The following is a 72,089-nucleotide window of genomic DNA, read 5'->3' as shown; positions in this document are numbered from 1 at the left end:
AGGTCTTCTGTAAAAGGTTTTCTGCCTACAGAATACCCCTTTCATGTCTCCTGTCTGTATAAGGCCATTTTAAAGTCATCTTTTACAGAATACCCCTTTAAGGTCTCCTGTCTCTATTAGATCATTTAAATAATTTCTGTCTATAAAAGAGCCTTTAAAGGTCTTATGTATACAGAAGACCCTTTGGAGCTCTAATAGGGATAGGTATTTTGTCTATAGAAGACTCTTGAAAGGTCTTCTGTTTATAGTATTTGCCCTTTTGAAGGTCTTATGTATGTAAAGATCTTCGGTCTGCAGAAGACATTGTTTAGAACTAAACTGAATGGATCTTTCTGTCAAGTCGGCCCTCGATACTGCTCAGAACAATTTTTAAACACTTGTAAACTAGCTCTACTTCGTAATATAAAGTTAGATATCAATAACTTTTTTTGGCATTTTAATTTAAAGAAAAATTGTAAAACATTCTTCTTTCTGTTCATCGATACACAACATAATCAAAAGCTCTAGCAATATTTTAAGAATGCTAACAAATTGGACTTTGTATTGCAGAGAGCATGACGGAATATTGTGAAATAATATGTTTTTGATTAGTGCCGTTGCCAGAGACCAGAGTATTCAAATGGAAAAGTAGCCAAAAATAGAAGAAAATTACATTATTTATGCCTGGAGAGTCATTCGGGTTAAGATTATATTCGGGAGAGAAAAGGGAATGGGACTGACTGCAAAACTGCATCATGTTACAAAAATCCAGCATTGATTTATGGAGAACAGAAAAAAAAACTATCAACAACCGGGCAACCATCACACTGCACACAAACTGAATGCACTCACACACTCAACAATAAAAGAGTTAACAATTTTATTGCTTCTCTTGCAGCAGTTACCGAAACGCAACAGGAGTTTGTCCCCCGTTTGTTTTTTTTTCGCCCCCAAAAATACCAACAACAATAGAGGAATATATATTTTTTAATAGTTCCACTCCAACATTCCGCTTGAATGCAATTCATTTTTATTTCATATTTCAAAAGAAATATTTTCTCTTTCATGCAGTGCACTTTCTCTGCTTACTTTGCGTTTTTGTATGTGGATGTTGGTGTGCAACAGTTTTTTTTTTTTAATTTTTGTGCAGCAGTGGGACCAGACTAAAAATTTACTTTATAGTCCGAAATAGTTTGAAATGACACAGTTTTTTTATGAAATAACCACAGTAACAGAACCCCTGTGTGAGGGTGTTTTTGTATCAGCAGTGTGGTCTGCACTCAACCGCACACAACTACCCAGTAGAAAATCGACTCTTCGCTGACATTTTCGCCGACAATACGTTGACGAAATCTCCGAAATTTTTATGTACGACAAGTTTCATGACCATATCTTGCAATGTGTCTTGTTAACAAACCCAAAAAATGCCTAAAAGCGTGCTTTGAAATAATTGTACACATGCAGATATAATTTTTTCATTGTAACTAGTGGACTCGGCGAACCATCTCACATACGTGATTTAAATTTGATAATTTGAGTTCAAATATCTATTCTTTGAGAGGTCAAAAGCACTTGGGAATTGAATCTTTGATTTTCATTTTTATATCTTCTCGTCCTCATAAGTTTAAGATCTCTCAATAGAAGACCTCTCCAAGGTTGTTTGTTTGTAGAAGACCTCTCAAAGCTATGCTGTCTATAGAAGACTTTTCAAAAGTGTCGTGTCTATATAAGAGCTGTTAAAAATATTTTAGAAGACCTATTAAAGATTTCCTGTCTGGAAAATACTTTTCAAAGGTCTTCTGCTTATAGAAGACTTCTCAAAAGTATACTGTCTACAGAAGACTTCCTCAAAAGTCTACTTTCTAGAGAAGACCTGTCATAGATATTCTATCTAGAGATGTCCTCTCTAAGGTCTTCCGTCTTGGAAAGACGCCTCAAAGGATTTCTGTGTATAGAAGACCTGCGAATGGTCTTCTGTCTACTGAAGACTAGTCGAAAGCCTTACGTCTATAGAAGACCTTTTTCTGTTGGTGGAAGAAGACTTATAAAAAGTATTCGCTCTATAGAAGACCTCTCGAAAGTCTTGTTACTAAAAACGAATTCTCGAAGGTCTTCTTACTAAAAATGACATCTCTAAGATCTTCTGTCTACAGAGTACTGCTCAAAGTCTTCGGTTTATAGGAGGGCCTTTAAAAGGTCCTTTGTTAATAGAAGACCTCTCATAGGCCTCTCAAAGGTCTTCTGTAAAGAGAATGCTTATCAAATGTTCTTCTGTTTTTTGAAGACCTCAAAGGTCTTCTGTCTAGAGAAGGCTCCTCAAAGGCCTTCTGTCTAGAGAAGTCCTATTAAAGGTCTTCCGTCCATAGAAGCCCTGTCAGAAGTCTATAGAAGACCTCCCAAATGTCTTCTGCCTATAGAAGGCCTCTCAAAACTCTTCGGTCGTGAAAAGACCTCCCAAAAGACATCTGCCTATATAGGACCTTTTATAAACGACGTTGTAAAAAGATCAGTCTATAGAAGACTTTCTAAAGGTCTTCTGTCTATAGAAGGCCTTTCGAAAATCTTCTTGTCTTGTCCTCTCCAAGGTTTTCTAATTATATAAGACATCTCAATTGTTCTCTAATTATAAGAGATCTCCAAAAGGTCTGTTGACTATAGAAGGCGTTTGAAAAATCTTCTCAATTTAGAAGTCCTATCAAAGGTCCTCTGACTATAGAAGACTTATAAAATGTCTTCTTCCAGACCACTTCCATGGAAGAGCTTTCAAAGATCTTCTACCTATAGAAGACCCAGCAAAGGTCTTCTGTCTACAAAAGACCCTGCAAACATCTTCTGTCTGCAGAAGACTACACACAGGACTTCTGTCCGTATATGACTTATCAAAATTCTTTTTCTAGTCCAGTCAAAAGTCTGGTGATTAAAAAATACCTCTCAAAGGTGTTCTGCCTACAGAAGACATCTCAAAGGACTTCCCAGTATGACAGACTTCTCAAAGGCATTCTTCTAGACCAGTAGAAGGTATTTTGCCTACAGGAGACCTCTTAAAATAGTCCTTCCAAAGGTCTTTAGTATATAGAAAACTTGTCAAAGGTTTTCTGAGTATGGAAGACCACTCAAAAGGCCTCTGTCTACAGAAGACGAGTCAGACGTCTTATGTCTATAGAATATCAGACAGATGTCTTCTGTCTATAGAAGACGAGTCAGAGCTATTCTGTCTATTGAAGACTTCTAGAGATTTTCTGTCTATACAAGACTTCCGAAGGTTTTCTTTATTTCAGGATCTTTCAAAGAACTTTTGTTTATAGAAGACCTATTCAAAGTATTTTGTCTGTATAAAACCTCTCAAAGGTATCTTCCTAGACTAGTCAAAGCTCTAATGTCTATAGAAGATTTCTCACAGATCTTTTGACTATAGATTACCTCTCAAAAGACTTATCATTATAGAAGACTTCTCGAAGGTATTCTTAGTAAAATGTATTCTGTCCACAGAAGACTTCCCAGAGGTCTTTTGTCTGTAGAAGACCACTCAAAGGCCTTCTGTCTACAGAGGACTTATCAAAGGTCTTTTGAGTATAGAAGACCTCTAAAAAGGACTTCTGTTTGTAGAAGACCTATCAAAAATCTTCATATATATCCGTCTTCTTCTAGACCCGTCAAATATGTTCTATTCATAGGAGACCTTTCTAAATTCTTTTCACTATAAAAGACATGATAAAGGTATTCTGTCTATAGAAGGCGTGTTTAAGGTATTCTGCCTAGTCAAAAGTCATAACTGAAGAAGGCTATTCAAAGGTCTTCTGAGTATAAAAGTCTTCTCAAAGGCCTTTTGGCTAAAGAAAACCTCTTAAAGGTCTTCTTTTTATAGAAGACCTCCCAAGCGTCTTCAGCGTCTTCAGTAACTAGTCAAAGGTCTTTTGTCTAAAGAAGAATTGTCAATGGTCTTCCGAGTATAGAATATCTCTCAAAGATATTCTGTCTCTGAAAGACCTATTAGAGATCTTCTGTCAAAAGAGATCGTCTGAAAGGTTTTCTCAAAGGTCTTCCCTTAACTGAAGACTTATCAAAAGTTATATGTCTATAAAAGAACTTTGGAGCTCCTCTGCTTATGAAGAAAATTAAATGTCATCTGTCTATAGAAGTCATTTTAATGGTCTTCTGTCTCAAGTTCTCATTTTATAGGTTTTTTCTATAGAAGACTTTAAAGTGTCTTCTGTCTGTAAAATACATTTTAGGGGCCTTCTGTCCATAAAACTGTTTATGGAAGATCAACATTTTGGGACTCCAGCCATATTCGTTCACCCAAATCCAAAATGTACCAAATTTAGTACCATTTGGTACTTTTCAAACACAAAAGTACGAATATTGTATCTCAAACCTACACTCCAATACCTACTTAGCTGGCCCATTACAGAACATTTGTTCTATAGGCCGAACTAAGAAAAGATCTCAATTTAGCTCTGTCTATTGCTTCTCTTTCTGGAATACCGCGCCTTGTCATCTCTTCATCCACTTGTTTGCGCCATCTATTCTTTGGCCTGCCAATTCTGCGTGCACCGCCAAGCGGCTCATATTTATACGCCTTCTAGCGGGTTCATCATCGCTAGCCAACGCAATCGTTGCATCTCAATACGTTTAACTATATTGATGTCGTTGAACAGATACAGCTAGTGGTTCATGCGACGTCGATATTAACCGTTAACGCAGATTGCTCCGTAGATCTTTCGAAGAATTTTTCTCTCAAACACACCAAGCACTGCCATGTCTGCTTGCGCAAGTACCCAGGCATCGGAGCCATACATCAGCACGCGTAGTACCAGTATTTTGTAGAGCGTTATTTTTGTTTGACGATATGTGGCTTTGTTTTTAAACTGCTTACTTAAGCCAAAGTAGCATCTGTTAGCCAATACAATTCTTTTTTTTTTTTATTTCACAGCTGATGTCGTTTGTTGTGTTTACGGCGGTGCCGAGGTATACAAAGTCTTATACTACCTCAAAATTATAGGAACCAACGTCAACAGTTGGCCTGATCTCTATGGACGCATTGCGCGTCGACACCATCAATTTAGTCTTCCCGCCGTTTACCGCCAGACCCACTTTAGCAGATTATCCTTCGACTTTCATAAAGGTATCGGTTACTTCTTTTACTGATCGTCCAACGATGGCTATATCATCAGCATAAGCAATTAACATGTGGCTATTGGTGTAGATTGTGTCACTTCTTTTGACGTTTGCCTCTCGAATATCCTTTTCCAGAAGGACGTTGAAGATATCACACGAGAGGCTGTCTCCTTGCCTCTTTTGGTACAAAATTCTTCGGAGAGGTTCTTTCCTATTTTAACTGAAGATCTCGTGTCAGTTTAAGTCATTTTACAAATCCGAATGAGCTTTGCGGGGATACCAAATTCAGACATGGCCTGGAATACCTTTGAACGTAGTGGGCTGTCGAAGGCTGATTTATAATCTGCATCTCTTGGGTCTTCTCCAGGATTTGCCGCAGGGTAAATATCTGGTCAATGGTGGACTTGCCAGGTCTAAAGCCGCATTGGTATGGCCCAATTATCTCGTTGACCATAGGCTTTAGTCGTTCGCACAATATCCCTGACACGATCTTGTAGGCAATCGGGAGTAGACTTATACCCCTATAGTTAGAGCATACAGTCTTATCTCCTTTCTTATGGACGGGGCACAGCATACTCAGCTTCCAATCATCGGGTACTCGTTCTTCCTGCCAGATGGTGCTAACTAGCTGATGAATACACCTTATCAGCGTGTCGCCTCCGGTTTTGAACAGCTCAGCTGGTAAGCCATCGACTTCTGCTGCCTTATTATTCTTCTTCTGTTCATCCTCGTCTTTATAGAAAATTGAGTGTAGTTTCGGTCCCGTGTCCTTAAATTGTTCCCAGTTTTAAGTTTTCATTCTTATGTGCTCCGAATATTTCTGGGGATAGGATGTTTGTTTATTTGGAGCCTACCTATCATTATCCTTTACAAATTCTTTTCGACAAAAATAGTGTAATTATGGACATGCTCACACGGACTAGCAGATTACACGTTGCATTGTCAGTTGCATAGAGATACTTATATTTCACACACACATTCATACGCACGTAATTTCCAGCCAGCACGCTAGCATCACTCATTCATATACTTCGGACGGACAAGATCAGCGTGTGTCGTGGCATGTGGAGTGAATGTCGCAAAACTGCCGCTGCTACTTCTTGTGATTTATTACTCGCAATTGTATTCTCATTTGAAAAGAATGTCTTTGGCTGTGTGGTTGTAACAATGGTGGGGTATGGTTGATGTTGTTACGGTGCACCGCGGTTGTGCGAATGCATTGCTGGTTGCAACCTGCAACTAGGAAACTATACAATCCTGACGATATGCAGTGCAGTAAATATTTTTTGAATTGTGAATAACAACCCTGTGTGCGAAGTTATTATTTTTGTTGCTGCAAGTTTTATTTTGCTTTTTGTGATAGGCGAAAGAAAATTTTCATCATTTTCATATCTCTCTAACTGTTTTTTTTCCTTTTTTGGATGGGGAAATGGATGCAATTCAGTGTGGTGGAATTATTGTTGCAATTGCATATTTGCAGCGTTTTTTTTTTGCTGTGATTATTGTCTGGATTGTGTGAAACAATTAATTTACTGAAAGTTGCACCAACACCAATGGGTGAGGATAAAATAACAATGAAAAAGAAAACGGAACACATTGCATTGTAATTGTTTCGTTTCGATTTTTTTCTGTGATATCTGCTGAGCCCCACACATATACAGGGCATCACAGCAAGGAGTTCACAAAAAATTGCAAGGATTAAGCATAAAATGTGGCATTATCATTGCGATAGTTGCCTCCACCGTCACCACAACAACACATTCTGTTATAACCCAGCAAGCATTTTTTATCGCCCATTACCCGAAGCAGTCACTCCCAGGCGATAGAAATACACATCCGCGATCTCGCATTCTAATTGAAGTAGGCACACCGTTCGGGAAGAAATGAACCACGTCCACGACACTACTTGTGAATGCCGCTTTCGAGACTTCCTAGAAGTACTTTTAGCGATAAAATTGGTTGTGACGAAAAATTTTTTTTTTCGTTTTTCATTTTATCTGTTGTTATTCTTTTAATTTTTATTTTTTTACTATTCTAATTAATGTTCCAAATTACATACGTTTTTAAAGAACTATCCTTAGATGAAATTGCCATCTTCATTAATTTTTGTACTTTTAAAAATGTTATGTTGCCTGGCCGGGGAATCAAACCCATGACCTTAACAATGCAAAGCGAACATGCTTACCACTGCACCACCGTACCTTATAAGCACCAGATAAACTAAAGTCTTATATTAGTTTAAGGTTGTACAGGCCTCAAATGAACGTAAACAATCGAAGTGTCTGCATTGACCAGAGAAAGTGTCTGCCCATGCGATAGTCGTAAGTAGTAGCATTGTTAGTGTAAAAAAGCAATAATAGAATTTCGATCTCCTTTTCTGACACTAGGTAGTTATTCAAGAAGTTCAAAAAGGGACAGCAATGCAATTGTTATTGTAAAATGATAAAGGATCGCTATTTTCTAGAATAGAAGTTCAGAATGCGATTACTTCTGATGGAGGAAGTGACTCACTCACTCCCAATTGCTGGCTGGGAAGGTTTTTTTCTTCACCTTCATTAGGGCATATCATAATGTGCAAGTCATTCGTTCATAAATGAATGGCATGATGGGAGGGAGAGGACCGGAACAATGAAAATGAGGACATAAGTTTCTTTTTTTTTTTGTTATTGCATTGTCAATGTATCCTTTTATATGTGTATCTTGACAGTACGGTTAAATTGTCGAATGCAATGTAATTTTTTCTTACCAAATCAAAAAGATAATGACTTGTTCGCCATATCGAATTCATTTTCCCACTTGAAATTTCGTTTGCTCGGCATTAATGCCAAAGAAATATGAAGTTTTACGCTATAACATTTTAATTATCTTGCAGGCTTAATAAGGTCCAATTAATTGCAGATATTTCATTGTTTCATTCGTCAAATTATTTAAAAGAGATTTTATATTTTATATATTCTATTTTATATATTGTATTTTATATTTTATAAATTTTACTAGCTGACGCGTTGCTGGCCCGTTGTTTGTGTTCTTCTCGTAAACTACCTCTGTCTCTCGACCGAGCTTTTTCAGTATGCAAATCCTACCTGAAAACATGCAAGTATTGACACATCCAGATGTTATTTGTTTAATTTTTCAGTAGAATTTTCCAATTGAATTGACAATAATTATTCATTCTTCTTGAAACTTCATAATATAAATCCACGTTTTGTTATAACTCTCGTACAATGGTATTTCCAGATATTAGATAGGAAGTCTTCATAATTCAAAATTCATTCATATTGTAAATTCCAAAAAATCTCTGTAAGTCATAAAAAATACTTTTAAACCGTTTTGGAAGAGTAAGTGATTGTGCGAACATTCTGTCATGATTGATATAAAATAAGGAGAATTTTATATATCGTCACCGCAAATGCCCAAAGAGGCAGCTCCAAAAAGTTCAGAATTTGTGTTTTGATTGAGTCTGATACATAATGCTAAAATACATGCTGTTGCAAAAGTCAAAAATCAAAGTTCTACGTTACAAAATGCCGATCCTATCCATTAAATGGCATCTCGAATGTTGTTGTGATAAAGAACCAAGCGTTTTTGCGATTTTGGTTTCATTAGATGTTCCCATTCGTACATAATTGATAACAACCAAGCTGCTCGTCCTCATAAGATATTCTATAAAGTATTTTCCATTTTACAAAATTTTTACTTCTCCTGTAACATTGTGTGTTTAGGGTGACGATATATTAGATTTAAGTTAAAATTAACTCGTTTTGAATAGTCCAATAATACCATATTTTTCGTATTTTGAAGGTTAGGAATTTAGATATATTCCACTATGTTGTAGCAAATTGTAGGCATCGTGCCCGTAGAACAATACCGTTGTTATACAACAGAAACATATGCAATTTTCATCTTAGTCTCGGTCGAGGTACACCACGTTTCAGCAGCGGTATTTTTGGAGTTCAGCCTAAAAAAATGTTGATATTTGGTCTTCCTTACATTTCTTTCATAAAACATGTAAAAAAGTATCAGTCGGCTTTGCCTGTTTGGATTGAAATACTTTTTTCCAAAAAAAGAAAAAAAAAAACTTATTTATTTAGAGGGGGTTTTCAAAATGTTGGGCGTATGAACCGACAAAAATATGGATAGGATTACTTACTTACTTAGTTGGCCCATTACAGAACATTTGTTCCATAGACCGAACTAAGAAAAGATCTCCATTCCTCTCTGTTTTTTGCTTGACTTTTTGGAATACCGCGCCTTTTCATTTCTTCATCCACTTGTATGCTCCATCGAAGCTTAGGCCTGCCGATTCTGCGTGCACCGCCATGTGGCATGTATTTATACGCCTTTTAAGCGGGTTCATCATCGCTCTTTCTCATGATATGGCCTAGCCAACGCAATCGTTGCATCTCGATACGTTTAACAATATTGATGTCGTTGTATAGCAGATACAGCGTGTGGTTCATGCGACGTCAATATTCACCGTCAACGCAGATTGGTCCCCAGATCTTTCGAAGAATTTTTCTCTCAAACACACCAAGCACTGCCATGTCTGCTTGCGCAGTACCCAGGCTTCGGAGCCATACATCAGCACGGGTAGTATTAGTGTTTTTTAGAGTGTTATTTTTGTTTTACGAGATATGGCTTTGTTTTTGAAGTGCTTATTTAAGCCAATGTAGAATCTGTTGGCCAATACAATTCTTCTTTTTATTTCACAACTGATGCCGTTTGTTGTGTTTACGGAGGTGCCGAGGTAGACGAAGTCTTTAACACAGTCGGTCCGAGCTCAATGGACGCATTGCGCGTCTTCTCACCGTTTACAGCCAGACCCACTGTAGCAGATTCTCCTTCGACCTTCATAAAGGTATCAGTTACTTATTTTACTGATCGGCCCATGATGTCTATATCATCAGCATAAGCAAGTAACATGTGATTATTGGTGTAGATTGTGCCACTTCTATTGACGTTTGCCTCTCGTATAACCTTTTCTAGCAGGATGTTGAAAAGATCACACGAAAGACTGTCTCCTTGCCTGAAACCTCTTTTGGTACAAAACTCTTCGGAGAGGTTCTTTCCTATTTTAATTGAGGACCTCGTGTCAGTTAAAGTCATTTTACAAAGCCGGATGAGTTTGCGGGGATACCAAATTCAGACATGGCTTGAAATACCTTTGAACGCAGCGGGCTGTCGAAGGCTGCTTTATAATCGACAAAAAGGTGGTAGGTGTCGATCTGCATCTCTTGGGTCTTCTCCAGGATTTGCCGTAGGGTAAATATCTGGTCAATGGTGGACTTGCCAAGTCTAAAGCCGCATTGGTATGGTCCAATTATCTCGTTGACCATAGGCTTTAGTCGTTCGCACAATATCCCTGACACGATCTTGTAGGCAATAGGGAGTAGACTTATGCCCCTATAGTTAGAGCATACAGTCTTATCTCCCTTCTTGTGGGCGGATCACAGGATACTCAGATTCCAATCGTCGGGTACTCGTTCTTCCTGCCAGATGGTGCTAACTAGCTGATGAATACACCTTATCAGCGTGTCGCCTCCGGTTTTGAACAGCTCGGCTGGTAAGCCATCGGCCCCTGCTGCCTTATTATTCTTCAGCCGATTTATTGCTGTCTTTACCTCATATTGGCTGGGCGGTATACATTCAATACCAGCTTCTGGGATTGGGACTGTGGTATATTCGTCGTCAACGCTGCTATTGGATACCAACAGTTTTGAAAAATGTTCTTTCCATATCCTGAGTACACTATCTGTATCAGTCACCAAATTACCTTGCTGGTCTCTACAGGAGGATGTGCCTGTACCAAAGCCATCAATTTGATGCTTGACTCTTTGGTAGAATTTTCGGACTTCATTCTGGCTCCTGTACATCTCGATTTTTTCACGCTCCCGCTTTTCTATCTCTCTGTTTTTCCTGCGGAAACGCTACGCGTTGCTACGGATTGTAAAGTAGCCCTATATGCCGCATTTTTCTCTTCGGTGGCAGCACGACACTCCTGATCATACCATGGATTCCTTGGTGGAGGTCTCTGGTATCCAAGTATGGATTTTGCGGCTGTTTGCATGGAGTGGGCAATGCTTAGCAATTGCGCTGATATGTTATCGGGATGAGGAGTGCTTTGATTAAGCAATTGGGCTAGTTGAGTGGAATATGCTGTGGCTATCTGTTGTAATTGCAGCTTACCGATGTCTAAATTTCGTGTTGTGTCTCTTCGTACTTTGTTTGCTACGTTTAAGCGGGTGCGTACCTTTGCTGCAACAAGCTAGTGGTCAGAATCAATGTTTGCGCCTCGAAACGATCGTACATCCAATACGCTCGATGAATGTCTTCCATCTATCACAACGTGATCAATTTGATTTCTTGTTTTCTGATCTGGAGACAGCCAGGTGCCCTTATGAACATCGAGGTGATTAAATCTGGCACTGCTAACTACCATGTTTTTTGCAGCTGCAAAGTCTATCAGCCTCATACCATTGTCAGATGTTTCACTGTGGAGGCTGAATTTCCCGACTGTTGGGCCAAAGATATTCTCCTTTCCAATTTTGGTATTAAAATGATTTTAATGTCATGGGCAGAGCAACGGTCATATGTTTCTTCTAAGCGCTCTTAAAATATATCTTTGGTCTGTTCGTCCTTTTCTTCAGTGGGAGCATGAGCGCAAATAAAGCTGATGTTAAAGAATTTAGCTTTTATTCGAATTGCACAAGTCTTTCATTCACTGGGGTGAAGCTTGATACCAGATGTTTTAGCCTCCGACTAACTTCGAATCCGCAACCAAACTCATGCTTTACGTCATGGCAGCTATAATACAGTGCGTCACCTTTAGGTGTTGTTGTGACGCCTTTCCCAATCCATCGTATTTCCTGTATGGCAGTAATATCGGCCTTGTACTTTTCAAGTACGTCTGCCAATACGAAGACTGCACCTTCTCTGTAAAGAGTGCGAACATTCCAGGTGCAGATCATGGTCCTTAAAACTTTTGCGGGGTTCGTCAACTTTAGAGGGGTTTGGTTTTCTTTTCTTTAGTTTTTTCTAGGGGAAGGTTACTAACCCGACGCCCAAACCCAAGTTTTTAACGTTCCTATGGGTGAACGCGCGGCACATGTTAGCTCACTACCTTTAACGGGTGTTTAAGGCAGTTCCCCAGGTGACACCACGGGGAGGTCAGTGTCCACTTGAGATGAAAGAGGGACCAAGATTAATCCTGGGCTTTGCCATGTTAAAACCGGTCAGGACCGTTCCTTGGTATCTTCCATCCCCTACGTCACCCAGCAGACGTTATGAATTAAAGATATATTCTGTAAAAAATTTATTAGTTTTGACATTACTTCCAATTATGTTTGACATTTTTTTTTTTAAATTATTATCAGAAGCTTTCATGACAGGAGTCAATAATGAATAACGTGACACCAATTCCATTCAAAAGCATAACCTCAAAATATTAGCCATTGAATTTTACCTCCACGTGGTACTACCCCTCACATCTCCGATTTGTGCAGAACACTTTGTAAACATGTTTTAATATTCCATAATTTTTTATGAGTATTTTGTACTCTTTATTCGCTCTTATTTCTTTGTGACAACTTGCTCCCAATACTTACATCCTTCTTGGTGAATTTTGTAGAAGACTCTTTTCTGTGTAAATAGAGTCAGGTAGATTTCTTTGTAAGCATGTCGTCTAAGAATCTATGTCTAAAAATAATCAACTGTCGGCCATAAATAATGGAACAAATGTCGTACCCAAAATAGTAAAGATAGCGAAGGGTCGATAATAAAATATGTATTTTCCATTATCGGCGCAACGTGTGTGTGCACGGCGTCATAATGTATTTATAGATGCAGCGTGCATTTCTAATGTGCGTCCAAACGGAATGTATGTGTATGTGTGTTATTGTTAGATTGTAAGATTTAGTTTTAAGGTAGAATGTAAATAAAGAATGAGTCTCTCTAAAGCAACGAAACGAACAACATCGCTAACGCGGGTGTTTTCATTCTCTTAGGTTATTTTTCCTTTGGTTTCTTGGGTGCATTTGTGATGAGACAAGGAGTCGTTTCATCACTTCTTTTATTCCATCCATTTCGAGGCAAGCAGTCAATTACAGCTCCCTTGTTGGCAATTCTGCCTTCTCGTGTGGCGATGCATTGTTTAGTTCGTTGCATTTGTCTTTTTTGTTGCTTGCTGATGATTCCAATATTTGTTGTGTCTTGGTCTGAAGAATCTATTAATTCATTACTGAAAATGTTCAGAGTTGGTTGGTTTCTTTACATATGTCATGTTTTTTTAGGTATACACGGGTGTGGGCTTTTTTGCTTATGTGTGGTGCCTTTTGGGTAAGAAAAAAAAAACAAACAAAAAAACCGGACAATAAGGAGCAAAGCGAAAGTAATATAACACCCAAAGCTGGTAACAATGATGCGAACGGAACAAAAATTGTGTCCCGATATTGAAATAAATGGTACAAATTAAACTTCATTTGTAGCTACTCTGTACGTTTAGTTGATGTCGTTTGTCGGTGCCACTGCGTATGAAGTGATACTAAATAATGGGATTTGAAATGGTACACCAACACACACGCATACATACAAGTGCAACAATCATCATTCTTATTTTAGAAGCAAAATAGCTTCGACATTTAAAAAAATGTTTGGATACTGTCAGAGTTCAACATAGACTAAATGCTGTCATATTTCTAATGTCATTTAGTCGCGTTCGTTTTGGTGCTGTGAGTCTGTTTGTTTTTTTTTCTATTGCCAGTTTTCCTCCCAGATGCATTCATTGTCACTGCCTTTCCGTTGGTTCTCGTTTCAGTTAATGTTGTGTCTCAGATAGACATGTGCTGTTGTTGTTGCTTTACGGAAAACGGAAATTGCATACTAAATAAAAATGCCCCCGGATGAGTGCTATTGAACATCTATGCTTGGCATGCACAAGCTTCACGTTAGGAAAACAATTTTTTACAGTGATTTTGTTATTGTTCTCCGCTGTGGTGGGATGACACAAGGATATTCTGGAGACGTTTTGCGACACTCAAGGGATTACATAGTTGCTTGGTTGTCTGAAGAAGTAAAGTAACTTGGGAGTAAGGTTGAAATCTTTGAAAGGATAAAGAAAAGCGAACGCGTTAAAAATATCTTAAAAAAGTCACGCTTGATTGAATATTTAAAAAAAAAATCCTTCCTGATCGAAGGATGAAAAAATATTTAAAAAAATCCACTCCAGGTGCAAGAATGAAAAAATATTTAAACAAGTAAACAAGTAAAAAAGCGTTAAGTTCGGCCGGGCCGAACTTTTCATACCCTCCCCCATAAAATATTCTGAACTAAAATGGAATAATTAGTTTTCATTCCTGTCCCCAACTTTAAGTGGGTACGTTAAAATGTCAGATAATGTACATAAAATGCTTCATTCGGGAGGCCCTATTTTATGGTGCCTATATCTAACTATGTATGTTGACAATTTTTATATAGGGGTTATAATAAAACATGGACCTATGTTGACAGTTTTTGATGGGAGCCTTTAATGTCAAATAACTCCCAATTCGGTTAAAAATTGTAGCTAGAATCCTCAAAATACCGAAAATCGGTACATAACGTGGGAACTTCAAATGTCATTAACAGCTAGTTCACAGGTATGTGTGCTATTCGAAAATATGAACTTAAATTAACTTTTAACTTGAACTTAAATTAGCTTTTAAATTTAAAATTACAGAAAGTTCGTCCAAAAAATAAAGCTAAGGTATGGAAAATCGGGAGGTTTGTTTTGGGGCTATACCAAAACATGGACCTACGGTCGGTTAAACATTTTAAGCAAAATACCGTAAATCTGGGGGTACCGTTATATGGGGGCTATACCAAAACGTGGACCTATGTCCACAACTTTTGTTATATAAGTTTATTGACACTTAAGAACCCTCAATGTCACATTACAGATAAATCGGTCTGAAATTGTAGCTAAAAACGTCAAAATACCGTAAATCGGGGGGTACCGTTATATGGGGGCTATACCAAAACGTGGACCTATGTCCACAACTTTTGTTATATAAGTTTATTGACACTTAAGAACCCTAAATGTCAAGTTATAGCTAAATCGGTCTGAAAATGTAGCTAAAAACTGCAAAATACCGTAAATCGGGGGGTACCGTTATATGGGGGCTATACCAAAACGTGGACCGATATAGCCCATCATCGAACTTGACCTGCCTGCAAACAAAAGACGCATTTTCCCAAAATTCCATCCCATTTTTGTGGATGCTAGAGTGATTACCACAGACGGACAGACCTATGTCCACAACGGACGGACGGACGGACGTGAACAGATCGACTCATAATTTTACCCTGATCAAGAATATATATACTTTATAGGGTCGCAAATGAGTATTTCAATGCGTTACAAACGGTAAAACAAACTTAATATACCCTCCATACTATGGTGAAGGGTATAAAAAGTATCAGTCGGCTTTGCCGACAGAGATATACCCTCAGCCTGTGTGGAATGAAACACTTTTTCCCCAAAAAAAATTATTTTTTTAGAAAAAAGAAAAAAGTGTCACATCAGTTCCATATTCCATGGATTCCATTAGCGCACACGTGATTTGGTTAGGGACTGTGGGAGACATTGTGATCATATTCGCCATTGTAAAGACAGAAAGGGCAAAACGTGAATCAATCAAAACGTGTAACAATAATCACATGGATGTCCAATAAGAACCACCTACGGAAAACGAGGATTTTTCAATGAACATAAACAATATATAACAGAAAAAAGTGGATTTTTTAAGAATATTTTTTCAATGACCATCAGAACCACAGCGTAGATTTTTAAGGAATATTTTTCAATGACCATCAAACCCCAAGCGTAGATTTTTAAGGAATATTTTTAATGACCATCAGACCCACAGCGTGGATTTTTTAAAGAATATTTTTTTTAATGGCCATAACGCCCACAGCGTGGATTTTTTAAAGAATATTTTGGCATTGACCATTAGTCCCACAGCGTAGATTTTTTAAAGAATATTTTTTTAATGGCCATAACGCTAACAGCGTAGATTTTTGAAAGAATATTTTTTCATTGACCATCAGACCAACAGTTTGGATTTTTAAAGAATATTTTTTAAAAAACCATCAGATCCACAGAGTGGATTTTTACAGAATATTTTTTCATTGACCATCAGACCAACAGCTTGGATTTTTAAAGAATATTTTTTAAAAAACCATCAGATCCACAGAGTGGATTTTTACACCCACAGCGTGGATTTTTTAAAGAATATTTTTTCATTGACCATCAGACCCACAGCGTGAATTTTTTATAGAATATTGTTTCAATGAACATCAGCCCCACAGAATGGATTTTTTAAAGAATATTTTTTCAATGGCCATCAGACCCACAGCGTAACAGATGGCAGCAGCAAAATATTCGTTTAAAAATCAGCACTGTGTTTCTGATGACAAAATATTCTTTAAAGAATATTTTTTAAAAAACCATCAGACCCACAGCCTGGATTTTTAAAGAATATTTTTTCAATGGCCATCAGACCCACAGCGTAGACTTTTTAAAGAATATTTTTTCATTGACCATCAGAACCACAGCATGGATTTTTAAAGGATATTTTATCAATGACCATCAAACCAACATATTGGATTTTTTAAAAAATATCTTCTCAACGACTTTCAGACCCACAGCGTGGATTTTTTAAAGAATATTTTTTAAAAAACCCTCAGACCCACAACTCGGATTATTTAAAGAATATTTTTTCAATGGCCATCAGACCCACAGCGTGAATTTCTTAAAGACATTTTTTTTTAAAAAACTATAAGACCCACAGCGTGAATTTTTTAAAGAATATTTTTTTTCAATGGCCATCAGACCCACAACGTAGATTTTTTAACAAAATTTGTTTAATGGCCATCAGATGATCAGATCGATGATTCTTTAAAGAATATTCTTTAAAAAATCGTCAGACCCCCGGCGTGGATTTTTTAAAAAATATTTTTTCATTGACCAACTGATACTAAGCGTAGATTTTTTAAATAATATTTTTTCAGTGACCATCAGATCCACAGCGTGGATTTTTAAAGAAAATTTTTCCAATGACCTTCAGTCCTAGAGCGTGGATTTAAAAAAAATATTTTTTATAGACCCACTGCGTGGATTTTTTAAAGAATATTATTTCATTGACCATCGCACACACAGCGTGTATTTTTTAAAGAATATTTTTTTTGACCATCAGACCCCCAGCGTGAATTTTTTAAAAAATATTATTTCATTGACCATCAAACACACAGCGTGTATTTTTAAAGAATATTATTTTTTTTTTGACCATCAGACCCACAGCGTGAATTTCTTAAAGAATATTTGTTCATTGACCATTAGGCTCACAGCGTGGATTTTTTAAAGAATATTTTTTCAATGATCAATAGACTAACAGCGCTGATTTTTTAAATAATATTCTTTAAAAAACCATCAGACCCACTTCGTGGATTTTTTAAATAATATTTTTTCCTTGACCAACAAATACTTAGCGTGGATTTTTTAAAGAATATTTTTTCATTGACCATCAGACACGCAGCGTGAATTTTTTAAAGAATATTTTTTCATTGAATATCAGACCCACTGCGTGGATTTTTTAAATAATATTTTTTCCTTGACCAACAAATACTTAGCGTGGATTTTTTAAAGAATATTTTTTCATTGACCATCAGTCTCACAGCGTGGATTTTTTAAAGAATATTTTTCAATGACTATCGGACCCACAGCGTGGATTTTTAAAGAATATTTTTCAATAACTATCGGACCCACAGCGTGGATTTTTAAAGAATATTTTTCAATGACTATCGGACCCACAGCGCGGATTTTTTATAGAATATTTTTTCAATGACCATTAGACCCACAGCTTGGATTTTTTATAGAATATTTTGGCAATGACGCTCAGACCCACAGCGTGGATTTTTTAAAGAATATACTAAAAATTTCACAAGGCCAACCTTTTGTTACATTCACCCCTCACGTATTTGTGTTAGAAATCTTAATCATAAGTGCTTGCTTACACATGTCTCTTCCATTTCTCTATGTCTACATGGCTATGTTTATATTGGGATCCCGTTTTGGGTACCCCTTATCTATGTACATATGTTTGTCCCTTTGTGGGTAGCTATATATAAGTATACATTTAAGTGTCCAAAATTCGGATAATCATTGCCAGTTGCTGTTGTAACAACATCAATGGTCACTGTTATTGCAACTTAATATAATTATGTGTGTGGATGTCTGTATAGAATATGTGGGTAGATTGTGGGTGGGAAAAATTTGCCATTCCCATTGACGTTGTTGTTGGTGTTGCTATTGACGTTGTCATTGAATGGTGTAAACTCAATAGATTTTGGCATACAAACATTGAAACCGAATTTGTGGTTACACATTTAAGCCATCTTTCTCTTGTAGCCTACTGATTTAGATTTATGTTTGGACGTAACACATTGGGCCAAAAACAAAATACTACAACAATGATAACATGAAACCCCAATACTTTTAGTAAAACAACAATCCGCACATGCTGCACTCAAGACAGCAATTGCATACAAAGGTGCTATTAATTTTGGGAACGAGTATTTTTAATGTGATTTGAGTTACATCGTTTCAGTGGTAACAAATATATAATCCTCCTTGTGTATTTATAAATATATCTGCCAAATAAAGCGTCTACTTGCACCCTGTAGACGCTAGTCTTGTCGAAACCCTAGTGTAAACATATATTAAAACGAATATTTTCAAGCACCCATAAACCATAGATTTATTAAAGAAAAAATGTCAACAGCCCATCAGGGGTGGAAATTTCAGCAATTTCGGTAAAGCAATGTGGCTAACCTTCGAAATACCGAAATTCGGTTGGTACCGTTCTATGGGGGTTACATCACAATGTCGATCTATACCGACAAATTTCTGGCGGTAAGAAGACCAAATTTCCGATATTTCGGTAAATTCAAAATGCCGAAACTCAGGAGGTACGCTTCTATTGGAGATATAGAAGACGTGGACCTATACTGATAAATCTCTTCAAGAATATTTTATAACCCTATGGAAGACTAAATAGCAAATGTCAGTCATTTCGGTGATATATTGACTTCCCTGCCTTTAGAGTTACGATAATCAGGAGTTACAGTTCTATGGGGGCTATATCGAAACGTGTGCCTATAACGACGATTTTTAGTCGGAAAGGTTTTTACCTCCTACGTAGACCAAATACGGAATTTCACCCATTTCGGTGGGTTTTTGGAGTCAGAACCTTCAAAAAACGGAAAATCAGGAGGTATTGTTTTACGGGGGCTATATGAAGGCGTGGGCCTATACCGACAAAATTCAGGAGAAAAGTTTAAGTATAAAATTTCAGCCATTTTGGTGAAATATTGAAACCACAACCTTCAAAATACCGAAAATCGGGAGGTACCGCTCTGTGGGGGCTATATGAAGGCTTGGACCTCTACCGAAAAATTCCATATGGAAGGTTTTATACCAAAATGAAGACTAAGTACCAAATTTCAGCCATTTCGGAGAAATATTGAGGCCACAACCTCCAAACTACCGAATACCGGGAGGTATTGTTCTATGGGGGCTATATGAAGACGTGGGACTATACCGACAATTTTCTGGGGAAAAGTATTATAACACCAACGAAGAGTGAAACTTAAACTATGCAAACAACGAAAATCAGGTGGTACCGTAGGTTTCAAAGACCTTCGAAGCAGTATTAAATATAAAGACTTTTTTATAAAGATATTTGAACGTTTTCGAACTCGGAAATCGTAAAAAATTTTTAAGACATGCTTTTTTGAAAAGAAAATTGAAAGTAGAATTTAAACAAAGTAGTTTTTAAAGAAGTTTTTTTCACGTTCATGAATTACTGAAGAAAAGATGCAAACAGGCAGGGAATAATCCTGAATGTCGTTTTTATCTTTTTACAGTCATAGGCTGAGAGAATCCAGTTACCGGCAAAATTGGCTTATTCTTTGTAACAGCTTCTGATGAGACCGACTCCTAATCTCATCACTACATTTAACCTAAGGAAACCGAAGAAAGGAAAACGCGCGCGAACGATGTTGTTCGTTTGATCGTTTTAGAGAAACTCATTTTATTTAGTATTCATTCTTAACTCTAGACCTTACAATCTACACATAGACAATACATCCATATCACTTATGTACGCAGTACATAACATTCTGATGCACCTCACGCACACAATGTGTTGCAGGCGATCGACCTTTTGTGCATTACCACACAGCAGGTATAAGTGCTGTGGGTAATAAAAATACATAATTTATGGCCGACAGTTTTCTTATCTTTAAATACTCATTCTAATCTACCTGAGCCCATAACAGAGAGAACAATTCTACAAAATTGTCCAGCTTCCATGTAAATTATTTCTTATGGTGAAAGTTATGAAATCTTCCGTAAAACACTTAATTTTATTAAAATACTAGCAGACCCCGGTCCGCGTTGCTGGCCGTTATTAGTTTTATTGACAATTTTTTATTGACTTTATGCTTGACAATTCAAAAATAGATATTTTCCACTTCACTTCTTCGATCCAACCGAGGAGGATTTTAAATTTATCAAAAGATTTTTGTCTCTAACCTTTCTTCTCTCTTATGAACTTTGTCGAATTTTGTGCCAATTGATGCTGCTTAGGATTTATTATCGTCCACATCCCATGTCTTTACAATAAAGCAATCTAATTATAAAAGTTTGAAAACATTTAAGTCTAATTCTCCCGCTTATTGAGACTTATATATTTTATTAATTCTCTCTCGAGTTGAGCTTTTTAGACCTATTATATACATTGAAAAATTAGGAGTCTACCGAAGTCCAACGCATTCAACCATTACGCTACGTTTCACGGGTGGTTAAGCCGATCTTCAGGCGTATTGAATGTTGTTTTTGTGACAGACGAAGGCAAAGCTTGGGAACTAGTATATATATCGCACTTCATTAGATAAATGCATATGCGAAATTATGTCAGTTAATTGAAACTCCAAACTTTTCCTATAGTCCTGCTTTTCATGCCTGATGGACCGTTGAACCTCACCATCGTAATTTGCAAGCCGATGCACGCATAAATTGAGCAAATATAGCGATTTGAAAACAATTTATTAAAAATTTCATGAAATTAGGTTCAGTAGTTTTGGAAAAATATGTATTGAAAAGAGTGGGAGAGTTTTCTAGATATAACATATTTATTTTGGCTCCAAATCATAAGTTTGGCTTATACATATAGCGCTTTAAAGAAAGGCGTGGGAAAGGTACCCAACCTCAACAATCGTAATTTTTGCAAATATGCAATTATGCAAATGTCGTGATTTTATTTATATATTTATAGCATTTTTAAAAAAAATAGGGGGACATCCCTGTACATTCCCTGGCAATTTCAGTTAAACAGGTTCAGTAGTTTTTGTAGAAATGATAAAAATTGAAAAAAGTGGGCGTAAAAGAGGGATTGGTCGAATTTTCTTTACATAAAAAACCCAAGCCGGGTTATGGCGCACATTCTAGAATTATCGAAATCGGTTCAGCCGTTCTCAACTGATGCCATTCCCAACGAACGGCATTTGATTTTTTATTAATACAGATATAGTATTTTTAAAGAAATAGTGTATAGGGTAAGTACCCCGCCCCTTCCGAAATTCAACTAAATTTTTAGCCTATTTTATCCGGGGGCCATCCCTGTACATTCCCTGGCAATTTCAGGACAATCGGTTCAGTAGTTTTTGTAGAAATGATAAAAATTTAAAATTGAAAAAACTGGGCGTGGTCAAATTTTCTTTGCATAAAAACCCAAGTCGAGTTATGGCGCACATTCTACAGAAAGAATTATCGAAATCGGTCCAGCCGTTCCTTAACTGATGCCATTACCAACGAATGACACTTGATTTTTATTTACATATATAGATACTTGCAAAATGCCCGCTACTTCGTATGCGGAAAGGGAATAATATACATATAAACAATGATGAAAATGAAAATGGTGGACACTGAAAATTTTAATGTACTATTTTAGTTGATATATACCCCTAAACATCAAAAGCGACCCACATTTTAAATTCAGTCATTCAGGATTCCAGCTCTATCCGTTCACCCAAATCTAAATTGTACCAAATTTAGTACCATTTAGTACTTTCCGTATCAATAAGTACGACTTTCCAAAACTACCTCAATCCTACAATCCAAAAGTAATCTTACTTCCAATTTTCAGGATTCCAGCTCTATCCGTTCACACAAATCCAAATTGTACCAAATTTAGTACCATTTAGTACTTTTCGTACCCATAAATACGAATTTCCAAAACTACATCAATCCTACACTCCAAAAGTAATCTTAATTCAAAATTTCAGGATTCCAGCTCTATCCGTTCACCCAAATCTAAGTTGTACCAAATATAGTACCACTTTGTACTTTCCATACCCATTAGTACGAATTACCACAGCCAACTCAATCCTACACTCCAACAGGAAATTTCGATCCATAAGTATGAATTTCGACAGCTACCTCAATCATACACTCCAACAGTGCTCTTTCTTCTAAATTTCAGGATACCAGCTCTATTCGTTCATCCAAATCCAAATTGAACCGCATTTATTACCATTTAGTACTTTTCCTACCGATAAGTACGTAATCCTTATTCCTAATTTTAGGTTTCCAGCTCTTCCGTGCACTCTAATCCAAATTGTACTAAATTTAGTACCATTTAGTACTTTTCGTACACATAAGTACTACTTGAATCCCGTACTGCAACAGTAATCTTAATTCTAAATTTCAAGAGCTCAATCCGTTCACACAAATTCAAATTGTACCAAATTTTGTAGCATTTAGTACACATACTAATAGTAATACACTTCAACAGTAATCTTAATTCCACATTTCAGGTTTCCAGTTCTATCCGTTCACCCAAATCCTAGTTGTACTAAATTTAGTACCATTTAGTACTTTTCGTACACATAAGTACGACTTTTCAAAACCATTTCCTTACATCAAAACCACTTCCCAACCTTGATTCCGATACAAAATTTCAATATTCTAGCTATATCGGTTAAAAATATACAATTGATACAAAATTTAGTAACTTCTAGTACTTTTCGTACACTTATAGTTGGAATTTCCAAAAAAGCCTTTGGTACATCTTTCTAACTCTCCATCAGTGACCCTCATTCCAAATTTCAGAATTCTAGCTCTTCCCGTTTGCCGAATACAAAAGGTACCATATTTAGTACTTTTCGTACCCTTCCAGTTCAAATTTCCAAAAACCCAGCCTTATCTCACCCTACACACCAACAGCAACCCACACTCAAAATTTCAAGCTTCTAGCTTCAGCCGTTTCGTCTGGGCGATGATCTGTCAGTCACTCACTCATCACCAAGCTCTTTTATATATCGCTCATTTACTCAAAGAGTGGCACATTTCAAAAAATGTAGTTTCGAGAAAAATGCGTTTTAAATTGACAATTGATTTGATCTTCCTACTTAAAAATACTATTACACAAAAAATAAAATAACTACTTGAACCAATTTTTGCAAACAGCTAGCTGATATCTAAGTGTTAAATTTCTGTGATTTTCTATGATTGGAAGTATTTTAGTGCTTCAGAAACTCAAAAAACTTTTTTGTTGAATTATACCAAACCCGTAGTAAATGAGCTGTAACTCGATGATTTTTAGAGATATCAGCATGAAAATTTGACACAAGATAAAGTAGAAGTCGCAGAAAAAAACCCTTTTTTTGAGTTATGCCACTCTTTGAGTAAATGAGCGATATATAGATTATATTTTTATCAAACGTATTAAAACTTTGCGAGTTATTGATTGGAAAACCTCATTTCCAAGAATTGCTAAACGTTTTTAAGTATTCCCTTATGCAAACTTATTCAAGTTTGCCTAAATAAATCTGCCTATATTGACTGAGGTGATGGCTAACCGTCGCTCAAAACAAAAAAAAAACGTTTGGAAATTCAAGGTCATTTAGAACTCCATCTCATCTATCTCTCATTAATGCTTTTCTAACTTACCAAGGTCATATTATCAATTTCAACTTTTCTTCACTTTCTCATCCATCATCTGTTTCAGCCGCAGCAAATGTTTAATGTTTTAGAACTCAAGCTAATAAATCTTTTTGCTTTTGTTGCGTAATGAATGCCATCAAAGTTATTCCCAATGACACCACCACCAGCTATATTACCTTAAGTTTTATCGTACATATTTAGCTGCCGTACTCACCCCTCCAACCAAGGCATATTTATATAAGGTAGATGCATGAATTGCAATAACTAACAAATTTACAAAAACAACATTGTTGTTATTGAAAATTTAATTTCATAGAAAATATTGAATAATAGGGTCGTTCCAAAAATATTCTCAGGAAAAACATAAGTACATTTTGAAAATCCTCTAAAATAGAACAAATTTAAATCAAAATGTAAATATAAAACATTCAGAACTGTCGTAGGACATTTTTATTACACGTTTACGATTAAAATAAGTATTTTATGGTAGCAAATTTCAAAGTTTCAAATTTCATGAGAAGACCCTATTAGCTTTTGTAAACCAAATTTACAAAAAAATCAATATACAGCTGATTGTAGAAGTGATTCTACCTTCTATAAATGTGTCTTGCTCTTCTACATGTTAATTTTCTACCAGTCAACCACTTCCTATCTATGAAAAGCAAAATCTAACCAAAATTGTTAATGGGTGTTATGATTTAATTTTGCGAGCTTCCAAGGTGTGTGTTGGGAGAGGAAAATTTGTATCGCATGTTCGAAGATTCTATTATGGAAGAGGAACATTTTTATGGTTGGCAACTTGTACATATTGCTAGAATGATGATTTGTTGTTGATGTTATTGCTGTTGCTGTTCTTCATATCATTTGCTGTTGATGCTGCTTATGTTGGTACTACACAATACAACACTTGTGGGTGGAAATATGTGAATATTCTCTTCTATGTGTAAATCTCTGGATTTGACAACATTGAAATACCATCAACATAATAACATTACCTTTAATTCGAAACATAGTTGTTACATCTACACCATAAGGCTTTGGAGGGAAACAATTTACAGTGGGGCGTGCTTACTCACAACTAAAAAATTACTGAAGGACTTCGTTATAACGTATTTCTTGGGGCACGTAAAAATACAGTCAAAATTCTCAAAAAGGAACGTCTCTATTTTCAAGAAATATTTTCTTTATAACCAAATTACTCTAAAATGTAGTAAATCTTCGTTACTAATTAATACAGAATATCCGTTATAGGGCCACTATCTTGTGTGAGAAGTTGTGAAGAAGTTTGACTACGATTACGTTTGATAGGATTGAGATTTTAAAACAATAGTCATTTTCCCAGCAGAACTTTATTCATAAAAAAACCTAATATTTTCATATGCTGAAATTCCTCAAGTTTATTGAGCATTCCAGAGCATTATGATTTTGTGCTTCTGTGCTTCCCAACCACTCTAATATCTCTAAGCCAACTTCGATGATTGCTAACGTAAGCATCTTACAGTGGTTCCACCTGTAAGGAAAAGAGTGCCAACAATAGTTCTAATCGAACTACCGCCTCCAAATGTTAAACGTAGGTTTATACCAAGCCAAAAAGACAGAAAGCCATTTTTAGTGGATGTAGGTCGATATTTGGGTATAGCTCCCATAGAAAAGTACCGCCCGATTTTTGGTATTTTGACGATTTTGTCCAAATTTACCAACCGATTTGGATTTTATTTTGCGTTTTGAGTTCTGAGTGAATAAACCACCTAGTTGCAAAAAATATTCAATATAGGTCCACGTTTAGGTATAGCCCCCATATAAATATAACCTCAGATTTTCGGTATTTTGACAATTTTAGCGACTTTTTCGAACTGATTTGGCTGTAGTTTGGCATTTGAGTTCTGAATACCTCCACGCCAAAATTGGTCAATATCGGTCTACGTTTAGGTATAGCCCCCATATAAACGTTTTTCCCGATTCTCGAAATGTTGACGATTTTACCCACATTTTTCAACTAATTTCGCTGTAATTTTCCATCTTGAGTTCTGAGCGAGTAAAAACATCTTTGCAAAAAAATGTTCAGTATAGGTCCAAGTTTAGGTATAGCTCCCATATAAACGTACCGATTTTCGGAATTTTGACGATTTTACAGGCGTGGTATAAGAGGAATAACTTAACGGGTGGCAGATGGGGGCAGCTGGACTTTTTTAATCGTAAACAAGTAAGAAAAGTCTATAGTCGGACGGATCCGACCATGGGATACCCTATACCACTATCCCTGGACAATCGCTCTCCACGGAACTTCTTTTCAATGATTGTGAAAATTTAATTATCAAATATCAGAGATGTAGTGTATAATAATTATGACCAAAACCAAAAAGTTATCTACCATGACGAAGACATTTTTGTAGCAGGAAAGGAAAATTTAGTTCACACAAACAAAAATGTAATGAAACCCACTTATGTAGTACTACTACATCCGTTGTTTAACCGCTAAGTTATTGAAATTTTTACCAATTTCACACAAAAGTTGCAGTCAATTTAACCCGCTAAGTATTATCTGATCTTCACGTTGGTTTGTACGCTTCTTCATCATAAACTCAAACTTTGTTTAAAATTTTGCGGGTTATTATTTTGACCTACAGAGCCGCTACAAAATTGGTTAAAATTTTGTTTATGGTCCATTTCATACCCTAAACATTTCACGATCATCACCAAAAACTAATCATTTCTATCCTGGCCCGAAACCAACCTCCTTAAAAAATTCGTTACAATCGGTCCATAATTGCGGCTTTAAGCTTGTTTACAATTTTTAATGGACGGACACACATCGCTAAATCACTTTTTCTCGTCGAGATATGAATTAAGTAACATGGGATAAAAATGTGGTTCTCTACACAGAACCCATTATATATTATGCAGTAGGCCCGTTATCTAGCAAACACTTTATTGCAATTTACATCAGAGGAAAAGTCAGTAGTTTTTTTTCCATATGTATGCTACTTTGCGAAATATATATTTCATATATTTTTCACTGGTTGATAAGATGGCGCACTCGTTGGAATTTGATGGAGCGAATATTTAGCTTTTTTAAGTTCATTCGTTGTTAATCGTTGAACGGAGAACACGTCCGAATAGCGCAATCGAATAAATTGTATCTATTTCTTTATTAAATCGAATTCGACACATTTACTCTCTTTTTAATTCAATAAAAAAGGAAAGTGTTTTTTTGGAAAATAAGTGTTTTTTTATTTCTCATTAAAAGTGCCTGTTTTTCGCAGTCGTTGGTTCCAGTTGTGCTCCACCGGTGTTTTTATTTTGTTGGTTTTGGGATTTGCCCTTAGTTTTGTTTCGGAACAAAACATCGTCCTTCGAGCCGGATCGCGAGTACGAGGTTCAATTTTTTTTCCTTTTATTGGATATTGGCGAAATACAGGTAACGATATCGTTTTTGCATATAATTTGTTTAATTTTTATATAAAATTAACATTTTTGTTAATATAAAATTATTTGCAACAATTCCCAAAAATTTTTAAAGTTCCCCATTTTTGGTCGAAAAATTTTTGATCTGGCAACGCCATCACAGCTGATCGCCGTTTTTGACAGATAAACACAGAAAAACACCAACAACTAATAGTGGATTACTCGTTGGTCTTCTTCTTGTTAGTTGAATTGTGTGTTTTGGTTTTTCTTTTGTATTTTTCCTTCTTATAATATTTTGCAAATCGTTTTTATTATTTTATTAAATTAAAATATTTTTAAAAAAGTGAAATAGCAAAATTAAGGAAAAACAAATAATTGAATACAAAGAATTTTGTGAAAGTGATCGCTAGTGGTGTTGTTGTTAAGAAATAAGAAGAAAAAATTTGGAATTGAAACAGACGGACGGACATCTGTTAAAGTGCGGGAATAATAATTCAGTTGAAGTTTTACCAAATTTTGCTCGTTATTAAAAGTGCGTGACTGCTACTATTAAAAAAAAAACCAAGAACAATATTTTTCGTGCATTTTTTCCTTTAATTGCAATAGCAAGTTTTGTGGTTTTTTATGCAAATTTGTGTGGGTTGTTTGTTGTTGCCCACTGCTATTGACAGGTGCAGTCTATGCTAGAAGGAGACTTGTAATAACAAGGTGAGTCGTCCTTCACATTACGATAACATATTATTTGTGTGCTGGGTATCAAACAACGCCAAATTTTGGTGGTTATTTCTGAGTTTCAACAGAGTTCATTGTCCGTAAAAATATTTTGTTGTAAATAATCAATTTTTCGAGCAAAATTAGTGAAATTGTTGTGGTTCTGATATTTACGTTTTGAGATTTTTTTTGAAAGAAAATTATGGCAGAGTCGAAAGTTTTACTGAAATTTAAAGCACTTGCAGCTTTGTTGTTAGAATCTGAGACAGACTTTAACGCCACTAAGAGTAGTGTAACCATGTTTGATGTGGAGCCTCGAAAGGCTGAATTAAAAAGGCTATGGGCTAGAATTAACTCTACATATGAACATGTTTGTATTGAGTGTAGTGGGTCCAAGGACGAAGTAGCCATTCTCTATAGGCAGTGTAGAGAAGCTTATATGAGTTGTTCTGCTCAAATGGGTGAATTAGCTCAAACCTTTGTTGACAACTCTACTTTGTCGTCCACTATGGCTAGCCCGAGGCATCGAACAAAATTTTCGGAAGGCAATGTTGGCGACCATCGTTTGCGTTTACCCCCGTGCACGACGGAGATCTTTTATGGTGATTATTTGTCGTGGCCGTCTTTTAGAGACATGTTCACCGCTGTATACATTAATTGTAAATCTATAACTCCGGTAGAAAAATTATTTTATTTACGCCAAAGTACTCAAGGTGAGGCTTTGGAGATTGTTAAAAAATCACCTTTGACAAACGATGGTTTTGCGAATGCTTGGTCAAATCTAAAAGTTAGATACGAGAACAAGCGGATCTTAGTGAATAGTCAATTAAAGATCCTATTTAGTTTGGGAACAGTAAAAAATGAGTCAGCTGGAGAAATTAAACGACTCCAAAGGGACGTTAACAATTGCATCACGGCCCTGAAGTTACATCAAATAGACATTGATAGTTGGGATCCAATTTTTGTATTTTTATGTTCCATCAAATTGCCCACAAATACCTTATCGCTTTGGGAGCAGACTGTCAGAAATAAAACTGAGGTATCTAAGTGGTCTGAGCTTGATGAGTTTTTGACAGCCAGATTTCAGTCATTAGAGATAGTGCATGACTTAACGCGTTCGCAAGATGTTAGGTCTTCTGGATCCAAAAGTTCTCATGATGTTTCTCGTCCGAGCAAAGGAGTGAAGTCTTATCAGACGAATACAAATAAAAATGTTTGCTTTGTTTGTTCTCAAGATCACTGGTTGAAGTCTTGTCCGAAATTTTTGAAGATGAACCAGGAACAACGATTTCTTGTAATAAAACGAAATAATCTTTGTTTAAACTGCTTCAGCAACAATCATAAGTTGAATCAATGTGCAAATAAGATGAGTTGTTCAAAATGTGATTTAAAGCATCATACTCTTTTGCATAGGGATTCTAAGCAGAGTAATTCAGCTGTGATTACCGATTCTGATGCGCAACCTAGTACTAGTCGACAGGCTGCACAGACCATAACTAATACTGAGTCTAGGGTGCAGAATTGTTTTGTTGCTACTCGGAAACAGGTTCTATTGGGAACGGCCATTGTCCAAATTGACGTCAATGGTGTTATTTTTACTGCCAGAGCTTTGATTGATTCGGGATCTCAGGCAACATTTATTTCCGAGAAGCTTCAGCGACGACTTAACCTTCCAATTAAGAAAGTCAACGCAAGAATTTCTGGTCTTAATGATGCATTAGCGGGATCTATTGAAAAGCAATGTGCATTTTTGTTGAAATCGCCTCATAGTGATAGTTTTGAAGTCCAAGTTTCTAGTTTGGTTTTGCCAAGATTGACTGGAAAACTGCCTAGTTACACTCTGGACATTCCTGATATTTATTCGTTGGGCATTGCGCCTTTAGCTGATCCCAAATTTGCTAAGAGTGACCAGGTCGACACTCTATTGGGTGGAGATATTTATCCACAGATTTTGTTGGGTGGCGTGCAACAAAATGTGCTAGGGTCGCTTTTGGCTCAAGAGACTATTTTCGGTTGGGTTCTGACAGGTCCGATTGCTAGCGCGAACACGGGGTCATTTACGACCTGTGTCTCTTTTTGTACGGCAGTCGAAATGGACAAATTGTTAGAGAAATTTTGGAAGTTAGAGGAAAAACCGAAAATTTCAGAATACAGGCCAGAAGAAGAATATTGTGAGGATGTATACCAAAAGACCACGAGAAGATTGTCAGATGGTCGTTATGTGGTTTCCTTGCCTTTTAAGCCTCAGTATGAGAATGGAAAGGGTCTAGGTCTGTCAAGAATGAGAGCTTGTAGACAGTTTTTTCGAAACGAATCATCATTGTGCAAGAAACCGGAATTCAAAGTTATATACGATAACGTGTTGGAAGAGTATGAGTCTTTGGGTCATATGACTGAGGTGACACAAGATGATGAGGGCTCCAGTTCTTTTTATCTGCCACATCTTGCTGTCATTAAACCTGAAAGTTCTTCAACCAAGGTTAGAGTGGTTTTTAATGCCTCCAGTAGGTCCACTACAGGTTTGAGTTTGAATGATACTCTATATCCGGGTCCGATTTTGCAAAACGACTTGATGTTACTGATAATTCGTTGGCGTTTTTATCGTTATGTCTTCAATGGTGATGTTGAGAAAATGTATCGCCAGATTTGGTTAAATGAGGATCATACAAGGTTTCAAAGATTGGTTTTTCGTACGGATCCTAAAGCCTCTTTAAAGAATTTTGAATTGAAGACAGTCACGTTTGGTGTAAATTGTGCACCTTTTTTGGCCATTAGAACTTTGCTTCAGTTAGCGTCAGATGTTGAAAAGGATTTGCCTTTAGCGGCCAAAATTTTGCGTCGTATGATGTACGTGGATGATGCCCTGGCAGGTGCTCATGAGTTGGCATTAGCAATAGAAGCTAGAGATCAATTGGTTTGTGCTCTATCTTCTGCTGGATTTTCTATGAGGAAGTGGACCTCTAACGAAGAGCAAATTTTGCAAGGGTTACCACCAGATCATCTTCTGTCTGAAAAGTTTCTAGAGATTGAGGATGAGAGTAACGCCAAAACCCTAGGCATTAGATGGAATGCCAAGAGTGATTTTTTCTATTTCTCCGTCAAGCCCATCCAAATGAAGTCGAATTTTACAAAAAGGGAAGTTTTGTCTATTATTGCCAGTTTGTTTGATCCCGCAGGTTGGTTAGGCCCTGTGATCGTCGTGGCAAAAATGTTGATGCAAGACATCTGGAGTGAAGGAATTGGATGGGATGAAGTAGTGCCCGCGAAAATACTCCATAAGTGGGAACAATTCGTTGCTGACTATCTTTCGTTGAACAATATTAAAATCCCTAGATGGGTTGGTTTCCAACCAAGCGCTCAAGTTGAAATTCATGGTTTTTCAGACGCTTCTGAGAAAGCTTATGGGGCTTGTGTTTATGTGAGGGTTGCATCTGATGATGGATCAGTGCAAACTCATTTGTTGTTGGCAAAATCAAGAGTGGCTCCGTTGAAAGTTGTTTCGTTGCCTAGGTTGGAACTATGCGGGGCTCTTTTGTTATCAGAATTGATGGGATCTGTAAGAACCGATTTGTGTCTTGATGAGAAGAACACTAAATTTTATTGTTGGTCTGATTCCATGGTCGTACTCGCATGGCTACAAAAACCACCAAGTTCATGGAACACCTTTGTGGCTAACAGAGTGTCGAAAATTGTTGATAAGGTTGGAAAACACAATTGGAGGCATGTTCGATCAGAATTTAATCCTGCAGACCTGATCAGTAGAGGTATTCGACCTCAAACTCTTGTAGATGAGCCGCTCTGGTGGTATGGACCCTCATGGCTTAAAGATTCGAGTAGCCAGTGGGAAGGAGACATTGGTCATTTCGATACGCAGGAAGAAGGGAGAAAGGTTAAAGTATTCCCTACTTTCATCAAAGGCTATGATGATATTCTGCACCAATTTTCATCGTATGCAAAAGCTTTGCGTCTTATGTCTTATGTGTTCCGTTTTGTTGATCGACTCAAGGGGGAAAAAAGTTTTTCTAAAAAATTGGTTGGTTCCGAAGAGATCCAAAGGACAAAAGAACGTTTAGTAATGATTGCTCAACAGGTTTACTACATTGATGAGTATCATTCCTTATCGAATGACAAAGAACTTTCTTCGAAAAGTAGTTTACTTAGCTTAAATCCCTTTATTGACTCAAAGGGTTTAATGCGCGTTGGTGGCCGGCTGTCAAATGCCACGGAGATGCCTCCTAGCGAAAGGCATCCACTTATTTTGCCTTATAATTGTAAAATGTCACGGCTGCTTATTAATTTTATTCACCAAGTGACTTTGCATGGCGGTAATCAACTGATGCTTCGGGTTCTAAGAACAGAATTTTGGATACCGAGAGCAAAGAATTTAATTCGATGGTCCATTGGTCGGTGCCGTATTTGTACCATAATGGCCAAACAGACTCGAAGTCAACTGATGGCCTCATTGCCGCTTTCTAGGACTATACTGGATAGACCTTTCACTCGAACTGGGGTGGATTTTGCTGGCCCCTATGATATAAAGAATTATACAGGTCGAGCTTGTTTAATTACCAAAGGGTATGTGTGCCTTTTTGTGTGTTTTGCCACACGTGCCATCCATCTAGAAGCGGTAAGCGACTTATCGTCAGCTACTTTTTTGGCAGCTTTTTCCCGTTTTGTATCCCGTCGGGGTTGTCCAAAGGAGATGTACTCGGACAACGGAACAAATTTCGTTGGGTCATCAAAGGTTTTGAGAAGTGAATTTCTGACATTTATTCAAACGGTTGGCCCCGAACTTATGAAAAATTATTCAACGAGGGGTATGATTTGGAATTTTAACCCAGAAGGTGCACCACATATGGGTGGTTTATGGGAGGCTGGGGTTAAATCATTTAAACATCACTTCAGGAGGATAGCAGCGAATCTGAAGTATACGTTTGAAGAGTTTTCGACGCTGTTAGCTCGAGTAGAGGCATGTTTAAATTCGAGGCCTTTGTGTCCTATGTCCGATGATGTCTCTTCTCTTGATGTGTTGACTCCTGGTCATTTTTTGATAGGCGGACCTATATTGTCACCACCGGAACCCGAAATACACGAGGCTCCTGAATCAATTCTCAACAGATGGCAAAGGGTTAAGGCTTTAAACCAACGCTTATGTTTACGTTGGAAGGAAGAATATTTGAAGGAGCTTACTAAACGTAACAAATGGAAAAATCCAGACGACAATGTTAAAGTCAATGATATGGTAATCGTCAAAGAAGATAATATTCCACCTAACGAATAAAGGTTAGGTCGTATTGTTAAAGTGTTGCCAGGCGTCGATCAGCTTGTGCGCGTTGCAGAGGTCAAGACTGAACGTGGTCTTATAACTAGGCCGGTAGTTAAATTGGTCGTGTTACCCTCCAACTAGATTAGTTTTTTATTTATTTTAGAATCATGGTTAAAGCTAAAAAGCACAATGCCGAAAATCGTGTGAGCAAGAAACGGATTGTTTGTCGCGTTTGTCTCAACGATCATCCACTTCGTTTTTGTAAGAAATTTTTGAGCATGGAGTACGCTGAGAGGATGAAGATGGTGTCCATTTACCAACATTGTGCCGGTTGTCTGGGACACGACCACACATGGCGCACATGCACAAGTAAAGGGGAGTGCAAAAAATGTGGAGATACGCACCACACTTTGCTTCACAAACCTGGACCTCGTTCGTCTAAAGATTTAGTGAAGAAAGGCGCTGATGAGAAAGGACCTAGTTCGTCCAGATCTCAACCGAAAAAAGGACCACGTTCGTCTAATTCTTCGGATAAGCCAGAACCATCGCATAATGGACCTAGTTCGTCCAAAAATGCGTCTCAGAAGGGACCCAGTTCGTCCCAAGCTTCTAAGCAAAAGGGACCCAGTTCGTCCCACGCTTTTAAGCATGCATCCTCCACCAAATCATCGAAGGAGTCCTCCAATGAAATGGTTCCGTACAATGGTCGGAAGAGTAAATCGTATAGGCGAAAGGAAAAGTCGACAGAATTGATCCCTACTTACAGTCTGCGGGAGACGATATTGTTGAAAGCAACAGCAGTGGTCAAGATCATCTGTGGGGATCGGTATATCCACGAACGTGCCGTGCTCGACCCCAGTATCGAGAGTTCGATTGTTGCCGAGTCTTTGGTGCAAAGAATGGGGCAAAGGGTAGTTCGAGTCGGGAACAAGAACAGGTGCCTTCTTCAACTTAGAGGAAATTTCGGGATTTCGACTACCGTGGAAACTTATGCGGAAGTTCGTCGCAACCATGTAGTGGTTACTCCTAAGAAGTCGGTAGATGTACGCATTGTGGAAGAGTTCCCGGGATTGCAGCTAGCCGACGAGCATTTCCATACTTCGGCGCCAGTTCACATAACCTTAGGTGGTGATTTGTATGCGAAGATCATTCGGAATGGTGTTAGCGGAGGTGCTTTTGGAAAACCTTTGGCGCAATTCACTATTTTCGGATACGTTATATCCGGGACATATACCCCTTAGAGTTGCGTAAGGCAGAATGTATATTTGCTTTAACCGTGATGCACTTTAGGTATTACTCTTTTGCAGCCTGTGTCCCAATGGATTTTATTGTTAAATTTAACAGAGCTTTGGATTTTGCTGTTGGATTTAACAAAGTTTTTATTGCTGTTTTAATTACTTTGTATTATTGATGAATGAATTTATCATTACTTTTTTTGAATTGAATTTTTATGGTTTCAAAACTGAATTAAAATGAAATCAATGTGCATAATTTGCACTTTTATGTAGTAACCCACTAATGCTCCTTATTTTTTTTTTTGTTTCTTTTTTGATATCTTTCCATGAGTTTCGAGTTCTTTTCGGGACTGTCTGGCTCCGAAAGACTGAAAGGTGGCCGGGATGTTCACGTTCGTGAAGGATCGAAGTTTGGAATCCCTATCTGTTGTGTCAAACCATTACATCAAGGGTTGATCTGGCCACTCTGTCTGAAGCGTGGGATATTTTTCACTGGTTGATAAGATGGCGCACTCGTTGGAATTTGATGGAGCGAATATTTAGCTTTTTTATTGTTTTTTAAGTTCATTCGTGTTAATCGTTGAACGGAGAACACGTCCGAATAGCGCAATCGAATAAATTGTATCTATTTCTTTATTAAATCGAATTCGACACATTTACTCTCTTTTTAATTCAATAAAAAAGGAAAGTGTTTTTTGATTCGCATACTGCGGGAAAATAAGTGTTTTTTTATTTCTCATTAAAAGTGCCTGTTTTTCGCAGTCGTTGGTTCCAGTTGTGCTCCACCGGTGTTTTTATTTTGTTGGTTTTGGGATTTGCCCTTAGTTTTGTTTCGGAACAAAACAATATATGTATGTCCTCAAGGAATTAAAATATCGACCAAAAATAAAATTTTTATATTTTTCATACAAAAGTAATGGTCCATTTCACCCGCTAAAGAATATCAGATCATCATTCAAAATTGTAGGCATCTTTTTCGACCTATACTCTTACCCGGTGCAAAATTTCGTGACTATTGATGTATAATTGCGACTTCTAGCGAGTTTATTATTACACTACAAACAAATAACGGAATATATATTATACTCTTACCTTATTTAAAATTACGCGTTGATCGGACTATTATTGAGACCTACAGAGCCGCTAGAAAATTGGATAAATATTATGTTTTTGGTCCATTTCACCCGCTAAATATTTCACGATCATCACCAATAAGAATAGGGATCTATTCTGATCTGAACCCGACCTTCATACAAAATTTCGTGACGATCGGTCCATAATTGCGGCCTGGAGCGTGTTTACAATTTATAATACCAAAACAAACTTATAATACCTTTTTCCACATTGTGGTATAGGGTATAATAATACCCTTTTCCACATTGTGGTATAGGGTATAACTAGAGACTTTCGCCTGCATGTAAAAAAATCGAGACTCACTAATGCTCACAACATTAGTAAAACTCAACATAAATTAATAGTAATTATATTAAAAATAGCAGAAAAAGTCATTTATAAAGAATTTATTTTTAATGAAGGTAGAAAACGAATTATTGCACATTTACCTCATAACCTACTAATGCTTTGCGGATGTATTTTTCGTTTTTAAGGCCTCACATACAAATCACAACTTTTTCGACTTAACTTGGCGTATAACCGCTGTAAATTTACAAATTAATGCTGGATGTTTAGAGAATATTTGTTTCAATCGCAATAAAATTTGTCGCCATCAATTTTTTGATTTTTGTCCACGGGCGAAACCACTGTGCATTTATGTACTTAAGCTATCAAGATTAATGGTTTAGCATAGATTCATTTTAAGGCACACTACTGATTGACTGATTTTCTGAGAGCAATGTGTGCTTCCCTGTAGGTGTGCTTGTATTTGTCTTAGAAATTGTTGTGATTTCCTTATACTATCTTGAAAAAAGGCAGCACACAACATTATTATCGCCATCTCATCACAAAATGTACATCAACAACAACAGCAACAGGAATACGGCATCAAAGATTTAGCTGTCAGCACAAATCCACTTTAGCATTAAAATTTGCGGCATAATGAAATATTGGCAAGTGCCGCTTATAGCCTCTTAAAGCCAAACATACATATTTCCACAAACAATTTTCATTTTTATCACAGCAGAAATTATTTATTCATCCTTCGAACATTTCGTATTGCCTAAGAACGCCAAATCCGGAAAATGTTTGAAAATAAATAAGACATCACACCACAGGGAAGCTAGATATCAAAGCAATACACATAAATAAATATAGAGGGGCGTGCGGCTGCGCGAATGAGTGATTACTGTTGATGTTATGCCCATAAATACCAATTTACTTTAATGTCTCAAAATTAGTCTAAAGTTTTTCAATAATTTTTATTTCTCACGTTCTGCGCTGCTAATAGCAACGACAACTCTCACACACGCATATTTCCAGCTTTATTCAGCCAAGAATTAATCTGAAATATTTTATTATTATGTTTCAAAGTAGAAGCTTGTTGTTTCTTAAAAGATTTTTTTTTCAAAGAATGTTTCTTACAAGAATCGACTTTTTAAGAATAGTTGTAACGAAGTTTAAAAAATTAAGAAGTGAGTATTGTAAGAATATTCTGTTCCAAAGAAATTATTAAAAGATTTTTTTAGAAAGAAGATTATTCAATGAGGTGAGGTTTTAAAGGAAAATTTTCCAAAAAAAAAATATTACTACTACTAATGATTTGCGGATGCATGTTTCGTTTTTAATGCCTCATATACAAATTACAACATTTTCGACTTAACTTGGCCTAAAACCGCTGTATATTTACAAAAATAATGCTGGATGTTAAAAATTGTATATGTTTAGAGAATATTCATTTCAATCGCAATCAAATTTGTCGCCATTCGTCGGAAATGGAACTAACATTTTCTTTAGTTCCATTGCGATAAGACTTGCGGTTTCCAAGCAAAATCTATGTCTTGAGGATTTTGCTTAGAAACCGCTAGTCCTAAAACCCTAAAAATGTGAGCTTTTACCGCGTCAATTTTTTTTTAATTTTTCTCATCTATGAACATTGTAGATTCAGAATCTAAAATTCAAATTTTTATTTTTTTTTAAAAAAAGTTGTATGTATATGTAGCCAAAATGTTCCATCTGTCCTTTACGAAATAATGAAAATAATATACAAGTAAGCAAAGGCTATAGTCGGTTGGGGCCGACCATGTGATACCATACACCACTATTAGCTTTCAACATACGGAACATTTATGGAACAAATTCTCTTCTCTCATATCAATGAGTGCACCCCGATTCATATTAGCTAACTGATATGGGATCTATAGTTTATCGCCGAGTACGAACGGTGTGTCCTAAGATACCACTTGTAGAGAAGTTTTACATGGCTGAAATGCTCAGAAAATGTCGCCAACATTACTGAGGGGTAGAAAAATTGATGTTGCCTGGCTAGGAAACGTTTGTGCAACAATTATCAATATCATACATTTCTAATAAATATTCTAAACTTGGAAAGTTTACATTTCACCCGCTAAATATTTCACGATCATCACCAATAACAATAGGTGTCTAGTCTGGTCTGAACCCGACCTCCATGTAAAATTTAGTGACAATCGTTCCATAATTACGGCTTGATTTTGATTATAATTTAGAATGGACAGACGTGCGGACGGACGAACACACGTCTCAAAATCGCTTTACATATATTCCAACAAGAACACCGAAGGAATAAGGGAGACTTCGCAATTATATAAATAATTTTCGCGCAGCGTTTCGATACTTTTGCAATGTAATAGAGAGTTATTAATTGTTGTCTTGGCTACAATTTTTGTCTTAGTGATGGATTGAAAATGTTAATGGTTTGGCTGTTATATGCAAAAATATCCAAAAAAAAAAAAAAAAACCTTAAAAAAATACTTTAATTAAAATCGGGAGGCTCGATTTTCACCATAGACATATGCTCTAGTAGACTTTTTGCTCAGAACAATCCCAGGAAACAGAAACGCACCGCGCCTGTTACGGGCTTCAAATCGCCCCGGCCTAATCTACAACTTTCATTGATTTACTATAGACATAGGCGTTGGAATACGTTTTATCGTCTTGCCCAATGCAGATGATTATCAGTTAATAACCATTAAAATTACACCATATACAAATACCATATTCACATAACTTGTTCTCACAAAATTGCGTAGCTTATAAAAACAATATTAATAGCTATTCCAATTTTTCCCAACCAACATACCTACATACATACTTCGGCTATAGCCCAACCCAGCCTATCGTTCGTTCACTGTCATTAAATTGGTGCTTTACCACATCATTGCTGCCTAGTAGATAATGACTTATTTGGGTTGTTATAAATTACAAATATTAAAAATTTTCTCCATCCATCCTTCCCTCATGCAAATATTGGGAAGATAGCTGTGACAGCGAAAAGACGGATGAATAGAGAGTTCCTAAGATGAACCACATATACAAATGCTTTGCATAAAATGCCCCGCATTTGTAAATGTGGTTAATCTTAGCAACTCCCTATTCATCGTCATGGGTGATTGAAAGTATTTACCAATTTTACTTACTGTTGCTGTTTTGTTTAAGTTAATTAAACAACTTTTTGCCTTCAACAGAAAAAAAATTTCTCATAAAATTACTGGCAGAATTCATTTCTTTCTTTTTTTTGTGAGTAATAATTTTTTGAAATAATTGCAGATAAACTTTTTTTAAACAAAAGAAAGTGTAGACAGAAATAAATGAGCGTATTTAAAAAAAAAATAAAATATTGTAATTAATGTTTTTAGAACTTATTTCTTTGTGTGGGATAAAAAGTTTAAGTAATACGGATAATGTGGCCATTGTTTTAATGAAATTATAAAATAATTTAATATCGACCTAATCTTGGACAGATAATTGAATAAAGCAATGCTAAGTTAATGTTGAAAAGGTCGAAAACAAGATGGCTAAGGATAAAGTCACATTGTTCATATAAAGGAGTAAAAGTCTTTCGTTATTTAATGGGGATTTTTATTTTAATTTTATAGAAAAAGGTATTAGGTGGTCTTCTTTTATATAGAAGTCAATTATTTATATAATCTCCTTTCCTATAGAAGATCATTAGATGATCTTATACGAAGGCCAAGCGATAACTACCTGGCTTAACAATGAAAACTTGAATATTTATCATCAAAAATAGTTTTATTGTTTTCTTAAATAGTCTTAAGCATGATTTACACATTTTTTCATGAGCTCAAAATAAGTCCATATTTACAATAAGCTATTTTCCTAGGTGAGAGCGGGTGTCGAGAGGCAAAGGGTTACCATATGCTTCACCTCTCTCTCCATCAAACTGACAATTGTCGCAAGGAAAATTGCCTTATATAAATATGGACTAATTGTTGAATCCCTTTTCCAATTTAGGCACTTCCATAACAAGGTTTTTGAACGGTTCTACAGCAACTTCTGGCTACGAAAATCGTTGACCACGCATTTTTCTTGAAATGCTGTATTAAAATAAAATAATTGGATCCCCAGTCAGGGCTGTACGGCAGATAACCCATCAAGTTCACGTTTTGTCCGGTCAAACAGGCGCTGGTTTGAATCGATGCGTGAGAGCTGGCATTCGAATTTCTCAGGAGACTTCTGGCAAGCAAATTGTAGTGTACCTTGGCTACAACTTTTGTCTTAGTGTTGGATAGAAAAGCTCAATGGTTTGGCTGTTATATGCAAAAATGTCCAAAACACGTGGATAAAATACTTTAATAACAAGTAAGAACGGCGTTAAGTTCGGCCAGGCCGAACTTGTTATACCCTCCACCACGAGTTGCATTGAAGTAAAATTGAACAATTAGTTTTCTTTCGTTTATGAAGAAGACTAAATACCAAATTTCAGCAAGATCGGTAAACCAATGTTCAAAATACCAAAATTCGTGAGGTACCGTTCCATGGGGGCTATATCAAAACTTCGATATATAGACTCAAAGAAGACTAAATACCAAATTTCCAATATTTCGGTAAAACCTTCAAAATACCGATAATCAAGATATACTGATAAAATTCTCTTCTGGAATATTTTATAACCCCATGGAAGACTGAATAACAAATTTCAGTCTTTCGGTGAGATATTGACATCACAACCTTCAGAATTACGAAAAACGGGAGGTACCGTTCTAATTGGTACGTGGACCTATAGCGACGAATTTCAGTCAGAAGGGCTTTTATCTCCAATAAAGACAAATTTCAGCCATTCCGATGGGTTGCTGTGGCCACAACCTTCAGAATACCGAAAATATGAGGTACCGTTCTATAGAGACTATATGAAGGCGTAGACCTATACCGACAAATTTCTGGGAGAAAGTTGTATACCTCCAACGAAGACTAAGTACCCGAAAATCAGGTGGAAAGGTTCTATGGGGGCTATATAAAGGCGTGTACCTATACCGAAAAATTGTATATGGAACGTTTAATACCCCAAATGAAGACCAAAATACCAAGTTTCAGCCACTTCGGTGGATTATTGTGGCCACAACCTTCAAAATACCGAACATCAGGAGGTACCGTTCTATAGGGTCTATATGAAGGCGTGCACCTATACCAAAAAAATTCTTGGAGAAATTTTTATATCCCCAACGAAGACAAAGTACCAAATTTCAGCAATTTCTGAGTGGTAATAAGGCTAAAACCTTCAAAATACCGAAAAGCGGGTAGGTCCGTTCTATGGGGGCTATACTAAGGCGTGTACCTAAACCGAAAAATTTCATATGGAAAGTTTAATACCCCAAATGAAGACCAAATACCAAATTTCAGTGATTTCGGTGGATTATTGTGGCCACAACCTTCAAAATACCGAAAATCGGGAGGTACCGTTCTATGGGGTCGGACGAGAGAGGTATCGTGAGAAAAGGAGAGAGAGAAACGTCTTTTTCGCAGGAAAGAGAGAGAGAGATGAAAAGCGGGAGTGTGAACATATCGAGATGTACTGGAGACAGAAAGAAGTCCGAAAATTCTACCAAAGAGTGAAACATCAAACTGATGGCTTTGGAACTGGCACATCCTCCTGTAGAGACCAGCAAGGTAATCTGGTAACTGATACAGATATTGTGCTAAGGATATGGAAAGAGCATTTTACCAAACTGTTGCAACAAATAGTAGCGAAGGCAACGAAAATACCACAGATCCAATCCCAGAAGATGGTATTGAATGTATACCACCCGGCCAAGATTAGGTAAAGACAGCAATAAACCGGCTGAAGAATAATAAGGCAGAAGGAGCTGATGACCTATCAGCCGAGCTGTTTAAAATCGGAGGCGACACGCTGATAAGGTGTATGTATCAGCTAGTTACCTCCATATGGAAGGAAGAACGCGTACCCGACGATTGGAACCTGAACATCCTGTGTCCCCTTCCATAAGAAAGGCGATAAGACTTTATGCTCCAACTATAGGGGCATAAGTCTTCTCCCTATCGTCTACAAGATAGTGTCAGGGATATTGCGCGAACGACTATAGCCCATGGTCAACGAAATAATGGGACTTTACAAATGCGGCTTTAGACCAGGCCAGTCCACCATCGACCAGATATTTGCCCTGTGGCAAATCCTGGAGAAGACCCAAGAGATGCAGATCGAAACCTACCACCGTTTTGTCGATTATAAAGCACCCTTCGACAGCCCCCTTCGTTCAAAGGTATTCCAAGCCATGTCTGAATTTGATATCACCGCAAAGCTCATCCGGCTTTGAAAAATGACTCTAACTGACACGAGATCTTCAGGTAAAATAGGAAAGAACCTCTCCGAAGAGTTTTGTAACAAAAGAGGTTTCAGACAAGGAGACTGCCTTTCGTGTGTTTTTTTCAACATCCTGCTAGAAAAGGTTATACGAGAGGCAAACGTCAAAAGAAGTGGCACAATCTACACCAATAGCCACATGTTACTTGCTTATGCTGATGATATAGCCATCATTGGACGATCAGTAAAATAAGTAACCGATACCTTTATGAAAGTCGAAGGAAAATCTGCTAAAGTGGGTATGGCGGTAAACGGTGAGAAGAACAAGTTGATAGTGTCGACGCGCAATGCTTCCACTGAGCTCGGACCAACTGTGGAAGTTGGTTCCTATAATTTTGAGGTAGTTAAAGACTTCCTATACCTCGGCAACGCCGTAAACACAACAAACGACATCAGTTGTGAAATAAAAAGAAGAATTGTATTGGCCAACAGATGCTACTTTGGCTTAAATAAGCACTTCCAAAACAAAGCCACAACTCGTCAAACCAAAATAACGCTTTACAAAACACTGACACTACCCGTGCTGATGTATGGTTCCGAAGCCAGGGTACTTGCGCAAGCAGATAAGGCAGTGCTTGGCGTGTTTGAGAGAAAAATTCTTCGAAAGATCTAGGGACCAATCTGCGTTGACGGTGAATATCGACGTCGTATGAACCACGAGTTGTATCTGCTATACAACGACATCAATATAGTTAAACGTATCGAGATGCAGCGAATGCGTTGGCTAGGCCATATAATAAGAATGAGCGATAATGAACCGCTAAAAAAGCGTATAAATACGAGCCACATGGCGGTAACATCAGAATTGCAGGCCAAAGAATATATGGCGCAAACAAGTGGATGAAGAGATGACAAGGAGCGGTATTCCAGGAAGCGAAGCACTTAACAGAGAGAATTGGAGGTCTTTTCTTAGTTCGGTCTATGGAACAAATGTTCTGCAATGGGCCAGCTAAGTTCTATGGGGGCTATATGAAGGCGTGGACCTATACCAACAATTTTCTGGGGTAAAGTTTTATATCCCCAACGAAGACTAAATACCAAATTTCAGCAATTTCTGTGTGATAATAAGGCTAAAACCTTCAAATTACCGAAAATCGGGTGGTACCGTTCTATGGGGGCTATATCAAAACGTGGAACGATATAGCCCATTTGTAATGCCAAACATCCTAGGAATAATAGAAACTTCTATACCAAATTACAAAGCTCTATCTTGAAAATTGCGAGCTGTATCTTGATTTCAACAGACGGACGTCGTTATATTGACTTAGAATTTTACCCTGATCAAGAATATGTACACTTTATAGGGTCTCCGATGAATATTTCGATGTGTTACAAACAGAATGACAAATATATTTATACCCTCCATATTACGGTGGAGGGTATACAAATCGGGAGGCTCGATTTTCAACATAGACATATGCTCTAGAAGACTTTTTTGCTCAGTACAAATCCCAGGAAACAGAAACGCTACGCGCCCGTTACGGGTTTCAAATCGTCTCGGCCTAATCTACAACCTTTATTGATTTACTATAGACATATGTGTTGAAATAAATTTTATCGTCTTGCCCAATGAATATGTTTATCGTTTTTTGAATTTCTCAGGAGACTTCTGGCAAACAAATAATAGTGTACCACTTAGAATTAACCGTCCTACATTTCGGAAGCCGTATAGTCGCCACACGGTCAGTTTTGCCGCAGAAAGAAGCACTTCGAAGCAAATGGTCGCCTGCATTTGCTTCGAAGTGCTTCTTACATGAAAAACTTTCGTTGGATTTGTCTCGCTTTCGAAGACCGGTCTCCTAAGCATAGATCCAAGATTCGTCATTTACAATTTCATTGCACGAATCCACAAGAGCCTTTTTTGAGCGATTTTCCAATTGTGCTGGATCTAACGAGAAAAATCCATTTTTGCGGCCCTGTGTTAATGCAATATCAAATGTTAGTTGGTGGAAGAAATGCCCATGGATGCGTCTGTCTTACGGTGTATAACATGGCGATCTTGAATTAACCGTTCACGCACGGCTTAATTTTTTTCTGGCACAACGGCCGATTTTAGGCTACCCTCACGACCTTCGTTTTTTGGCTAGTGTCGGCACGATTGAATTCAAGAAACAAGTTTTTCATAGTGCCTTAGGATAGCTCTTTATCAACACACAACGATTTAATTTGATCGATTCACTCTTGCCTTGATTATCCACGTCGAAAATTGTGAAAAAATTATAGGACGAAAATGTTCATAAGTAAATCCCATTTTTTTTTTTGCAAAGTGATTTTGTCAATTCACTGTAAACAACACAACACTAGGTCGTATGACAAACTGTCCTGAGTACGTATATGCTAAAAACGGCCAAACTGTCCGAAAAAAGTCTAATGGCGCTTGGCAACACGCGGTGTTGCCTAGGCCAGATAGTTTTCGTGTAGCACTTATATAAAAGATCAACTAATTGTCTTTGTTTATAGATGATCACTATTTCGTTTTCTATTATAGGGGACCATTAGATGGTCTCCTTTTATAGAATCTCTTTTTATTATTTTCCTCTATAGAAAACCACTAGATTTTCTTCTCTAATAGAGAAGAGAAGACTTCAGTCTTCTTCTATCAAATGCATTTAGATTGTATTCTTAAAAAGACCATCCAAGAAGGTCAGAAGATCATAAAATGTTGTTCTATGAAAGACAATAATCCAGTAAACTTCTATAGAAGAAGCCAATCCCAAGGGTCTTTCTTCTAAAAGAAGACCATCCAAGAGTCTTCCGCAGAAGAATACCTCTAATTAAAGATCATAGGTTCGTGCAAAAATTTCTGGAATAAAAACGAAATTGTTATTTCAATACAGCAAGGAATCCTACAAAATAAATAAAAAATAAAACTCATGTGGATTTACAGCCATGTCGGGATATATGGTAATGAAAAAGCAGATCTAGCTGCCAAATCTGCCCCTCAGCTATATCCATCTTATACCTTCATACCACCCATAAAAAAGAATATAACAAAAGCTGCCAACAGCTTAACTAATAATGAAGCTGAAAGAATTTGGACAGATTACATCCACATATATAAAAGCATAAATCCCGATCAAAAGCCGTTGATATTACCTTCAACTACAAATGCGCATCAAAATAAATGTTACTCAATGCTAAGACTTACACACTATAATTTAACACGTGCCACACATTGATTGCCCTTCACTGCAAACTATACGATCAATATGCTTCCCGTCAACCAGCCCTTTGAATGCCCTAAAAACCTCTTCTCACGTTAAATGTATACAATTTTCTGAAAGTCCTGAATTTACACAATAAAATTTAAATGTAATTTTTAATTTCGAAACTATACACTTATATAACCTTTACATGAAGCCGATAGCTTTAGTTGCTAGTGCTTTTTATATATAATTTTATTGTAATTTGTAATTATAATACATTTTTCAATAAATAAATAAATAATATAAAGATCATAGGTTGATCTTCTTCTAAAGAAGACCATTCAATGGTCTTCATCCATAGAAGATCGGTGGATGTCTTCTTCATTAAAATACCGCTGGATGATCTTCTTCTCCATTGGATGGTATTCTCCCATGGAAGACCAATAGATAATATTTTTCCATAGACGGCCATAGAATAGTATTTTTCCATAGAAGACCTTGGGATGGACTTCTTTAATAGAAACGGAATGAAATTCTTTCATAGAAGACAATTGGCTAGTCTTCTTTTGTAGGACACCATTGCATGGCCTTTTTCCTTTGAAGACCATTGGATGATCTTCTCCCACAGAGGACCATGGGGTGCTTTTCTTGTTACATAGAAGACCGTAGGATGGTCTCTTCCATAGAAAACCTTAGGTGAACTTTTACCATAGAAGACAATTGGATGGTATTCTCCAGTAGGAGACCATTGGATGGCCTATTTCCACAGGAGACCATTGGATGATCTTCTTCTTCCATAGAAGATGATTGGTGGTTTTCTTCCATAGAAGACGATTGGATGGTCTTCTTCCATAGAAAACCATTGGATAGTCTTCTTCGATAGAATGTCATTGGATATTCTTCTTCCATAGAAGACCATGATATGGTCTTCTTTCATAAAATAACATGGGATGGTCATCTTCTAAAGAAGACCATCAGATGGTCGTCTTCAATAGAATTCTTCTTCCATAGAAGACCGTTGGATGGTCTTCTTCATCCATAGAAGACCATTGCATGGTCTTTATATATTGAAAACGATTGGATGGACTTCTTTCACAGAAGAACTTTGGATGGTATTCGTCAATAGAAGATGGCCTATTTCATAGGAGACTTTTGGATGGTCTTCTCCCATAGAAGTCCATAGCATGGTTTCCTTCATCCATAGAAGACCATTAGATGGTCCTCTTCCATAGAAGACTACTGGATGGTCATAGAAAACCATTGGGTGACGTGTTTTTCCCTAGAAGATGATTGGTGATCTCCCATAGAAGACCATTGAATGGTCTTCTTCGATAGAATGTCATTGGATATTATTCTTCCATAGAGGCCATGGGATAGTCTTCTTTCATAGAAGACCATGGGATGGTCATCCTCCATAGAAGACATTGGGATGAACTTCTTCCATTGGATGGCAGTCGTCTATAGAAGACCATTGCATGGTCGTCTTCTATGGAAGGCCATAGGATGGCAGTCGTCTATAGAAGGCCATTGGTTAGAATTTTTTCATAAAAGTCGGTTCGATATTTTTCCATGGAGATCAATTAGATAATTTACTTCTACAGAAATTATTGGATGACCTTCTTTTTAGGGTTACCCTTGCATGATCTTCTTTTATAGATGATCCATAGACATCCACTGGACTCTCTTCTTCCATAGAAGACCCTTTGAAGACTAAAATGCAGTTTAAGAATTCAATTTATCAAATTCTAATCAAATTATTTTTTTACAGTCTCTTAGTTTGACTAACTTAAGTTTATCATTTACTTTTTTTCCATTTTTGAAATTCCTTCAAAAAAGTTTAGCATAGAAAACATCGTTCATAAAAATTTAACAATAATTCCTACAATGTTGGTAATGGCAACAATAAAAACCCTACACAAGGACAAGTGCAATGCAATGCAAAAACTGACAAACAAACAGAAACAAGAACAAAACAAAAATGAAATGAAAAGAAATCACACCACATTCATGTTGCCGTTTATTCAAATTCTCCAACACCAGTCAACCAAACAAGCAAACTAAAACAAGTAAATAAGCGTTAAGTTCGGCCGGGCCGAACTTTTCATACCCTCCACCATAAAATATTCTGAACTAAAATGGAATAATTAGTTTTCATTCCTGTCCCCAACTTTAAGTGGGTACGTTAAAATGTCAGATAATGTACATAAAATGCTTCATGTATGTTGACAATTTTTGGTGGGCGAGAAATTGGGAGGTACCGTTATATAGGGGTTATAATAAAACATGGACCTATGTTGACAGTTTTTGATGGGAGCCTTTAATGTCAAATAACTCCTAATTCGGTTAAAAATTCTAGCTAGAATCCTCAAAATACCGAAAATCGGTACATAACGTGTGAACTTCAAATGCCATTAACAGCTAGTTCGGAGGTATGTGGTCTGTACAAAAATATGAATTTAAATGAAAAATTTTTGTTGCAGAATTTTTGTTCGCTTTTAAATTTCAAATTACAGAAAGTTCGCCCAAAAAAATAAAGCTAAGGTACGGAAAATCGGGAGGTTTGTTTTGGGGCTATACCAAAACATGGACCTACGTGGTTAAACATCCTCAAAGTACCGAAAATCGGGAAGTATCGTTATATTGGGGCTATGTTGAAAATTGTTGATGCAGATGTGTGGTGACCACTACAACCTTCAAATGTCAAATTACAGTTAGTTCGGTTAAAAATTGTAGCTAAAATTGTTAATTACTGAAAATTGGGAGGTACCGTTATATGGGAGCTATATCCGAACATGGACCTATGTTGACAATTTTTTATGGAGAGGTGTTGTGACTACTAAGAACTTCAAATGTGAAATTACTGCTAGTTCGGTTTAATATTGTAGCTAAAATCATCAAATTACTGAAAATCGGGTGGTACTTTTATATGGGAGCTTTATCAATACATCGACATTTCTTGACAATTTTTGGTGGAGAGGTGTGGTGACCACGAAGAATTTCAAATGTCAAATGTTCATATTACAGATAATTCGGTTAAAACTTGTATTTAAAATTCTCAAAATACCGAAAATCCGTTATATGGGGATACCGAAATCCGTTATACCGAGGTACTGTTATATGGGGCTATACCAAAACATGGACCTACGTTCATAATCATTTCGAATATAAGGTTTTTGGTCAATAAGAACACTAAATATCAAATTGTAGCTAACTCGGTCTAGAAATGTGAATTTAAACGTCAAAATACCTGAAATCGGGCGGTAACGTTATATGGGGGCTATTCCAAAACATGGACCTATGTCCACTAGTTATATAAGTTTATTGACATTTAAGAACCCTAAATGTCAATTTATAGCTAAATCGGTCTGAAAATGTAGCTAAAAACGTCAAAATAACGTAAATCGGGGGGTACCGTTATATGGGGGCTATACAAAAACGTGGACCTATGTCCACAACTTTTGTTATATAAGTTGATTGACACTTAAGAACCCTAAATGTCAAATTATAGCCAAATCGGTCTGAAAATGTAGCTAAAAACGTCACAATACCGTAAATCGGGGCGTACCGATATATGGGGGCTATACCAAATAGTGGACCAATATAGCCCATCATCGAGCTTGACCTGCCTGCAAATAAAAGACGCATTTTCCCAAAATTTCAGCGTTCTATCTCCATTTTTGTGGATGCTAGAGTGATTACCACAGACGGACGGACGGACGGACGTGCACAGATTCACTCAGAATTTTACCCTGATCAAGAATATATATACCTTATAGGGTCACAAATGAGTATTTCAATGCATTACAAACGGAAAAACAAACTTAATATACCCTCCATACTATGGTGGAGGGTATAAAAATGGACAAAACAAATAAAAATGCATAACTTGTTTGCATGCCTTTTCTTCTTTTTTTCCCCAAGAAGCTCTCTGCCCAAAAAGCCACTTAGAAGTATTGGCAAAAACTTGCAAAGGAAGAAACCGGATTCCAATGGCTTTCGCAGGAAAAGGGACACATTTCTGACTTTCTAACTTGAGCTGCTATTCCTTACGACAACTGATGGGCTCTTCCATTTCATTTTCTTACATTATCGGAAACGAATCGGAATAGTTGGTGCCATTGGCTTGTTCAAATCGGAAGAATGGGTGGAAACAAACAAAATAGTTTCTGTTTTGGTGGAGGGAAATAGAGGAAAAATGTAAAAAACTACCAAATACGAAGTTACTCTTCTTATGGAAACTTTGTTTTATGGTAACTGTCGTACTGGGTAAACAAATTCCAATGGACACTCAAACAAACAAAGAAACACACACATATGCCATTGTTTAAAGATAGCTTAGAAAGTCGAAAGACGATACAACATCTTCCAATATTTCCCACTGGCCCTTCTTACGAATTACGAAGATGGCTAGTTAGTAGTTAACAAAAAATAATGCTATGTAAATAACAATAAGAAGAAGAACAACAAGAATGTACAAAGGATAATTCTAAGGATAATTTGCTTGGGAATTTTTCTAAGGGAGAGATAAGAAAACTTTACGATCACACAAACACATACACATGTGGTTTCCCAGTGAATTTTTTGAAATGTAATTCGTTAAGACCTTCGGAATATTTTAGGAGCAAATTAAAACATAATACAAAACAAGTAAGAACGGCGTTAAGTTCGGTCAGGCCAAACTTGTTATACCCTACACCACGAGTTGCATTAAAGAAAATGAAAAAAAATGTTTCTTTTTCGTTTATGAAGAAGACTAAATACCACATTTCAGCAAGAGCGGTAAAACAATGTTCAAAATACAGAAATTCGATAGGTACCGTTCCATGGGGCTACTTTAAAACGTCGATATATTGACTCAAAAAAGACTAAATACCAAATTTTCGATATTTCGGTAAAACCGATAATCAAGAGGTACGCTTCTATGGGGTATACTGATAATTATCTTCTGAAATATTTTATAACCCCATGGAAGACTAATAAAAATGTTCACTCTTTCGGTGACGTCACAACCTTTAGAATTACGAGAATAGGCAGGTACCGTTCTAAGGGGGGTATATCGGAACGTGGACCTATACCGAAGAATTTCAACCAGAAAGGCTTTTACCTCCAACAAAGACTAAATACAAAATTTCAGCCGTTTCGGTGGGCTGCTATGGCCACAACCTTCAGAATATCGAATATAGGAGGTACCGTTCTATGGGGTATATATAAAGGCGTGCACCTTCACCGACAATTTTTATATGGAAAGTTTAATACCCCAACGAGACTAAATACCAAATTTCAGCCGTTTCTGAGGAATAGGAAGGTATGTTCTATGGGGACTATATGAAGGCGTGACATATACCGACAAATTTTATATGGAACGTTAAATACCCCCAACGAAGCCATTTCTGTGGAATATTGAGGCCACAACCTTCAACACACCGAACATCGGGAGGTATGTTCTATGGGGGCTATATGAAGGCGGGACCAATACCGACAAATTTCGTATGGAAAGTTTAATACACCAACGAAGACTAAATACCAAATTTCAGACATTTCTGAGATATATTGAGGTCACAACCTTAAAAACCACCGAAAATCGGGAGGTACGTTCTATGGGGCTATATGAAGGCGTGGACCCCAACGATCCCCAACGAAGACTTAGTACCAAATTTCAGCAATTTCTGTGTGATAAATACAAAAAATCTGGCGGTATCGTTCTATGGGGGCTATATCAAAACGTGGACCGACACAGCCAATTTGCAATACCAAACATCCTAAGAATAATAGAAAGTTATATAGAAAATTACATGCTCTATCTGAAAGAAATGCGAGCTGCATCTTGATTTCAATAGACGGACAGACAGACGGACATCTTTATATCGACTTAGAATATTTCGATGTGTTGCAAACGGAATGACAACTTTAATTATACCCTCCATATTATAGTGGAGGGTATAATGATAAACCCCCGTTTTTGAACCTTCTGTATGAAAATAGTGCCTAACTATTGCACATCTCTTACAAATCATGCTCCAAACAAACAAAAAAACAAGTAAGAACGGCGTTAAGTTCGGCCGGGCCGAACTTGTTATACCCTCCACCACAAGTTGTATTAAAGTAAAATGGAATAATTAGCTTCCTTTCGTGTATGAAGAAGGCTTAATACTAAATTTCAGCAATTTCGGAAAAACAATGTGAGGCACCATTCTATAGGGGCTATTTCAAAACGTCAATCTATACCAACAAATTTCTGACGGAAAGTTTTTAGGCTCAAAGACTAAATACCAAATTTCCTATATTTCGGTAAGAGCATGTGGCTAAAACTTAAAAAATACCGAAAATCAAGAAGTACGCTTCTATGGGGATATAGGAAGACGTGGACCTATACTGATAATACTCTTCTGGAATATTTTATAACTCTTGGAAGACGAAATGTCGAATTTCAGCCATTTCGGTTGAATATTGACGTCACAATCTTCAGTATTACGAAAATCGGGAGCTACCGTTCTATGGGGGCTATATCGAAACGTGGACCTATACCGACGAATTTTAGTCAGAAATGGGGCAATATGAAAGCGTGGACCTGTACAGACATATTTCTGGCGAACAGTTTTATATCACATAGAAGACTAAATACCATCAGCCATTCTTGATGGAATATTGAAGACACAACCTTCAAAATACGAAAAATCGGGAGGTACCTTTCCATGGGGGCTATATGAAGGTGTGGACCTATACCGAAAAATTTAAAGGGGAAGTTTAAGTACCCCCAACGAAGTCTAAATACCAAAATTCAGCCATTTCGATGGAATATTGGGGGCTATATGAAGGCATGGACCCATACGGACAAACTTCTGGAGGAAAGTTTTATACCACCAACGTAGACTAAGTGCCAAATTTCAGCCATTTCGGTGTGATAATGAAGCTAAAACCTTCAAAATACCGAAAATCGGGAGGTACCGTTCTATGGGGGCTATATGAAAGTGTTCACCGATACCGACAAAATTCTGGGGGAAAGTTTTATACCCCTAAAGAAGACTACGTACCAAATTTCAGCCATTTTGGTAGGATAATGAAGCTAAAACCTTCAAAATACCGAAATCGGGAGGTACCGTTCTATGGGCGCTATATGAAGGTGTGGACCGATACCGACAAAATTCGGGGGGAAGGTTTTACACCCTTAAAGAAGACTACGTACCAAATTTCAGCCGTTTTGGTAGGATAATATAGCTAAAACCTTAAAAATACCGAAAATCGGGAGTTACCGTTCTATGGGGGCTACATGAAGGTGTGGACCGATACCGACAAAATTCTGGGGGAAAGTTTTACACCCCTAAAGAAGACTACGTACCAAATTTCAGCCATTTTTGTAGGATAATGAAGCTAAAACCTTAAAAATACCGAAAATCAGGAGGTACCGTTCTATGGGGGCTATATGAAGGTGTGGACCGATACCGACAAAATTCTGGGGAAAAGTTTTATACCCCTAACGAAGACTACGTACCAAATTTCAGCCATTTTGGTAGGATAATGAAGCTAAAACCTTAAAAATACCGAAAATTGGGAGGTACCGTTCTATGGGGGCTATATCAAAACGTGGACCGATATATCCCATTTTCAATACCAACCATCCTGCAAGTAATAAAAACTTCTGTACCAAATTTTGACTCTCTGTCTTTAAAATTGCGAGCTGTATCTTGATTTCAACAGACAGACAGACGGACGGACGGACTGACGGACGGACGGACGGACAGACGGACATGGTCAAATCGACATAGAATTTTATGCTGATCAATAATATATATACTTTATAGGGTCTCCGACGAATATTTCGATGTGTTACAAACGGAATGACAAATTTAATTATACCCTCCATATGGTGGAGGGTATAATAAATAAATTAAATGAAATAAATAACAAATCCCATATTGATATCGACGATAATAGCCTTGTTCATTCTACACAGGTCCTTAAATATTGAGTTTATTTACTCCTTTATTGACCTTTAAAGAAATACCAAAAAATCTGCTCTATTCTTTCTTACATTTTCTTCATATATTTCTTCAACAAAATATCGTAAAGAATTTTCAGCCAAAATGTTCACAGGGTTATTTCTAATATGGCCATAGCTGATAGTGTGCAGCAGATTGTAGATATTATAATTATAAAAATGGTATTTCTTCATCGTTTTTTCTTCGTTAGTTTTACGGAAGTGGGGTAAAAAGATTCATAAATTGAAGGGACACTTTGCAATAACAATCTCAAGGCAGTTATTTTTTATTCGGAGCAACTAAAAAAGAAGGCAACAAAGCAACTAAACAGATATAAGTTAGCAATAAATAAAACTTTAAATCATATAGGAAAATTAGTTTGCTGGAGCAGTTGCATGTCATTTTCATACACTCAGAAACTTTTTTGTTGCGAAATGTTACTTTGCAATAAAGTTAAAGGTCTTCGGAGAAATAGAAAAGGAACTTTTTGACAATACTTTAATACAATTAGAGGAGAATGGGATTTTATATATAAGAATATTAAAACAAAGAAGGAAGGATAAATGTAATGGAAGTCCATTGCCGTTTTTATACAAAATGGATGTCATATCATTAGACAGCGGAATCCTATGCAAATGCATATATGGTTAGTATGGTCGTAGAGAAAATCTGATCAGACAGAAACTCGTTTTACGATAAAATAAAACGAATTAGGCCCAGAAATTTTTGCATATTCTGCATATCGTGCATATTTTGACATATTTGTACATATCTGCATAAAATGAGCATATGCAAAAATATATTCAAGGATTTGTGATCTAAATATCCCATCGAAATGGCTGAAATTTGGTATTAAGTCTTCGTTAGGGGTACGCAACTTTACAACTGAAATCTGTCCGCATAGGTACACATGTCTTCATATAGCCCCCATAGAACGGTACCTCCGCATTTCTGGTATTTTGAACGTTGTGGCCTCAATATCCCTCCGAAATGGCTGAAATTTGGCATTAAGTCTTCGTTGCTGGTATAAAACTTTCCGCCTGAAATTTATCGGTATAGGTCCACGTCTTCATATAGCCCCCATAGAATGGTACCTCCCTATTTTCGGTATTTTGAAGGTTGTGGCCTCAATATCCCTCCGAAATGGCTGAAATTTGGTGTTAAGTCTTCCTTGGGGGTAAAAAACTTTCCACCTAAAATTTGTCGTTTGAGGTTCAGTCCTTCATATAGCCCCCATAGAGCGATACCTCCCGATTTTCTGTATTTTGAAGATTGTGACTTCGGTTATACATTTCTCTATTTTATTGACCTGTCTGAAGAAAATTTTAAACAGAAAAATTGTACACACAAACATTTTTGTACCTATTATTGAAATATTTGTTGCATAAGAAAATATGTAAAATGCATAAATTTTGCATATGCCAAAATTTATGCGTTTTGCATATGTCATATGTTTCGATTGCAATGTAATCAGAAGCCAAAAATATGTCCAAGTTCAAAATTTGACATGAATCGGACCAATAATAGGGGTTGCATAAAATTCCGCTGTCTACATATGCTGTAGGGTATCAAAAGCCTCAGTATGCTTTGAAGAAATCCGTTTCAGGCAATCTGAAGTGGATTAAGCTATGTCCGTCCGTCTGTCTGGCAGGAGTGCACGGAAGATCTCGAACGGATCAACTGATTGTATCCAAAATTTGCGAGCCGTAATATGTTGTTCAAAATTGATACCGATAGGGGTGTATGGCCCTTCGGGTACCTCCCCAGCAAAAATTCTTAGTTCTTTTCCCCTAAAATTCTGCGCAAGATAACTCTCGAAGAGAATAAACGATTTGATAATATTTTTACCAGACATAGATCAGGTTCGAGTATGGACTATATCGGCCCACTCCTTCGGGTACCACACACACGAAGTTTCAAAAAGTGCAGTTTAAACCTCCTATCGAATCGCTTCAATTCTTTTTTTTGCAACAGCCTGTTCTTGCAGCCCCTAATACAATGGTACACAATTTTTCAGGGGCAAGCTCATACTTCCTGAAAAAATGGCCCGAATGCTGTAAACAATCCCTACGGGCACCATGTGTAGTGGCTAGAGCTCACGATAACTCTTCAACATTAGATTAACATTAAATCGTGGGTCGCAAGCTAAAGCTGACCAAGATTATGGTTTCTATGGATATAATAGGGTAGGGTATAACTCTGTTATCTGACCACGTACATCAACATAATTGGTATCAATGCAAAGGTCAAGAATTCCTCTTCTAAATATGACTTACGTGGTTGCTTGCAGGAGAAACTTTGTAAGATCTATAATAAGAATTATACCAAATTTCAGACAAAAATGATGCTCTATTTAACCCGCTAAATTGGATGGTTTTATGTGGTTTTGGCGATTGTTTTGCCTATTTTTGCATCATAAGATTATCGGTACTTGTGTTCATGACATTTTGTGGTAACACCATAAAAAAAATCATACCTTGTACCCCCTCCAGAGGGGTAAGGGGGAAGAATGATACGCTCATAGTTTTATAAAACAATCTTTGTAACACACAAAGCTGTAACCAATGCATTAGCTTGGCATTTACTCTGGAAATATATTTGGTCACTTTCTCCATTCAAGTGGATCCAATGTACATTTGTCTTCCAATACGCATAAGACTTTTTTAGGTTTTCTTTAGATGTGGATGTTGTCTTATTTTCATGATTATAGCTTTTATCGTTTTAGAGGCTCTCTTCTGAGATTAACACTTCTAAAATTCCACCATTTCCTTTAAGTAAAAAAGGATTGAATAAAGGATACTGAACACACAGCCTTCGGCTTATTATATATTCGGCTTGTTATAGCTATTGGCCTTGTCATTTTCACAACAGAGCACTATAGGTAATTTGCCCTGTTTTTGAGACAAAAATTAATAACAGCGGAATTAAAGGATTTTTTAACTTTTTAAATTATTTATGTGTAAAAGTGAGATAAAAAAAAGATTTTTACAGATAAATTCGGATATAAGGAACAACGGTTATAAGCAACTACGTATATAACGAACAAAGCTATTTTTTACAATGCCATTTTCATTTGTTTTTTTTGTACACAACAAACTGTTGAAAACGATCACGGTAGTAAGTAACAAAATATTTTATTAATATACGTTAATAAAGCCGAGTTTAGTACTCCTTTAAACCGTATTAATGATTAATATGTAATAGAGATATAAAATAAAGCTTACTACTGCCGCACCGTCTATAGAATTACTTACACTGTGTGTAATATTTTGAGTCATGTTTTATTAACCATATTCTCCACAGTGTGATAGAACACCAAAAATGAGAAGACACGTGTCTCGCCGTTTTTCCCTATCTCATCAACCCTCGCGGTTATAGGCCTCCAAAGGCTTGAGACTTTGATGTAAAAAGGGTCATTTATTCAGGAATATATCTTCTAAACCGTTAGGAAATTTGAATTTATCTCAGAGGTAAAGTTGTAGCTCTTGTCTTAAAGAACAAATATTGTGAACACGTATTACCCATCAATCTTCATCTGCAAGGTCAAAATCGCCATGTTCAAATTTCTTTTAAAATTTTTGTCAAGTTTTGTTATACAGCTTTCAAACCGATCAGATTTGAAGCAAACAACCAACTACAAAAATGTACCTCAGATCTCAATAAACATCTTCCTAGAATATATGTAGAAACGGATCTTAATGGTCAAAATAGCAAAACAATTGCGATTTTTATCCTCTTTTCTAGGAGTCTTCTCCATAGATACTAAACCATTCAAAATTCAAGAAAACTATCAACCACAATAGTGTAGCAACGGCTTCAATAAAAAACTTTCTGGAATATGTGAAATGTCTATGAACGGTTCTTAATGGTAAAAATGGCAAAAATCTTTTGAAAATATCCAATTTTTATACTTTTTCCCCCTCTCTGGTCCAAAGATACGCAACCGCCCAAAAATGAAGGATACAGTCAACTACAAAAATGTACCTTAGATTTCAACAAACAAGTTTCTAGGACAAATGAAGATTTTAGAAACGATTCTTTAAGCTCAAAATTCGATTAGTTTAGACCATTCTTTCCTTTTCAGGTCCGTAAATAACAAACCTTTCAAATTTCCTTGAGTTTGTTATTTCCAAACTTGAGCAGGGATAATGTTAAAAATAATTTAATTGTTCGTGAATTTCAGCCCTAAGAATCATTCCTAGAATCTTCGTATGTTCTAAAAAGTCGTTTATTGAAATCTTAGGTACATTTTTGTGTTTGACGGTATCCTTAATTTTTGGCGGTTGCGTATCTTTGGACCAGAGTCGGAAAAAAAGTATAAAAATTGGATATTTTCAAATGATTTTTGCTATTTTTACCATTAAGAACCGTTCATAGACATTTCGCATATTCCAGAAAGTTGTTTATTGATGACTTTGTTACAATATTGTGGTTGATTGTTTTCTTGAATTTTGAACGGTTTAGTAGCTATGGAGCAGAAGCCGACAAAAGAGGATAACAATCGCAATTGTTTTGCTATTTTGACCATTAAGATCCATTTCTATAGAGTTCATATATTCTAGGAAGATGTTTACTGGGATCTGGGGTACATTTTTGTAATTGGTTGTTTGCGTCAAATTTGATCGGTGTGAAAGCTGTATAACAAAACTTGAGAAAAATTTTAAAAGAAATTCGAACATGGCGATTTTGACCTTGCATATGAAGCTTGATGGGTTATATGTGTTCACAATTTTTGTTCTTTAAGACAAGAGCTACAACTTTGCCTCTGAGATAAATTCAAATTTCCTAACGGTTTGGGAGATATAGTCCTGACTAAATGACCCTTTCTACATCAAAGCCTCAAACCTTTGGAGGCCTATAACCGCGAAAGTTGATGAGATAGGGAAAAACGGCGAGACACGTGTCTTCTCATTTTTGGTGTTCTATCACACTGCGGTGTCAGAATGTGGTTAATAATTTTCGTGTTGCACAGTGTTATTTTACTTGCAATGAAATTGTAAACAACAATATTTATACCCTATACCACAATGTGGAAAAGGGTATTATAAGTTTGTTTTGGTAAAAATTCATGTAACACCGCGAAATATTCGTCGGAGACCCCCAATGTGGTATACCAATCTTCATATCTCGACGAGATAAAGCGATTTTGAGATGTGTGTCCGTCCGTCCCTCCGTCCGTCCGTATGTCCATTATAAATTGTAAACACGCTCCAGGCCGCAATTATGGACCGATCGTCACGTCGGGTTCAGATCAGAATAGATCCCTATTCTTATTGGTGATGATCGTGAAATATTTAGCGGGTGAAATGGACCAAAAAAATAATATTTATCCAATTTTCTAGCGGCTCTGTAGGTCTCAATAATAGTCCGATCAACGCGTAATTTTAAAAAAGGTAAGAGTATATCACAAAGGAGAAGCTTGCAATTTGAGATGGCGATCGGATAATATTTAGAGGGTTAAATGGACCAAAACTTTTGTGTGAAAATTGTGAAAATTTTTAATATACAGCTTATATCTTATTCCTGAAAGTGACATTCCGGACAAGTGAGATATGCTTGAAAGTGGAACGCTTGACCTTTCAATTGATGCCAATTATGTTGGTGTGCATGATCATATAACAGAGTTACAGCCTAATATATTCCGTTATTTGTTTGTAGTGTAATAATAAACTCGCTAGAAGTCGCAATTATACATCAATAGTCACGAAATTTTGCACCGGGTAAGAGTATAGGTCGAAAAAGATGCCTAAAATTTTGAATGATGATCTGATATTCTTTAGCGGGTGAAATAGACCATTACTTTTGTATGAAAAATATAAAAATTTTATTTTTGGCCGATATTTTAATTCCTTGAGGACATATATATTTCGCAAAGTAGCCTACATATGGAAAAAAACTACTGACCTTTCCTCTGATGTAAATTGCAATAAAGTGTTTGCTAGATAACGGGCCTACTGCCTAATATATAATGGGTTCTGTGTAGAGAACCACATTTTTATCCCATGCTACTTATTGTCTCTCCAAAAGTTTATTTAACACCACGAAATATTCGTCCTAGACCCCTTATTTGGTATGCCGAAATTCATATCTCGACGAGATAAAGCGATTTAGCGATGTGTGTCCGTCCATTAAAAATTGTAAACAAGCTTATGCCCGCAATTATGGACCGATTGTAACAAATTTTTTAAGGAGGTTGGGTTCGGGCCAGATTAGAAATGATTAGTTTTTGGTGATGATCATGAAATGTTCAGGGGATGAAATGGACCAAAAACAACATTTTAACCAATTTTGTAGCGGCTCTGTAGGTCAAAATAATAACCCGCAAAATTTTAAACAAAGTGTGAGTTTATGATGAAGAAGAAGCGTACAAACCAACGTGAAGATCAGATAATACTTAGCGGGTTAAATGGACTGAAACTTTTGTGTGAAATTGGTAAAAATTTCAATAACGTAGCGGTTAAACAACGGAAGTAGTAGTACTACATAAGTGGGTTTCATGACATTTTAGTTTGTGTGAACTAAATTTTCCTTTCCTGCTGCAAAAATGTCTTTGTCATGCTAGATAACTTTTTGGTTTTGGTCGTAAGTATTATACATTACATATCTGATATTTGATAATTAAAATTTCACAATCATTGAAAAGAAGTTCCGTGGAGAGCGATTGTCCAGGGATAGTGGTATAGGGTATCCCATGGTCGGCTCCGTCCGACTATAGACTTTTCTTACTTGTTTTTACATTTATTATTTACTTTCTCAAACCAAAATTCCACAATTTTAAGACTTTTTATTGAGAAGTAACCTAATAAAATCGCATAAATATCAAAAAAACGGGCAAAATCGGGTTTTGAAACATAGTAATACCAAAGCAGAAGACTTTCAGTAATGTGTTCTAGGTGGCAAAATCACGGCCAAACACGGCCAATTTAGTATAAGTCTATATGAAGTGAGTTTAAGAAAAATAAAATATTTATTTCTGACTTTTTGTGTTTTTTGGTTGGTTGGTTTAAGCTATATTATATATTAAATAAATTCCTCTCGCAATTGCCAATCTATTCCATTTTACATAAATTTACACTTAATTTATTTTTCCGCGGTTTTAAATACATTGTAATATGCATTATAATATCTATTTTTTTAGTTTGTCTTCGAAATTCTCAATTTGACAGCAATTTAAACCGCGATAATGGCGCTATTTTGAAAAATATCATTCATATTAATAAATTTTGACATGTTCTTTTTTCAATGCCAACTAAAAAATTATTATTATTAAAAGTTGCAAAATCGACTTTTTGCCTCAAAAGAAGTTGTAGTTTTGTTTTTTTCTTTCTTTTTTTGGAGTGCAATGTTTTCGCCTTCTTCTGATCGAACGAATTTGGATTCCTCAAGCAAGGACTACCACAAATATTTGGTTTCTAAATGAAAACTTTGCCATTTGTTTAAAAGACCCAACACCTCAGTTTGTTTTGTCTTACTTGCTTATAACGTACATAATATACGAGGACTGCACGATAACTATCCGGCCTAATAATGAAAACATGAATATTTACCATCAATAAAAAATAATTTAAAAAATGAAGTTTCAGTGTTTTATTTAGAAATGCACTTAAAACTAGAAAATAATTTGTCGCTTAGCCTCAATAAATATATTCTTTCTCATGAGGGAATCTCTCAAATAACACGCTTGCCGTCTAATTTTGCAAACAGTTATAATTTAAATGCAAGCGTTTTATTTGAGAGATTTCATCTTGGGAACGAATAAATTTATTAAGGCTAAGCGACAAATTATTTTCTAGTTTTAAGTGCATTTCTAAATAAAACACTGAAACTTAATTTTTTTTTATAGCTGATGGCCTTTGTAGCCAAAGCTACCCTCTTATTAACTTTGTATTTACTACTAGTTAATGTAATAAATAAATAAATAATAATTAATTTTTTTAAATTATATTTTATTTTTAACTTTTTAGTTAATAAATTTTTTGACCACTGAGAACAAAATTATAGTCAATTTAGGACGAAAATTTAGATAAAAACTTTAAAATGCATGAAATCGTGTAGTACCGTTATATAAAGGCTATACCAAAACCTGGACTTATGTCCATAATTTTTGATTGGGAACTCCAAATTCCAAGTGACAGCCAACTCTGGCTAAAAATGAAGATAAAATCCTTAAAACACTTGAAATCGGGTGGTACAACTCAAAACCTGGACTTATGTCAACAATTTTTGGTGGAGAAGTTTCTGTACCATTGGGGACTCTAAATGCCAAGTTACAGCCAATTCGGCCTCAAAATTAATTAAAAAATATTATTTAATAAAAGTAGATATCTAAAAAATATTTCTCAATAATCGTGGATTTAAAAAAAAAATATTTTTTTATAATCGTGGATTTTTGAAAAATATTTTTTCAATAATCGTGGATTTTTGAAAAAAAAATATTTTTTTGAATAATCGTTGATTTTGAAAAATATTTTTTCAATAATCGTGGATTTTTAAAAACATATTTTTCAATAATTTTAGGTTTGTAATATTTTTTTAATAATCGTGGATTTTTAAAAAAATATTTTTCAATAATATTATATTTGTATTTTTTTTAATAATCGTGGATTTTTAAAAAATATTCTTTCAATAATCGTGGATTTTTTGAAAAATATTCTTTCAATAATCGTGGATTTTTAAAAAATATTCTTTCAATAATCGCGGATTTTTTAAAAAATAATCTTTCAATAATCGTGGATTTTTTAAAATATATTCTTTCAATAATCGTGGATTTTTTAAAAATTATTTTTTCAATAATATTAACAAATTATTTTTTCAATAATCGTAGATTTAAAAAAAAAAAATTCAATAATCGTGGATTTAAAAAAAAAATATGTCTTCAATAATCGTGGATATTTTAAAAAATGTTTTTTCAATAGTCGTGGATTTTTTAACAAATATTTTTTCAGTAATCGTGGATTGTTAAAAAATTTTAATAATCGTGGATTTAAAAAAAAAAATCAATATTTGTGTATTTTTAAAAAAATATTTTTTCAATTCAATAATCGTGGAATCTTAAAAAATATTTTTTTCAATAATCTTGGATTTTAAAAAATATTTTTTCAGTAATCTTAATACTTGAAATCGGGTGGTACCACTATATGGGGGCTATATCAAAACCTGGAGCTATGTCAAAAATTTTTGGTGGAGAAGTTTATGTACCATTGGGGACTCCAAATGCCAAGTAACAGCCAATTCGGCCTCTAAATTAAGATAAAATCCTCATAATACTTGAAATCGGGTGGTACCGCTATAAGGGGGCTATACCAAAACCTGTACATATGTCCATCATTTTTAGTGAGGAATTTTCTGTATCAATGGGGGTCCCACTGCCAAGTTGCAGCCAATTCGGCCTAAAAATGAAGATAAAATCCTCATAATACTTGAAATCGGGTGGTAAGGGGGCTATACCAAAGCATGGACCTATGTTCACAATTTTTGGTTGATAAATGTCTGTATCATTAGAAATCCAAATGACAGCTAATTCGGGCAAAAATGAAGATAAAATCTTCAAAATACCTGAAATCGGGTGGTACCGCTATATGGGGGCTGTAGGAAAAATGAGCGCATATTCATTTATTGTCATCAAAATCTGAAAAGTGTGCAAAGTTTCAGTTCGATTGGTCAACTGCAACTGTGTCAAAATTGAGTTACCAGATTTAAAATGCAATGTAAATAAAACACCGTTAAAACACTATAAAAAGGACCAATATTGGTTTTGATTCCATATTCATGTATTGTCATCTAAATCTGAAAAGTGTGCAAAGTTTCAGTTCGATTGGTCAACTGTAACTGTGTTAAAAGTGAGTTGCGCTCGAACTAATTGTTGAATCACTTTTTCCACTCCAATTTAGACACTTCCAAAATATGGAGTTTAAACGCATTTACAGCATCTTCTGGCGACGAAAATCGTTGACCACACCTTTTTTCTTGACGTGCAGGAATCAAATTAAATCATTGGATCCTCAGTCGGGGTTGTACTGCGGATTACCCATTAATTCCACGTTTTGTCTGGTCAAACAGCACTGGCTTGAATCGATGTGTGAAAGCTCGCATTGATACAGAATGATTCGTCTTCCCTTGTTTGTTTGTCGAATTTCTCAGGAGACTTCAGGCAAACAAATAGTACCACTCATAATAAACCGTCCCACATTTCTCAAGCCGTGTGTTCATTCAATAATGCCCAAGGATGCCTCTATTTCACGGTTTCTAAGATGCGATCTTGCATTATCCGTTCAGGCGCGGTTAAAGTTTTTTTCTAGCACAACGGCCGATTTTTGCCGTCCCTCACGACCTACGTTTTTTGGCGAGTATCGGCCCCGATTGAATCCATTTGACCAGTTTTTGATAAAGCTATGGGATGGCCATTTATCGACATACAAAGATTTAATTTGATCGATGCAACCGTGATTATCCACGTCGAAAGTTGTGAAAAATGATCGGACGAAAATGTTTACAAGTAAATTCCAGTTTTTTTTTGCAAAGTGACTTTTTCAAGTTAGTGTCTGCTTATAAATACATATGTCATATGTGTGTGGACTTGGGCTTGAATGCTTGTGTAACTACCTTGTAGGAAATGTCAATAGTTAATCTATACTGACTTACTACTGACAGTGTCAAACAAACTGTAGACAACTCATGTAATTTCCTATAGACATTTTGTATGAACGTGCCATTCGAAAGTCAGTAGTGACATTATAGGTAGTGAGTCAGTATAGACATTGGAGGTAGTGAGTCAATAGTACATAAGGGTCACATAGAGACATTGGTACCAGATTTTCACTACAAAGTTTTTTGGCCTATTTGGAACTTTTCATAGATTAAAAAGCTATATAGTGTGTTTAATAAGACGATGTACTTACAATTTTGTTTAAATAGTACATTTTATTAAAGAAAAAATATATAATATTGAAAATGCTAAAAAAGTGAATATTGCGAATACAGTCTTTTTTATCTTTATAAAGGGCTAAGTCCAAGATTCCACATAAGCTCAAAATCAGTAAATAAAGCCAATGTTTTCAAGGCTGGCTAAACAATAATAACAAAATCTTTTGTCATTAACGTCATCGCCTTTTTTATTTTCTTGGCCATAAGAATTGGTGGGGCTTGTCTGACTAAAACATTTCTTCTTCTGCTGCACTTAAAGTTTTATTAGGCGATTCGCTGAATATTGATATAACATTTAGGAATTGAAAATAATAAACATGTATACATAAACTAAATGTCCTTAAATTTGCCTACCAATTACAGCTTTATAAACGTTGGAAAAATCTGGCAATTGATTTTTGCCAAATAATACTTCAACATTGTAACTCATTATTATGTCTGATGCAAGTTGCGTTCAGCATTTCCAGCGAGACGGGACAATGTATTCGTCAGGCTCCACAATCTTCTCTAAAGATTCCACAAAATGTCGAATTGTCGAAGTTTCACCACAAATGTTGTCAGCCGCCTCAGAATTTGTATTTTGATATAGAATTGTCTATTATTCACTTGTCTTTTATAATTTCCTTTGTTCATATTTGTTGTCATTAAAATTATCGTTAAATTCACGATATTTTATTGATTTTTCACAAAAACATTTTTTTAACGAACCGCCAAAATTATTTTACACCAAACAATTGAGAAAACGAAGAAAAAATAAGAAGATTCTCCTTTGGACTATCAGCTGTCAATATAAACAATGCTTCTTCTTAGTAAGGTAAAAGTATCAATTGTTGACAAAGTATTGACTTTGTCACCATAATAGTGGACAAAGTGGTGACTTGTCGACACATGACCCCATGCTTCCTACAGGGTATGAATGTGGTTGTGTGTCTGTGTATGGTAACTTTTTTTGCCTCTGTGTCTCTGTGCCAGACAAAAAACTTTAATTTTTGCATGGCAAGAAAAAAAGATCGAAGCAAGTTTCAAATACAACTTCAAATTTTTCTTATGCAAATTTCCGTCTTGAGACCTAAAAAAAATTCGTTCTCTTTTTTTCTAGCTTCTTTGCTGTGACAGTCTGATTTTTTATACCCTACACCACTATATGGTAAGGGTATTATAAGTTTGTTTTTCCGAAAATTCATGTAACACCGCGGAATATTCGTCGTGGTATACCAAAATTTATATCCCGACAAGATAAAGCGATTTTGAGATGTGTGTCCGTCCGTCCATTAAAAATTGTAACAAGTAAGCAAAGGCTATAGTCGGACGGGGCCGACCATGTGATACCCTACACCACAACCTGTAGGAATTAGCTATGTGCAACCGCCTTGCACGCTGAATAACCGGGTTCGATTCCCATCAAATTGTCAACGGTGGCGATATTTCCTGAGAATTTCAGCCAAAACGTCCCTACAAGTGGCAACTTAGGACACGCCGATCGGACTCGGCGATATCAATAACTTAATATGAATCCATTGATATAAGAGAAGCCTCCCTTGTCTTTACTGGGATGTTTGTGAAAAAATATATAAATTATACATTTGTAACAAATATTCGAAAATTGGAAAAATCACATTAGCCCCTCATGCAGTAGGTGCGTAATCTAGCAAAAACGCTATTGCATCAGGGGAAATGTCAGTAGTTATTTTCCCATATGTAGGCTAATTTGCGGTATATGCCATACAGAAATTTAAATATGGACCAAAAATAAAATTTTTATATTTTTTTGTTTGTTTTGTTTATTGTTGAAAATTCAATATCGTTTGATGGCTTAAGCTGTAGTATTCCCCCAGTTCGTTTTGAAAAACATTACTCTCTGTAATATAGGGTAATAAATGAAGTTAAGCCATTGGGGGAATTGCGGCCTGGAGTTTGATTACAATTTATAATGGACAGACGGACGGACACACATCTCAAAATTGCTTTATCTCGTCGAGATATGAAGATTGGTATAGCACATTGGGGGTCTCCGACGAATATTTCGCGGTGTTACATGCATTTTTTCCAAAACAAACGTATAATACCCTCTCCACATTATAGTTGTGCCAAAGGAACTATATGGAACTATCTCGTTCACTTCGCAGTTCCAATGGCCACATTTTTTCTTTGCACAAACTGCGTATACTTACTATCACACGTTACATTTCATGATGTTACTCATACGCTTTGGAACTAGTACAAGGAACTAGGAACTAGATTACCCAACTCTACTCCACATAGTGGCGTAGGATATAACAAGTAAAAAGTCGTTAAGTTCGGCCGGGCCGAACTTTTTATACCCTCCACCATAAAATAGTCTTAATTAAAATGGAATAATTAGGGTCCTTTCACAATTTTAGGTGGAACAACTTTTCGACAATGGATAAATTCCTACTGCCTCCCACTATTGCTTAATTTACACTGTGAACACAAATGTTGGGGCAGGGATAATTCCTTTTGGAAATGAAAGCCCTTGGTGTGTGTACAGTAAAAACCCCGAAGGACAGATGCGCCGTGAGTCGAACTTCCGCGTTATGGCGTGATGAAATTTTTTGCAAGAGACCCTGTAAGCCATCATGAATTAGCATTATATCTTTGTTTGTTGTTTTTGTAGAGCACTTAAGCAACAGTGAACAAAGATATAACGCTAATTCCTGATGGCCATAACGCGGAAGTTCGACTCACGGCGGATCTGTCCTTCGGGGTTCATAATATACTCACCAAGGCCTTTCTTCCCCAAGAGGAATTTTCCGTGCCCCAGACTTTCACCTCCATTTTGTTGCACAGTGTTATCTAATCTAATCTAAAAAATGTGTTCAGCTAGGTGAAAGGTACCACCATTGGGGCTATATCAAAGAGTCAACCTACCTTTAAATTTTTTGGCGGAAAAGTTGTATAGCTGCAGGGAACTTCAAGAGTCAAATTGAGGGTAGTTTCATCAAAACAATGTAGACCCTCAAAAATGGACCCATATTGACGAATTTTAGTGAAGAAATTTCGTGACCACTGAAAATTCCCGAAAATCGGGAGGTACAGTTATATGGGGGGATATACCAAAACATGAACCTATATTGACGATTATTTTTGAATAGACAAAATTGTAGCTAAAATTCTCAAAATACCGATCATTACAGCTAGTTCGGTTAAAAATTGCAGCTAAAATTCTAAAAATACCGAAAATCGGGAGATACCGATATATGGGGGCTATACCAAAACATGTACCTATGTTGACGATGTTTCGTTGGAGATGTTTTATGACCACTGAGAACTTCAAATGTCAAATTACAGCTAGTTCGGTTAAAAATTGTAACTAAAATGCTCAAAATACCGAAAATCGGGAGGTACGGTTATAAGGGGGCCATACCAAAACATTGACCTATGTTGACGATGTTTGGTGGAGATGTTTCATGACCACTGAGAACCTCAAATGTCGAATTGCTGATAGTTCGGTTACAAATGGTGGCTATGGGGGCTATACCAAAACATTGACCTATGTTGACGATGTTTGGTGGAGATTTTGCATGACTACTGAGAACCTCAAATGACAAATTACAGCTAGTTCGGTTAAAAATTGTAGCTAAAATTTTCAAAATACCGAAAATCGGGAGGTACCGATATATGGGGGCTATACCAAAACATGGACCTATGTTGACGATGTTTCGTGGAGATGTTTCGTGACCACTGAGAACCTCCAATGTCAAATTGCAGATAGTTCGGTTAAAAATTGTGGCTAAAATTCTCAAAATACCGAAAATCGGGAGGTACCGTTATATGGGGACTATACCAAACATGGACCTATGCCCATATCCTTTGGGGTATAAGTTTGTTGATCACTAGGAACCCCAAGTGCCAAATTATAGCTAATTCGGTCTGCAAATGTGGCGAAGAACGTCAAAATACCTCAAATCCGGAGGTACCGTTATATGGGGGCTATACCAAATAGTGGACCGATATAGCCCATCTTCGAACTTGACCTGCCTATGGAAAAAAGAGCCTCGGGTGCAAAATTTCAGCACTCTATCTCAATTATTGCGGATGCTAGAGTGATTACAACAGACGGACAAACGGACAGACAGACGGACAGACGGACAGACAGACGGACAGACGGACATGGCTAGATCGTCTTAGAATTTTATCCTGATCAAGAATATATATATACTTTATAGGGTCGCAAATGATTAGTTCGATGTGTTACAAACGGAATGACAAACTTAATATACCCTCCATACTATGGTGGAGGGTGTAACAAGTAAAAAAGTATCAGTCGGCTTTGCCGACAGAGATATACCGTCAGCCTGTGTGGATTGAAGTAAGGTTTTTTTGAAAAAAAAAACTACCTATTGTGCCATAGAGGTTTTTTACAACTTTCTGCCTGTTTTCTCAAGAAGTATAGACTTAACCCTGCAAAAACTTTTACTGTCGTAATTGAGGCAGTGAATGCAAGTTGCTTCAACAAAAATCAAAGAGATTCGAGAGCTGGTTTTAAAGTGAATTTATCCAAAATTTTGTGTGAGAGGTATACGAAGGAGTGGACAAATATAGTCCATATTCAAACCTGATCTATATCTCGTAGATATATTAGGATGTGTAAAGTATGGACCAAACCGGTCACTCCCATCAAGAATTATCGTGCGAACAATTTTTCCGAACATTTTTGAACTTTTGTGGGGGAGGTACCTGAAGGAGTGGACCGATATGGCTTATCTTCGAATTTAAAATAAGTTGGCACAAAATATTGCGAAGGCGACACTTTGGACCCAATCGGCGGATCCGTTCGAGAATAATCTTGTGCTCCAACCACTGCACACGGTGTCATAGGTAGTTTGCGCACCTTTCAGGCTATTTTCTCAGGAAGTATGGACTTGCCCTTGATGAAACTTGTACCGTCGTATGGGGACAGTGAATACAACTTGCTACAACAGAAATCAAATCGCTCCGAGAGCAGATCCTAAACTGAACTTTTCCGACATTTTGTGTGGGAGGTACCCGAAGGAGTGGACCGATTGACTTTACATTGGGACCTTATCTAAGCCTGGTAGAAATTTCACGATGTGCAAAGTTGCAAAAATTGGTTACTCCCTTCAAGAGTTATCGTGCTGACAAATTTTCCGAACTTTTTTGAACCTTTGTGGGGTAGGTACCGGAAGGGGTGATCCGATATAACCCATCTTCGAACCTAAATTAAGTTTAGGCAAACTATTACGATACCCAAAACGTGGTTCGAATCGGTTTATCCGTTCTAGAGTTATCGTGCGCACCAGCCACCCAGACAGACGCACGGACATTGCTAAATCTACTCCAAATTGTCTGAAACTGTTTTCGTCCAAATATACTTTGGGTCTAAAACCATTATTTCGATGAGGCACATTTTGCCCGTATGAAAGTGTATATACCCTCGTTAGCATAAATGCTGAGGGTATACACATGGAAGTGTTGTTCAGTACCGAAAAGGAAAGGGTAGAAGTGGAAGTCGCAATGAAAATATCAAAACAATTAAACTTTGATTTTCAAGTTAATTACGTATTTCCATGGACTAATGAAAGCCTAACACACTAGTTCCCATGCAAATTTGTCCGAATATGTACTTTCATCTACATATATAGCCTCACAGAGTGGCAGAACTCTGTCGAATTTGCAACCACATTTTTCCAACTTTGCCTTGCAATTGCCCTTTTCTCGCATGCCTTTTCCACAACTCCTTTTCGTAATTACTATTGCTGCTGCTCATTTATTTCACTAATTTTTCATTGCAAGTGAAACAAAGAGGAGAACACGACCAACAAATAACAACTACGCACCTTTGCAAACATTTTTAACTATGTAGTGAAAAAAACGTTTCGTGGTCAAAAATGTCAAGTTTTTGTGTTTCGCTTTGGCTTCAGAGTCGTTTGAAACTTTTCAAAATGTTGTTGTTTTGTTCTGTTAAGAGTATTTGTCTACGATTCCCGTGTGTGTGGTTAGTTGGAAAAACGTTGTAATTATCACCATTGCTACCAACATCAGCACCACCGCCGCCACTAATGACTAGAGAGCACATTTCAGGTGTATGAGCCTCAAGGTTTTTGGTCAGAAATGTGAAATGTGAATTATGAATGTGATGGACGCATGAGTGAGGTACAAAGTGCAACTGATGTTTGTTTTTGTTTTTGGAAATTTGTCTTTCTGTTTGTTTGTCTGTGTTTATCAAAGCGAAGACAACCGTTTGACTGTCACTTGCAGCCTGCATGTTCACCCCAGAATATGTCCCAGTGAGAGTTATTTAGGTGCAAACAATTTTGGTAGAATTTTTAAAGAATTTAATATTTGTAGAAAACCTGTCCATGGTAGTTTTTTTTTTTTTGACAACGGTTCCAGACCCGACATTTGTTTCCCAATTCTATTGAAATATTTACACCAAACAATCCTTACTTTCTCTTCTGTATCCTTCACTTTCACTTCGAGCAAACATTTTATTGTAAATTACCACGATAAGCTTTGGAAAGCCGATGTAAAATCTATCTAAGTAAATCTTTTTTCCTTTAGTTTTCCCATTTTCCACAAACTGTATTTATTTTTCGTGGAAAACTATCCTCTTCAAATCACAAAGGTATGCCTTTAATCATTACGTCCCTTTGGCCTTCTGGCCTTGTTCTATTCAATGCTATTAAATACCATTAAGTCAATTAAATGGCAGATTGTGTTCTACACCAGTCAGACTTATGGTAGCGATGGTGACAAGTGACTCCGTGAATTTTATTGTATTGCCGGCTGCCTTTGACCATGTCCAGACACAAGGGCTTCCAAGCAGATTTCATTGTTCGTTATATATTGTCCTTTGATATTTGTAAGTGGGAGTCCTAGTCAGTCCTTGGAGAAACCCAAAAAAAGTAATAAAATAACAGTAATAATGTTCCATGCTATAGCAACGGTTTTCATTATTTGTAAAGAGTTATTGTATTCGCTGACTATTGAGTGGTCGTGGTTGTGGCCGTGTAACGTCCGTAAATGTAATTAATTTTCATTTTATTTCAGACGCAGTTGTAACGTAGTAAGGCATAACTCAATGCCAGCGAACTTGTTGGCTATTTATAAATGGCACGGGCGCGATTTGCTAGGATTTAAGGCTATCTAAGACAAAATATGTAACTTAAGATGATAGTTTCGGGCCAAAAAACACGTGGATGTTGCACAAAGGAAGGTGACAAGAGTGTACTTAGTTTGGTTGAATTTTCAATGGTGGGTAAGTACCTCTACCCCGCACATACTTCTTATAAAAGATCTCCAAACAAAGGATCACAGGTCTTCATTAAGAAGCTCTATGGTCTTCATAGAAAAGATCTCTGGACTTCATACAAAAGACCTTCGTGCTTCATAGAGAAGACCTTAAGATTTCATAGAGAAAAACTCCCGATTTCACAGATAAGACCGCAGATCTTCATAGAGAAGACCTTAGGCGTTCACAAAGAATAACGCGTGTCTTTCTAGAAGACCACAACTATAAATTTGGAAGGTCTTCA

The sequence above is a fragment of the Musca autumnalis genome, unplaced genomic scaffold (genome assembly GCF_047663935.1).
Source record: "Musca autumnalis isolate F117 unplaced genomic scaffold, ASM4766393v1 scaffold_1, whole genome shotgun sequence".
Classification (NCBI taxonomy): Eukaryota; Metazoa; Arthropoda; class Insecta; order Diptera; family Muscidae; genus Musca; species Musca autumnalis.
This window is presented reverse-complemented; position numbering follows the sequence as displayed.